General features: G+C 44.9%; 7 protein-coding genes across 17 annotated transcripts; 4 read left to right on the plus strand and 3 right to left on the minus strand.

Annotated features, from left to right (window-relative positions):
* Positions 1-9387: 9387 nt before the first annotated feature.
* On the plus strand, positions 9388-10964 carry LOC124670040 (hydroquinone glucosyltransferase-like). The gene has a single exon (XM_047206561.1). It carries the CDS (start codon positions 9390-9392, stop codon positions 10929-10931), a length of 1542 nt encoding a protein of 513 aa, XP_047062517.1. The 5' UTR covers positions 9388-9389; the 3' UTR covers positions 10932-10964.
* Positions 10965-11434: 470 nt separating this feature from the next.
* On the minus strand, positions 11435-18278 carry LOC124705944 (ALBINO3-like protein 2, chloroplastic). Its single transcript, XM_047237630.1, has 15 exons — positions 17806-18278; positions 17561-17667; positions 17114-17241; positions 16833-16904; positions 16005-16106; positions 15623-15682; positions 15010-15075; positions 14501-14548; positions 13974-14087; positions 13662-13799; positions 13515-13570; positions 13297-13414; positions 13132-13197; positions 12942-13045; positions 11435-11924 (listed from the first exon to the last, which is right to left on the minus strand). The coding sequence occupies exons 1-15, from the start codon at positions 18276-18278 to the stop codon at positions 11762-11764; spliced, it is 1815 nt and encodes a 604-aa protein (XP_047093586.1). The 3' UTR covers positions 11435-11761.
* Positions 18279-18538: 260 nt separating this feature from the next.
* Positions 18539-20461, plus strand: LOC124670051. The gene is made up of 5 exons (XM_047206570.1): positions 18539-18625; positions 18724-18797; positions 18908-19011; positions 19089-19157; positions 19846-20461. Exons 1-5 carry the CDS (start codon positions 18549-18551, stop codon positions 20107-20109), a joined length of 588 nt encoding a protein of 195 aa, XP_047062526.1. The 5' UTR covers positions 18539-18548; the 3' UTR covers positions 20110-20461.
* Positions 20462-21008: 547 nt separating this feature from the next.
* LOC124670063 (fanconi-associated nuclease 1 homolog) lies at positions 21009-28290 on the minus strand. Its single transcript, XM_047206577.1, has 15 exons — positions 28180-28290; positions 27967-28108; positions 27010-27560; positions 26826-26930; positions 25392-25653; positions 25249-25311; positions 25010-25084; positions 24808-24926; positions 23527-23597; positions 23370-23457; positions 23134-23274; positions 22820-23043; positions 22067-22340; positions 21658-21891; positions 21009-21458 (listed from the first exon to the last, which is right to left on the minus strand). Exons 1-15 carry the CDS (start codon positions 28288-28290, stop codon positions 21009-21011), a joined length of 2910 nt encoding a protein of 969 aa, XP_047062533.1.
* A 20539-nt stretch (positions 28291-48829) lies between these two features.
* LOC124705954 (uncharacterized WD repeat-containing protein C2A9.03-like) lies at positions 48830-54631 on the plus strand. The gene is made up of 9 exons (XM_047237640.1): positions 48830-49021; positions 50232-50399; positions 50493-50579; positions 51126-51260; positions 51407-51517; positions 53282-53373; positions 53457-53562; positions 53640-53726; positions 54053-54631. Exons 1-9 carry the CDS (start codon positions 48830-48832, stop codon positions 54464-54466), a joined length of 1392 nt encoding a protein of 463 aa, XP_047093596.1. The 3' UTR covers positions 54467-54631.
* A 757-nt stretch (positions 54632-55388) lies between these two features.
* Positions 55389-62125, plus strand: LOC124685113 (pentatricopeptide repeat-containing protein At5g48730, chloroplastic). 11 transcript variants are annotated; one of them, XM_047219433.1, is made up of 8 exons: positions 55389-55784; positions 55862-56268; positions 57153-58670; positions 59056-59184; positions 59297-59321; positions 61692-61777; positions 61898-61968; positions 62053-62125. In XM_047219433.1, exons 1-3 carry the CDS (start codon positions 55389-55391, stop codon positions 57844-57846), a joined length of 1497 nt encoding a protein of 498 aa, XP_047075389.1. In that variant the 3' UTR covers positions 57847-58670; positions 59056-59184; positions 59297-59321; positions 61692-61777; positions 61898-61968; positions 62053-62125. The 11 variants fall into 11 exon arrangements, with proteins under 11 accessions (XP_047075389.1, XP_047075380.1, XP_047075382.1 ...); XM_047219424.1 differs by having other exon boundaries at positions 59297-61777; XM_047219426.1 differs by having other exon boundaries at positions 59297-61777; positions 61901-61968.
* LOC124705964 (purple acid phosphatase 2-like) lies at positions 60702-66903 on the minus strand. Its single transcript, XM_047237651.1, has 8 exons — positions 66727-66903; positions 62457-62657; positions 62260-62371; positions 61915-62141; positions 61683-61821; positions 61247-61467; positions 61005-61126; positions 60702-60900 (listed from the first exon to the last, which is right to left on the minus strand). Exons 1-8 carry the CDS (start codon positions 66901-66903, stop codon positions 60702-60704), a joined length of 1398 nt encoding a protein of 465 aa, XP_047093607.1.
* Between the last annotated feature and the right edge of the window lie 2314 nt (positions 66904-69217).

Below are 69217 nucleotides of genomic sequence, written 5' to 3' on the forward strand. Positions count from 1 at the left end.
TCGTGCTCTCACTTCCAATGCAACTAGCGGCCAAACCATCCCAAGCTTCCTTGGCGGTGGTATAGTTCCGAACATGATGCAAGTCCTTTGTCCCCACACTAGTTTGAATCATGTGCAAGGCGGTGTTGTTGAGTTGACTATCAACCGCTTCTCTTCTAGTCAACTTGTCGGGGTTGTTAGGCTTGAAGCCTTCCAAGATGATTCTCCAAAGTTCATTGGAGGCACTGCAAACATGAGAACGAAACTCAAATTGCCAAGTATCGAAATTCTCAAAGGAAAACTTAGGTGGGTCGCCCGAATGTTCATATGGGGATGGGGAACCGGTATATCGGGAGATAGGAAAGGTGGAGCTACTCGATTGTAGCTCTCACCTCCACTAGTTGCCCTAGGAGATGCAATGGGAGATTTGATAGTGTTTAAGTTATCACCTTCCACGGGTTTGGTAGAGGAGGGTAAATCCGAAGCATCTCCCTCTTCTAACGCACCCGTGTCCTTTACCTCTACAATGGGAGCCTTGGGAGGGATCGGAGTCAATAGCTCGAAAATCATTTTTTTCATGCTTTCCATTTGGGCTTCCATGGAGGACTTCAACGAATTGAAGTCTTCCGTGGAGACCGTCTTGGTGGCCCCTTCCGAAGACTCCTCGTTCGGCATACTCTTAGGCGGTTAAGCCCGAAATAAGAGCCGAGGCTCTGATACCAATTGAAAGGATCGTATGCCGCACCTAGAGGGGGGGGTGAATAGGTGCTAACCAATTTTTAGTTCTTTTTCAATTTAGGCTTGACACAAAGGTAAATTCTCTAGATATGCAACTAAGTGAATTTACCTATATGACAAGATAAGCAACTAAGAAAGATATAGCTACACAATATAAGAGATAGAATAGGATAGAGGTAACCGAGAGTGGAGCACGCGATGACACGGAGATGATTCCCGTAGTTCCCTTCCTTTGCAAGAAGGTACGTCTACGTTTGGAGGAGTGTGGTTGCTACGAAAGCCAAACCAACAGCCACGAAGGCTTCACTCAGATCTCCTGTGAGCAACGCCACAAAGGCCTAGCCCACTTCCACTAAGGGATTTCCTCGAGGCGGAAACCGGGCCTTTACAAGGTTCTTGGGGCACACATCCACAAGCTGAATTGGAGGCTCCCAAATGCTGTAACAATACAACAATCAACAACAACACATCAACACAAATCAACTAGGGAACCAAATAGGAACACTAGCATGAGATCCCTCAAACAAATGAGGGGGAAATGAAGAACGCTTCAGTGAGGATGTAGATCGGTGTCTTCTCCTTCGAATCTCCAAAGATCAAGAGTTTTAGTTGGGGGAGGAAGGAGATCTTGCAAATCTTGTGTTCTTGAGGTGGCTCTAATGGTGGTGAAGCTTGGAAGATTTTTCTTGCAATGATTGAGCCACCTGTCCCTTTGGAGATGAGAGCTATTTATATGATTGGAGCTCTCAGATCTGACCGTTGGGGCGAAATCCACTAACACCGGAAGTTCCGGCCAGGATGGCCGGAAGTTCCGGCTGGCACCGGAAGTACCGGCCAGGAGGGCCGGAACTTCCGCCAGGAAAAAACTTCGTCACACATCCAGTTTAGCATATGTTTGGGCGGAACTAGGGCTGAACTTCCGGTGACCGGAAGTTCTGGCCAAGTTGCGGAATTGTGAGAAAACCTTACTGGACTATACTGAGCCACAATTGCCGATTTCCGGAACTTGCCCGGAAGTTGGGCGGAAGTTCCGCTGACCGGAACTTCCGGCCACCAGCATTGGAACTTCCGGCCGGGGAACAAAAACAGCAAGCAAAGCTGTGCTTGAAGGGCCTCTGCAGAACATACCGGGCGGAAGTTCCGCCTGTCGGGGCCGGAACTTCCGCCGAAGTAATAAGGCCTTCGAACTTCAGAACGAGCAAACCATCTCGCCGATCAAATATATATTCCGAAAACTTGTACCTGTCTACATCAACACACATAAATATATACCTAGTGTTGACATCAAACACACAAAACCCAAAAGGGCGGGAAATGTTCTTTCAACTGCGCCTAGCTGAAAGACATTAAAAAAAGCGTTTATGGGAGACAACCCATGTTTATTTTCTATAATTTTTTATTTTTGTTGAGTCTTGGAAGTTATTTCCTCTGTAATAACCTCTGCTTATCATGTTTATTTTGTTTTTGTGCCAAGAATATCCTCTAATAGGAAGAAAGTAATATTTGGGGAAGTTGCTGTCGAGAAACAGATTCTGTGCTATTACCATAAAAATTCGTAACAATAGCCAGAGCGAAATTTTGAGCTGCCATTTTTATGCATTTTTATGTGCTGGTTTGTTTTGACAGATTTCTGCATTATTTGTTGCTCTTAAATCTCTTTGTTTTGACCAAAGAGCTTTTTGAAGAGTTGATACAGTAGCTAATTCTTTAATAGATGTTTGATATATGTTAGAACTGAACCCAAGTGGATTTATTATTTTGATTGTACTAATGCTGCTAATAAAAAAACGTGTTAAGTTTTGTGTGAAGGAAGTTTTCAAGTGTAGGGAGAGAAGAATGATGTGATGAGATGAAGAATGGATAAAAGCTCAAGCTTGGGGATGCCCCTGCCACCCCAAGAAATATCCAAGAGGTACAAACATTAAATCTTGGGGATGCCTTGGGCATCCCCTTCTTCATCAACAAAGCAACATGCCATCTTTCTATACGCTATATTTTTATTGCTTCATATGATATGTGTTGTTCTTGGAGCGTATTTATTTTTATTTTTAATTTAGTTTAGTTTTGTTTGCTGTAAAATATGGTTGGATTCTAGTATTCTTGTGTGGGAGAGAGACACGCTCCGTTTTAATTGCATATAACATTCTAGTTTTCACTTTTACTGTTCTGCGAGTGTTCTAGTTTTCCAGTACTTCGTTTAGCTTTAGTTTTCTATTTTCATTTTTTGTCCAGATCTTGTTAGTTTGATGTATTCAGGTATGATTAGCTCTCTGGTTCATATTGATTTTAATTTATGAGAGTTGTTTGAAATAAGTTGATTGATGTTGGATACAAGTAAACAGTTCCATGCTAATAGTGAGTGCAAAAGGAAGCTTGTCTAGACTGTGGCATAGACTTTGGCATGTCATGTTGGATGTTATTTTTATGATATGCTTAGTATTTGTTGTTGCATCATGACTTGTATCAAATATCTGAGAGTGCTTAATGTGCCATTGAAAGAATCATGCGTTGTTTTTATCATAAAAAGCATAATATTATGGTATTCTCCTTTCATGCTTTATTGGGTTGACTTGGCGCATGTTTACATCATGATATGACTATGACCAGTTAACTAAAGCCTCTATGATCATTTAGTTTTTGACTTGTAATATCACTTTATGCTTTGATTGATAATGTTTTGTCGCTATGCATGATTATGGCCATTATTGCTCTCTTAGTTGGTCGCTCCCAGTCTTTTGCTAGCCTTCGTCTGTACCGAGTATGATATCTACTTGTGCATCCAACCACCATCAACCAAAGTTTTCTAAATGTATCCACCATATCTACCTAGTAGCATTATTACTATTCCAAGTAATTCATCATGTTTTTATCTTCCAAATTAAATTTTGGCATGAGAAAATTAGTCAGTAAAGCTCTCACGAATTTGATGGCACATTTACGTTCTTGTACTTAATAAATTTGATCATTGTCCTTATCTTATGAAGTTTATATGGTTGAAAATTTCAAGTTGGGAGTTAGTATAACCATGCTTTCATGGGGAACACTTTCGACATTGCACTTATTATTTAGTTAATATCATGTTCTTTTGCTTATGGATGCCTATCGATGCAAAATAAAGTGGAAACTTGTAAGTCCATGAAGTTTGTATATGTGTTAGAGAAACGCTGGACCGCTAACCTAAGCCATGCATCATTCATGGTGGAAGTTTACAACATTCCATAGTGAGCATTCTGTGAAGCATTTGCAATAAAAAGCTATAGTACTCATACTAAATAAAAAATTGCTGAGATGCTCACTGTCTGTTTGTCTTGTCATTTTGGTGTGGGATTGGACTTATTTGAAAGAGTACTTCCATATCAAGGGGCAAGAGGTACCCCTGCCGCGTTCTTTATGATACATGTATACTTACAATGACAAGAACTTATTTGGGACCTAAGTTTAGTAGCATGAGGTGTAGGTACTCATATTCAAGGGGCATGAGATTTTCAACTTGTGATTTGCAGGCATATAGCTCATTTTTGACTCACATTAACTTTAACCATTCAAGATGCTTATGATAGGGGCAATGAGAGCTCAAAGCTAATAAGTACCATATTTTTTGGACGATTTATAAAACTTGTTTATCGTGCTTACTCTGCAAAAAGTCTCTCTTTTACTTTTATATATGTTGATTCTTCATCTTCTACTTTATGCACCGATTAAGAGAGCATAGTTATCATTCTTAGTGCAATGTGCATAGTCCCAAAATTATTATTGATTAATTCATGATTGTCCTATTGCTTGTTCTTAAATTATTTGTATCTAGTCACCCTCTGAACTTTGAAGGTGTCCTAGCATTTATGTTTTGCTATTCCATAAAGGACATGTTGAGTACCACTTTCTTATGTTTACTCTATGCTCATAAACAAACAGTTGCTTTCAATGCACTATTATTCATGATCCTTTGTTTGAGTTACTTCTCATGTTATAACATAGTTGCTAAGTTCTATGGTTAGAATTATATCTATCATGCCTATGTTTATAGTACTTTGATTCCAGCTTACAATGCTTTACAAAAGCTTGATCAAGATTGTGATAGCTCAAAAATTATTTTGTTATCACTTACCTACTCGAGGACGAGCAGGAGTTAAGCCTGGGGATGTTGATACGTCGCAAACGTATCTATAATTTTTGATGCTCCATGCTTGTTTTACACCAGTTGCTATATGTTTTGTTTACACTTCGTTGCACTTTTACATGATTTCCGGCACTAACCTATTAACAAGATGCCACAGTACCAGTTCCCTGTTTTTTGTTGTTTTTGTATTTCAAAAAAGTTGTACAAGAAATATTCTCGGAATTGGACGAAACAAAAGCCGGAGACGATATTTACCGAAACGAAGACGAAGTCCGAAGGGGGGTCGAAGAGGCGCAGTAGGGTGCCCAAACCACCCCTAGGCACGGCCTGGACCTGGCCCGCGCCTATGGTAGGTGTGGGGCCACCAGGCACCCCACCGACCTAAATCCTCCGCCTATTTATACATCTTCTCGGGAAAAACCTGAATATACAAAACCTCCGTTCCAGAAAAGTTCTGTTGCGGCCGCCTTCGTCCAGAGAAGATCCGGAGGACAAAAGTCTCTGTTCTGGCACGCTGCTGGGATGGGGAATTCCCCCCGGAGCCATCTCCATCGACTCCACCGCCATCTCCATCGCAGTTGCTGACTCCTACGATGAGGAGTGAGTAGTTCTCCCCCGAGGCTGAGGGTCTACCGGTAGCTATGTGGTTAACCTCTATCTCCCATATACTTCAATACAATGATCTCGTGAGCTGCCTTACATGATTGAGATCCATATGATAAGCTTTGTAATCTAGATGTTGTTATGCTATTCAACTGAATTTTACTTATGTGATCTCCGGAGACTCCTTGTCCCACGTGTGTAAAGGTGGAGTGTGTGCACCGTGTGGGTCTCTTAGTCTATATTTCACGCAATACTTGTTCACTGAATTATGATTTGAGTTGGATGTCTCTATAAAATTGTGGTGTGTTAGTACCGCCTATGCATGCTCATAGTACATCGTGAGGTGTTTATTAGTACTTGGGAATACATCTTTGAGGTTTGCTTTTGCATCCCTACACGGTGAATTAGTGTTCGTTATCCAGCCAGAGAGTAGTTTAGAATAGCATAGTGAAGTGCTTATATTTATATTCCTTTATGATATCATTGTTGAGAGTGACCACTAGTGAAAGTATGATCCCTAGGCCTTGTTTCCAAACATCGAATCACAGTTTATTTACTGTTTTACTTCATGTTTACTTGCTGCCATATTTATTTCACATTGTTATTACCACTCATATTCATCCATATCACTTGCATTTTACTATCTCTTCGCCGAACTAGTGCACCTTTACATCTGACAAGTGTATTGGATGTGTTGGGGACACAAGAGACTTCTTGTGTCGTAATTGCAGGATTGCTTGAGATGGATATCTTTTACCTCTACCTCTTCCCTCAGTAAGAAACAAAGGTTTATAGACTAGTAGGAGAAAGGCGTGACTTCTGAAGGTGTTGCTAACTGACTAGTGGCAGAGCGCACTGCCTGCGTCAGCAACAACGTGGAACCTGCATAGAACACAACCAAAGTACTTTGCCCCAACTTACAATGAGTTTGTCAATCTCACTGGTTTGTTGAAGGGGACTGGAAGGTTTTTTATGAGGCGGCTTGCGTGCTTAATATATTATGTGTTTACCTCAAAAAAAAGATAGGAAGATGGCAAGAAACTTGGAGAAAGAGGCTATGGATGCTATAGAAGCTCGGAGAGCCGCTTTGGAGGGGAGGATTGCCGCCAACGAGGAGAGGAAGTTGGCTTTGGAGGAGAAGAGGCAAGCCACCGAGGAGCATCTACGCCTAGCGGAGGAGGAGAGGAAGATTTTCTTGATGGATACTTCCGAAATGGATGAGAGGCAAAAGGAGTACATCAACCTTGCTCGTGACGAAGTGTTGGCCAAGAAGATATTGTTGATAGCCAACATGAACACACCCACGGCCGGCATGTTTGGAGGAGGCATGCCGACGTTTGGAGGAGGCATGGGAGGCATGGCCGGCATGGGAGGACCAAGCTATGGAGGAGTATTTGGAGGGACTATGGGAGGCTCGGTGAGTGGTGTGTATGGGAGTATGGGAGCACCACCCGGAGGATTCGTGTCTCCCATGAATGCTACTATTCCTCCTTCAACCCAAGATGACGAGGAAGAAGAAGAAGGTGTTGACTTGGAAAATGCGGAAGTGCGATATGCATTTGTGATATGCAAATTGTGTGTTCCACTTTATGTCCATTTGAACCATATGTTGTGTGTCGTTGTTGAACTACGTCATTTTGTGTGTCGTTCTTGAACTATGTGGTGTGTGTTGCACTTTGTGCCCATTTAAACTATGGTAGATCATTTGTTTCATGATTAATATGTGAGTATTTGATCTTGTTGAATGCATAGTAGTGTAGAAAGCTGTTTTCCGCGCCCGCGCGCGCTGTATGTTGGCGCGCCCGCCGGAGGATCATTTGTACCGCCCGCGCACGCGCTGCATTTTGGCGCGTCCGGCGGGGCAAAATCTGGCCTAGCGCGCGCCATCCGTTTACAACGCGGCGGCAGGGAGGTTTAGCGCGCCGACTTTTTGTGCGCGTGTTGGAGATGCTCTAAGTGAAGCGGTTGGGATAAGTTAGATTTTCTATTACACTAAGTGCATCTCCAACAGGCGCGCTATATAGGCCGCGCTGCAAAAAAACGGCCAGTATGCAGCACGCGGGAGGAATTCGGGCGCTCCAGCAGGCGCGGTAAATGACGCGGCGCTGCAAATTTTTTTGGGCGCGCGGTGTTTTGCACAATCCGGAGCGCCATATGTGATGCGTCGGCTACAGCGCGCGGCATCGCTCGCCCACGCGCGAAAAGCCAACGGCAGGAAATCCCCCCCCCCCTCGCGCCTCATTTCCCCACCGACCGCCGCCGCGAAATCCAGCTGCCGCCGGTCGATTCCGTCGCCGCCCCGCCGCTGCGCGCCGCCGCGTCGTAGATCTGCCTCGCCCGCGCCCCCTCCCGGCAGCGGCGGGCGCTCCGCCGCTCTGTGATGCCCGTGCCGCCGCCAGCGACGGGCAGTAGTCGGCGCTCCTCCTCCGCCTCCTCCTTCCCGGCGCCGTCGCGTCGTCGTCGTTGTCCTCCGCGCCGCCGCCGTCATGTCGTCGTCATGGGAGAGAGCACTTCTATCTTGTGTGTGAAGCGCTTTGTCGCTGCAATTGTCAATGTCTTTGGCTCGACATACTTGAGAGCCCCCAATGCTCAAGACACAGCAAGGCTTTTGGAGATCAACGCCAACCGGGGGTTTCCCGGCATGATTGGTTCTATTGATTGTATGCATTGGAGTTGGAAGAATTGTCCGGCGGCGTGTCATGGACAATTCAAAGGGTACAAGAAGGATGCCACATAGTCCTTGAAGCGGTGGCCGACCTAGAGACTTGGATAGGGCATACTTTTTTTGGAATGCCCGGGTCTTGTAATGACATCAATGTTCTTCAACGGTCACCACTAATGACAAGACTTGCAATGCGGGAAGGTCCATTGGTGGAGTTTGAAGCAAATGGCCACAAGTACAACTATGGCTACTTCCTCGCCGACGGCATATATCCAAGGTGGCAAACATTTGTGAAGCCGATTATTCAACCAAGAGGTAAGAAGCAAACCCAATTCCATAATGCACAAGCGGCGGCTAGGAAAGATGTAGAGAGAGAATTTGGGATTTTGCAAGCCCAATTTGCCATTGTTAGAGGACCGGCTAGATTTTGGGACCAAGAATGCCTTTGGTATATCATGACCGCGTGTGTCATCATGCATAACATGATTATAGAGGATGATCGCGGGAAAGATGTGGATCATACCCACTACGACTTGATGGGGGTTCCCGTGCAAGTGAGGAGGTCCGCACAGATTCGGTGCAACGACACACATGATGAGCTTCAAATAGATCTCATGGAAGAATGGTGGAATTGGAATGGACAACAGTAGTTGCATACTTGTTGTATTTGTTTGAAAATTAGGTGTTGTATTGTCTCAAAACTATGTTGTATTGTTGTATGTTCGACGTGTTGCATTTGGTGTGAATAATGTATTGTATTCGGATGGTACATTTTATTTTTGAATTTTATATGGTTGTTTGATCTTCGTCGATGCATAGTTGTGTTTGTTTGTTGCATGCGCGCTGCAAAATAGAGCGTTCGGCGGAGGTGCTTTTTTTGTGCGCCAACGCGCGCTGCAAAATGGAGCATCCGGTGGGGGAAAAATCGCTCCGTCGCGCGCCATCATTTTACAGCGCGGCGGCAGCGTGGTATAGCGTGCCGATTTATACCGCGCCTGTTGGAGATGCTCTAACATGTAGGGTTTTCGGGTACCCGTAGGTGTAGTATTGGTGGGCAGAATTAGATCCCCATAGCCTCCCCGGTTGCTACCGGGTACCCACCCCACGATTCCATGGGGCGAATTCAGTCCCCGTCCCCAGTTCTTAGCGGGTAAATGCCCGTGGGTACCCGTCTCCGTAGGGAAAACGGCCAACTTGAATCAAAGTCACATATGCATGTGGCACCGGATGCTCGCAATATGCTTGACGTCAACCATTCAATGGATCGATAGCTTGTGAACCATGAGTTGTATGAGATGCTCGCTAGATGCTTCCGGAGCGTCGGCAGCCTCATACCACATTGCCACGTTTACCCACGGTGCTGAAACACTACCGATTGTATCTAGGCTAGCAATGGAATCGTTGACAAGAGCTCCAACGCCATCCACGGCGCCGTGTCACGTTGTACTACTCGCCTGCCCCGGCGTCGGCCACCTCATACCGCTGGCCGAGCTTGCATGGCGGCTCGTCGAGCACCACGGGTTCGCGGCCACGCTCGTCACCTTCAATGGCCTCCCCGGCCCGGAAGCCTGCATCCCTCCCACCGTCTCCACGGCCGCGCTCCCCGCCGTCCAGATGGACGATCTCCCCGCCGACGCCCGTCCTCTCACCGTGCTCGTTGAGCTTATTCGCCGCTCCCTCCCCAGCCTCCGCACCCTGCTTCGCTCCATCACCCCGCTCGCCGCGCTGGTGCCAGACTTCTTGTGCTCCGCGGCGCTGCCCCTCGCCGCCGAACTCGGCGTCCCGGGCTACGTCTTCGTCCCCACCAGCCTAACATTGATCTACCTGATGCGCCGCCTGGTGGAGCTCCACGATGGCGCTGCCCCTGGCGAGTACCGCGAGCTCCCGATGCCACTCGAGTTCCCCGGTGGCTTGTCGCTGCCCCTCGCAGACCTTCCGCTGCCGTATCATGACATTAACAACTTGGTTTACGCGCACACCTTGGAGGCAGGCCAGGAATACCGCCTTGCTGACGGCTTCTTGTCCAACACCTTCGACGAGATGGAAGCTGCCACCGTGGAATCGTTCAAGCAAGGCGCGTTCCCGCCGGTGTTCCCCGTGGGGCCGTTGGTCCGATCAAACTCCGACGACGAAGCTGGAGGCTCCTGGCCCATGCTCCAGTGGCTGGATCGCCAGCCGACAAGGTCGGTGGTGTACCTCTCCTTCGGAAGCGCTGGAGCGCTGTCTGTTGAGCAGACAGCCGAGCTCGCCGCTGGGCTAGAGGCGAGCAGCTACAGGTTCCTTTGGGTGGTGCGGATGCCAAGCCTGGACGGCTGCTCTTATGCCTATGGGAGCGGCGGCGACGACGACGACCCATTGGCGTGGCTTCCCGATGGCTTTCTCGAAAGGACCAAGGGCAGGGGCCTCGCCGTGCCGGGGTGGGCGCCTCAGGTGCGCGTGCTGTCTCACCCGGCGACGGCGGTCTTCGTGTCGCACTGCGGGTGGAACTCGGCGCTGGAGAGCGCGGTGTACGGCGTGCCCATGCTCGCGTGGCCGCTGTACGCGGAGCAGAGGATGAACGCCGTTGTGCTGGAAAGGAGACTCGGGGTGGCGCTGCGACCGCGACCGCGAGAGGATGGCAGCGGCGTGGTGGCTCGCGAGGAAGTCGCGGCAGCCGTGAAGGAGCTCATGGAGGGGGAGAAGGGACGTGCAGCGCGGCGCCGGGCTGGCGACCTGCAGCAAGCGGCGGCGCGCGCTTGGTCGCCGGAAGGGTCGTCGCGCCGGGCGCTGGAGGGTGTCGCCGCCAAGTGGAAGGCAGCGCTCACCGTGCGTGACGGCACCAACCGTAATTGAGAATTGGGAGCATGTGGATGCAGCGCTCAATGTCCAGCACACCATTTCGTCTCATGCCGCGACCTTTCCTCATTGGTTTGATCCAATTATAAAATTTAAAAGCACAAAACCTAGCCACAAAACGCGCTTCCATAAATTCAAGTTGCCGCAGAAGCGAGATTGAGAAAATTGTAAGATGGCCAACGAAGCTTTAGTGATTTTGATTAAGATAGTCCTATTTGTTCAGAGGGATTTACAGATCGAAGGTATATGATGTGCCATGTCACAATATGAACATTTTTTACAAACTGTTTTTGTATGGGTCATCTTAGGAGCTTTACTGGCCTGACCTAAGACCTTTCATCGGAAATCATTATCTCTACACAGTTAGGCTAATTATACAGCGCATAGTTTAGCAGTTGATTCAACGCGATCAGTGCACTTGCATCATGCAATTCCAAGATCATCAAAGTTGAGAACACTAATCATAATGCGCGATCCAAATGAAATTATAACATATCTCCTCAACATGAAAATTTATGAATTAATTTGATCAAACCATACTTGCTGCTGTTAGATACTTCGATTAACACCGTAATGGTAAAATAACAATACATCAATGAGCTAACATCTGTGCCGCCTAGGCCTATATGCCTCGACTTCCAATGGATTCATATATTAGGTCACTGCCCCTATCTGATTAAAAAAAAACTGACGTATATTTTAGAATCTCCAAGGATGAACTAAGCTTCCCGACTAGGAAATATAGCAGATCGCGATTAAACTGCCAAGAAAACCTTGTGCTGATGTTGAAAAAAAGAAAGCAATATCATGTCCCTGTTCTGCCTGTCTTATTGGCTTTTCTGGTCTGGTGGCTCAATATTCTGCTGGCTTGGTTGGTCTTCCATTGAGTCTTCACATTCCTTCAGAAGTCTCTCGGCAGTAGGATCATAAGCCATAGCTAGTCGCAGGTATTTCGCAGCCTCAGAATTACGACCTTCATTCAGTAGTATACTGCAAGCAAACAATCAGCGACTTCAGTAGCAATTAGGGTTCTCTTCCAGAAGACCAAAACGAAGAGGTGAAAAGAGAAAATAAGTCAATTTCATAGTAAAGGGTGCAAAGATTCTTGCTGTCCTTTTCATTTTAGAGGGCTCATAGCCTCGTACTAGTAAGTACTAAAGCTGACATTAAGTCTTGCCATCATGTTCTAACATTCTGCAGTCTTTCTCCACACACCATAATATGGAGAGAGAGAGATGCAACTTCAGTGGTAAACTCTCCTGAGAATAGTCTAGTATTTTCCCCACTACCTTTCTTTCTTCAAATCCAACTTAATCCAAAGAAGGAAGAGAGCCTTCAAATCCAACTTAATCCAAAGAAGGAAGAGAGCCGTAACAAGGAAAGTTTCAGCAGCTGATTAATTGTTGGACTCTTTTTTGGGTGTCATGTTCTTGTAGTGGGTCTTCTTTGCGACATTGTGCTCTTGGGTTGTCGGTTCTAATTGGTTGATGTGTGGGCTTGGCCCTGTTGTTGTAGGTTTCGCCCGGTTTTCTCCTAAAAACTGAGCACTTTCTTCTTAATTAATAGATGAGGCAAAGCTTTTGCCTCCGTTTCAAAACAAAATCCAACTTAATCTTCCCAGTTAATACAAATACCCCCTCTAATATGAAATGGTGGAAGCACTAAGTTAGACATAGATTCACAGGCTAAATTTAATATGTAGTAAAAGCTAAGTTACATAAGTTAGCTACAATAAGGCAACCTGAATCAACCTGGACTTGAATTAAATTACCAAGTTGGCTCCATGAGCTGACAGTATGACACAACATTAAACAATGTGCACTTATGCACGCTCACATGCTTATGTGGCTTCAAGACACATCAAGATGCAATGCAAAATGGAAAACAACTGGCAAAGATTCTAGCTTCGCTTTGCTGAATCCAATACTTAGAAGTGTGCAGACTACTTAAAGCTGTCACTCTACAGAAGCCTATGTTGATAAAATGACCTGCAAAGAGGCTGGTTACCTTGCTAGAACAATAAAGCCTTGGAAATAGCATTGCTTGTTCTTCTCTGGCTCCTTGAGTTCCGCTATTCTTTGCAGGAGTTTGATTGCCGTCTCATTATCGCCCTACAATGGGAATTGACGGGGTGCTGATATTATTCACTGTTATTTGTAATGGCTTAAAAACGGGTCACGACGGAATATTACTCTACCTGCTGTTGTCGTGAAAGACCAGCACCAAAGTATGCAAGTATAAGAAGAGGATCCTGTTCTTTAATCTACACAACAGGGAGCATTAAATCTTATATCACTGTGTGTTATATTGCCTCAACCCATAACATTCAAAGTACAAAAGAACATCTGAGATTACAACATACCATTGGTATAGCATGGTCATAACAAACTGCGGATTCAGCAAACAACTTATTTTGGAACAACATCTGCCCCATTCCAATCAAACAGTCAAACAGATCTGGGTTTTTCTCTATCGCTGTTCTGTAGGCAAAAAATGGTTCATCAATTTCTACTATTTGCAGATGAAAATGCGTGCCAACTGAAGAAAGCAACCATATATAGATAGGTTATACCAACTTACTTGATAAGTGGAATAGCTTGATCTTGACAGCCAGTTTGCAAATATTGTAATGCTTGCTATCAAAAAAAAAAATACAGATATGTGCTTCAGAATCAATGACAAAATAACATCTCAGACATAATTTCTGTAGATTGTGTTCATTCATACTTGAAGAAGCTCCTCAGGTGAACTGGACTCGGATACATTTTCTTCCATTATCGTACTATTCTCAAACATAAACTTTGGAGTCTCGTTATCAGATGATCCCAATTTTGATTGCACAGGAGTACCTCCAAGGGGCCATTGCTGCAAGTTAGTTTACAACAAGAATTCAGCAGAAAAACAGGCATATGCTCAAGAAGAACAAATGCAATAATCTGATCTTTCTGAGATGAAAGTGGATGCGAAATTAGTGAAGTTAGATTGGCATGACTGCAACAGCCAATTGCTATAACATTAAATACTTTCAGAGGGTTTCACCTGCATCGCCTTCTGACCCTCAAGAACAGATTTTGGTGATGCATTACCAGAGTGAGCTCCAATATCAGGCAATCCCAACATCTTGCGGATAACATCATTTCTGAGGGACAATTGCTGCATTTTTATATTTCAAAGATTAGATACAATGCAAAATATGCAATGTGAACATCAGAACAGTAATATAAACATAAAGTCTGCATCATAACTATCTGCACATGCCTAAATCATTGATACTGGAACATCTCTCGGACTAACAGAAAATAGGCACGAAGGAAAGAGAGAACTCGTCTATATGTGTTTTGACTGATGTTCCTTTTTTCTATAAGGTGTAAAATTAGTCCCTACCAAATATTTTTATTTCCTTTACTACAAAATAATGCAAAAGAACTAGTGGGCCTTATAAGCTTTCCTTGCATTCATCAAGTCCGTACATATATGTAAGCATGGAGTTATAATAACTGGTGCAGGAATATCCAAAGTTGACAAAAAAAAGGCTTTCATTACAGAAGTGAATAGCTTCAACTGACCTGAGCTACACTAAATAAACCATTGGTAGTCCAGTAGATCAGGCTTCCCTGCCAATAAGAGGGGTAAATACAATGCATCACTATCATCTGAACAGCAACCTAAATGAAACCAAAAAAAGGCGCTAAACTGTGATTCTTCTTTCAGTCTGTTTGATGATGAAGCATGATTATGTTTAAATGGTAATAAGAATAACTTCTATTGAACTCTTAATAGAACAACATCTTTCTTAATTTTAGCTTCAGGCCCTGCTCCAAGAACTTTGATTACTTAAAACAAATTGGGGCACTGATGCTTAATTCATCCAACCTGGTTTGCTAGTGAGAGCGAAAGTATGAATATGTGGAGATACAGAGCATGTTACTGTACATAAATTCACTCCCTCCTTCCCTCCCTCCCTCTATATACTGAAATGGAGCAAAAAACTATAACTCTACAATTTGCAAGAAACCATATCTAGTGCGCATAATAATCATCTCTAATCAAATGAAGCAAATTGGAAGGAACTTACCTGAGGGACCACATACGCGATAAGTAACAAAGGAATAGACAGAATATCAAGGTATATCTTGTAGTACTGCAAACAAGAAACAAACATTTTCAGAACATAAGAAGAATGGAGATACACATGATCATATTATCATGGAAACAAATTCATGGGCATTCAAATGGACCTAGTTGAGCAAGTTTCTTAATAGAGAAAACTAATCCCATATCGCAGATTGTAAGGTCAGGAGCACTGGAGCACCAGACATATGCCTAAGCAAGGTTTTATGCATATTTACAGGTAGCAGCCTCAGGATCATAGCTTGTACTGTATTAAACCAGAAGGGTAACGGTAATACATTCATGATACAGCTATAAAGATATGTCGTCTGACAGAGGGAGTGTGGAGTGTATTCTTTAGTAGTACTGACCAACTAAACTGCGCAAGTGCCTAAATCTATCCAGCGCTACAGATTGCACCAAACTAGCAAAAAATATCCAGATTGCCGAGTGAGTCGCCAATCATTCACATTCATCACACAAGATCTTAGCAATAGGCCAGTTATGCAAGTGATTTGCATTTGAGTTGTGACAGCTAGCAACTTGTATCCAATATGACATTGGTTGCAGGAACGTGCCTTTGCTAGTACGCCTAAAACTCCAGGCAACTCCTTGGTATGGCTTTTCTGGAAGGATATCTGAGGAAGGCAAGAAAGAAGCGTTAGACAATTTACTGCAAACCGGCAACAAGTCCTAGATTCACGAAAATATATAAACTAGTGTTCACATCCAAATAGCAACAAAAAGAACAGAAGATCGTTCAAATTTCAGTAGAAGATTCTTTGCGATTATATGAATCTAATGATATCAACTTGGTCTAACATAACTTATATTTTATTGGATCAAATGTTAGCCAGTCACTGAACTGAAATAATGAAGGTAACGGTAACACACTCAAAATTGGGAAAATGGTAAACAAAATTTTAAAACACAAAAACTGGATACAAAGCAGTAGATTACCTGAATATTCAAATAATGGAGTCCAGCAACTAAGATAGGAAAAACAGGACCTAAAGCACCATGTGGAAACTCAGTCAAGTCATGAAACCACAGAATACCGCCCTGTATAATTGTCAACAAATACCAACAGATAATTAATATTAAATCGTTGAAAACAAATTTAACTAGTCAATGAAAAAAATATATAACCAATTATCACTTATGCAGATTTTCTCTTCAGTTAATCAAATTTACATCCTTGAATGTGAATTACTCCCTCCTCCCCAAATTAGGATGCCTATAGTTTTCAGTCAAAGTCAAACTTTTTAAAGTTTGAGCAACTATATACAAAAAAATATCAACATCTAAAATTTTAAATGCACATAATATGAAAATATATTTCATGAGGGTTCTAAAAATATTAATTTGTGATTATAAATGTTGACACTTTTTTCTATATAGTTGACCAAACTTTGAGAAGTTTGACTTTATCCAAATATTATAGGCATCCAATTTGGGATAGAGGGAGTACAGACATTAACTGAGTTCATGCCAATGCCAGAGCTTATTCCATTTAGTTTACAATTTTTACATACATTGCATCATGATTGAAATTAATAGAAATGTTGGTAAGTGCGAAACACCATCTCTGTAACAGAATTTTAAGCTGCAAAACTACTAAAATGAGGATAGCTTGTGAATGCCTCATAAACAGAAAAAAAGGCACATTGGTGTAAATGTATGGTTACAACGGCAAGAGCTTCACAGAACATAGTCTTTTAAGAAACTTAGGACTATTGAAAGGAATGTAATAGTAGATAATTGAGTATAGAGATACCTTGAACATACATTATCCAATCCAGGGTGATTACTCAGGCACATACTCCGGATGCTTGCCATCCACAATATAAAGCAAGGGAGCTGCATATACGAAAAAAAACACCAGAGCGAATTGAATGCTCTTTTAAATGCTTTTCAAACAATGGATCAGGGTAAAGGGTGTGTGTGGGTGGATGGGGTGGGGGGGGGGGGGATTAGGAACAAGAAACAATAAAAGCAATACTTCGGAAAATGAATTGTAATGTTATTTACTCTCAAAGTGTCTGGATTGTAGAAGATTTTATCATTACCTGAACTGAAAAGTAGGCGAAATTCCAAAGAAAGGAGGGGCAACCGAGTTCTCGCCTTTTCTTCTGGAAAAGAGAGTACTGGTCACGATAACTCCTTCCTGATAGAGGGGGTGGGAATGGAGGGGGCACTTTAAAAGGAGATATATGAGAGTAAAGTCAGAAATAGATAAACATAAAAAAATAAAATATAAACAATATAAACTCAATCATACAACAATAGAATAGACTCTGAAAGGCTAAGATAAAGTGGATATTTTTACTTGGAAGAATACAATAGAATTACATTTACTAGTTGGTAATATTCTAAATATTAGGAAATTTAAGAATTTTTTGATGAAAGATGAATAATAGTCGTCTGAATCTGTTATTCTCTGGCCACCAGTTAGCCCATGCATATCGGACATTTTTTAACACAAGAAAGGGCAGTGAGAAGCTGGCAGAACTTACATTTCCGAAATAGTTGGCCAATTTTAGCAGTCTTGTGAAGTTGTAATACCAGAGCAGGGAGTATCACAAGTCGCATGGCCACAGTTGAGACCGAGATTGTTATCCACCTGCAATGAAAATCAAATCAGCGGTACTCTGATTCAGGAGGGCAACAAGTCACAGGAATGAGAAACGCCAAACCAAGCCTACTTAAATTGGAATTAATGGCGGCAGCGGCAATAAAAATTGACAAGCAGGATGCCTACCATGGTAGTCCGGTGAGACTATGGAACCCGTCGATGGCGTCGACTACCGTGCCCATACAGAAACCGGAGATGCCGCTTCCATCGCTACCGACGGCCACTCCCGCGGCAGCATCCGCCGCACCGCCTGCCGCGCCGGGGAGCACCTCCCCGTAATCGATGGTACTCGCATCATCCAAGTAGATGCCTTTCGTCTCGACCCCTGCGCCCTCGCCAACCGGAGCCTCCGCAGCGACTGCGCCGGCGGCGGGGACGGATGGGGAGCGGGAGTACCAGGAGAAGCTTCGCGCGGGCACGGCGAAAGGGAGAAAGCGAGGGCGTGAAGGGAGCGGGGGAGCAGGTGACGGGAGCTGCCGGTCGGGGCTCCGGTGCGGCGAGGCGGAGAGGTGGGCGAGGGCTGCGAGAGGAGGTGGGAGGCGGCCCCGGCGGCCGCCGCCGCCGGCCATGCGGCCGAGAAGGCGCAGCGGGTGCGCCATTGCTGTTTCTGACGTGGACCGCAAAGAGGATCCAAGGTTACAAACAAGTGCCACGTGCTACTGGAGCCGTTCGATCAATATTGGGCGGTTCAGATACGCTATCGCATGTTCTTTTGCTAAAAGAACCTTTCTTTTTCTCAAAATTGCAAACACGGGCCCTGCTCTCCTTCTTCTTCCCCTTCCCGTCAGAACCCTAGCTCACTTACGGCGCGACCCCACGGCAGCTGATCCCGCGGTCAAGTCGGCGGCGGCGGCGGCGGCGGCGGCGAGATGGTGGTGGTGGGGGGCGGCGGCGGAGGGAACGCATGGGCGAAGGAGATGACCCTGCGCCGCAGGATGGCCAGCATGTGCGCGCTCCCTCCCCTCCCTGAACTCCCCAGGTTCCTTTCCTTCGAACCAACTTCCGCTGCCGAGTCTGATCCTTTTCTGTGGGTTGCCACCTCAGATTCAACAAGACGCGGGAGCATTTCCCGTCGCTGAAAGATTACAACGATTACCTGGAGGAGGTCGAGGATATGAGTGAGTTGCCCATCACCTGTTTGTAGGCCTGCTCGTTCTAGCATTGGTAGCAATGTCGATCAAGGCTCGTTTATTTATTTATTTATTTCAAAATTCATGTCCCTTTGAAGCCTTCAACCTGATCGAAGGATTCGATGTCGAGGCCATCGAAGCTAAAATTTCTAGGTACCAGCAGGAAAATGCTGAGCAGATTTATCTATCGCGAGCTAAAAGGGTATGTTATTCTTGTACTATTCTAGTCCCCTGGTAAGGCTTTTAGATTCTGACATGGCGAATGTGCTTCTTGTCTAGGCTGAAGATCTCGCAGCAGCACTTAAAGCGAGCAGAACAAATCCTGTAAAAGCTGGCTCCAGTGATACGGTTAGTTGATAGAAATCTTTGGTGTATATATATGTTATATCAGCTTTAGGTGATTAGAAGCCTCCGTATGGGGAATATTCACTTAACAATTGTGAAATATTCATAGCTATAATCATTTATTTTTATTTATAAATGGCATCACTATAATGCTAAATTCTGAGAGGCCGCCTTATAGATTTTTCACCTTTGCATTATTTCGGATATATGCAATCAAATGTTGTCAACAAGTTTTAATCTATCTGAAATTTAACATATTTGACAATCACGGTCGTTCGGTGATGGAAGGTAAATACTTTTACTAAGCTGGATATTCTGCTATCATTTTTCAGTTGGTACTCGGTAGTGAATGTGCATTTCATCTTTATTTTTCACGCTATTTCCTTAAAGAAATATTCCGTAGAGGTATTGCAGCTTTGGATATTGGTTGTTCAGCTATCTAAGGTTTCGGAAGATTCTTAATATCATGTTCACTTTGTGGCCTGAATTTCTAGTCGCTAATTGCATTTTCAGTTACTTTATTCCATTCAGTTTGACTGCCTGCATCATTGCATGCCAACCATAATAGCTTCCCTGTTGTTCTCTGTTCTACTTAACACCTGAGGCTCATGTGATGCATTTTAATCTATCTTAGATGCTTCTTATATTTTCGTGGTACAAATGCCAATGTTTGTTTTGCAAATTGTAACAGGCTGCTGGAAGCTCCCAGGGCATAAGTGGTGGGGCAGGAGTTCAAGGCCAGTATGCGCCTGCTGCTGTTCCGGGTGGGTTGAATCAACCTCGTCCGACAGGCAACGCCCCACAACCAATTGGTGGTTCCTTAGATCCTCTACAAGGATATGATGAGGAGACCATGAGACTACGTGCGGAGAGAGGGGCACGAGCAGGTGGTTGGACTGCTGAGTTGGGTAAGCGAAGAGCATTAGAGGAGGCGTTTAACAGCATATTCATATAAAGGTTAGATCAGGCACAGCAAATGTTCTGGAGGATGCATGGTTAACTTATGACAACCCCCAGGCCACACTGGTTACTACTTGTCCAGCTATAACATGGTTAGTTATGGCCTACATCTAGACTTCAAGCCAAAGAGACTGAAGTATTATCGAGCGGCCCGGAAATCATCCCATTGCAAGTTGAGAACTAGGTTGCATATTGATATACCTGTGATCGTGGCAATGACTGTACTTGCTAGTCTCTCAAATACATCACGGTGGTGAAACTTGTCAATATTCCTCTGTAATGGCATGATTTTGTTGTTTGTCCAACCTAGACTCCTCATGAATATAATATCAGTATCACTTTGTCCATACTTTATTTGTTTGTTGTAGTTTTCTTGTACCTGATTCTTGGTCAAGATCATGTTCAGCCTGTGTATTACACATCTAAGATGGAAATTTTGTCCCCATGAACGCCACAAAAAAAAAGGTTGTTATCAGATCATTCAACTGTAGTGTATCTTCTGGCTTACTAGTGTACTCAATTTTCGGTTTGCCTACAATTTCTGAATATTTCAACCAGACAGCTGCTGATCTGCAATGCCACCTACTACTATGCTACTAGCCCAGCAGAGATGGACTAATTCATCGACCACTTCACATTCTGAACCAGAAGTAAACTACTAAAACTGGGAACAAAAATCAACTAATGCATTTCTTGGTTCTGTGCTTTTCGATATCCAAGAAATAGACATTGGAAATTGTAAGACAGCTTTTACTTTCAGACAACATCAATGCAAATATCAAAAACAATGCTGCTTATACATGTCACAGCTTTTGGTATGTTTGGATACATTTTGCCAAAGAAATAAATATGATTTGATGTGGAGGTTTGCAAGTGAGTGGAGGTTTGCAAGTGCTATCTCCGCTTAGAAACTAAGCTCACTTTGCAAACCTCCACATCAAATCCAAAATCCATCAGGACAAAAATCCAAGCACGTTGCTGCTCAGTGAGCTGATCCTTTGGTCCTTTAACCTCCGCAAGTTTAGCTTCAGCACCACCTCGTTCATCGAGGAAACGCCATAGCAGCAAATCAGGCATTCCACCAGACCAACTCCTATAATCAAGGGCTAGATGCCGGAGCAGCAACGCTAAGCGATGGCCACCAACACACGCAACGACAGCTCGTAGGTCAGCCATAGAATGCCGGTCCCAATTGACACCCCTGCAGGATGTCCCTTTATGTAGTTCCCAGGAGCTGATAAGCATCTCTTCAGCCATTCCGTCATGTATCTTTTCCAACTGTGATTCTATAAGGTCCTTTCTTGACTTGTAGAAGTCATCTGTTTCAAAATCAAGAGGGGCTGTCTGCAAGAGAACACAGGACTCAAGCTATGCAAAATCGTGGTAAGGAAGCCAAGTAAAAGACCATGATGAAAAACTGAAATCTCTGTTAACTCTAACATGCAAACAATATATCAAAAGCATAGTCATTGCAAGATGCACCAACATAATGCACATGGTTATGCAACTCTTAACGAGGAAAAATCGTCCATATGTCATGTACCTGAAATTTAGAGTGGAAAACATCGCATACTTCTGAAAATATTACATCCCACATCAGAAGGCCAAAGATTGTCATCCATATCCCACCTTCTGAATGGGTACCTTGCCAACCACCTCCTTCATCAGCATAATATTGTAAAGCTAATTGCTCTACCCCACAGCGTTCACCATCATAGCCATAGAAAACATTCTTTGCTCCTATTTCACAATTCAGTGGCCTTCCTTCGATGTTTACCTGATAATAGAATATGCATGATGCATTCCAAGTATAGATTATTCAGCATTTTCATGTTATCACCTTGATCCAGTAGACAGATATGTAGAACTTTGTCCTGATTGAGGACCTTCAGAGTGATTTTTTTTTTCGATAAAGGGTGCTTTATTACTCATAAAGTGACATACATATGTACCTCTTTTATATTTCTCCTAAGAGAATCAGCATAACTAGGAACTTTCCAGCGCCGTGGAGGTTTGCCTAAACGCAGAACTCGCTTTTGCAGTGCAATCTTTGACCCAGCACGCACCCATGGATCAATTACTCCTCCTTCAGCTGTTGAAAGGCTCTCATTTGGGCGGCCCATATGCTCCAAATCAACAGATAGCCTCAGTGTCCAATATCCTCGACGTCTACCAGAAGAAACTTTACTAAGTAGTATCTTTAGAGTCCTTATTGCATCTGCATACCTGTAAACTATAGTCAGCATATCTGGTTCCCTAAAAATAGCAAAGTTAGGTACTGAGTGAATGTAGACTCGGAGGTATTATAAAATTATAAAAATTCAACAAGGAATGGGAAAGATCCTTCCTGTGGATGCATACATATATTCCATCAATTTGCAGAAGAGAAGGATTTCAGAAGATCATCTCTATTTCAATTAGGTTTATTCATAAAAAACTCAGCTTCAATGCAAAAGTTCACATTAATCCACAATTCGCATACAAGATGAAACTTCACAACCTACCTAGTATAAGTGTATGCAACTAAATGTCTAACAGCTGTAAGTAAACTAAAGCATCCCGTTATGCATCTAGCAGACCAGAAGATGTGCCAACACCACCCAGAAATGGTACAGCCAAGGGTTCCAGTTCAATCAAAATTGAATGAAACATCTACGTACATGCAGATACCAGTTGGGTTGATCCATAAGTTCATCACAACTTACCTGCGTTCGCGTTCGTAAACAGAGACACCTAACGTGAGTACTTTTGAATAGATCCATGCCGGTGAAAAGCATGAATAGAATGATGGAGGAGATTCAGCTAAACTGCTATCTTTGTCTTTTAACATAGTGCATAGTCGATTCTCAGACAAATCAGCGCATCTTGACACCATTTCCATGTTATCATTATCAAGAGATTCATCCATGAGCTGTGCCACTCGAATAGCCTATTTGCAACATAAGAAATTAAACAAAAGTACAAAACTGAAGATTGGCAGGTTCTGTTTCTGTTTTCTATAAGGAAATGAAAAGTTTACCTCTTCATACTCCAGTAAATCATTTCTTTCTTGAAAAATATGGTGAGAGATGCGGCAGGTGTAGTCTGGGAATTTCACCAGACCAAGATCCACTAATAGAAAGGATGAAAGATCTTGTTCGCCATTTAGAAAAAAGAGCCTCTGCATGGTTGCATTTGATCATCATACATGCCAACAGTTGTTGGACGGAACAATACCGTAAATAATATAACAGTCTAAGCAAAATTTTCATTCACCTGAACACGCCACAGAAGTTCATCAGCCATACTGGAGGTTTTTATACAGGTTCCCGTCCATTTTACAATTTGCTTTGGTAGAGTTGTGCTACATCCAAAGGTTAATTTGCTTATGAGACCATCATGCCCAAGTATAAAAAAAGGAAAGAGCCGTTACCAAGTTCCATTATTGTATATGGAGAGAAGAGTGCTAAGAATCTCATGTCGACGAGTGCAGCTTGTGTTATTCTGGAAAGCAAAATTAGAGAAAGCAATATACATTGAGAAAACCAGGACGAGTTTAGAAATATGCTGCATGTCAGCACAAAGGGGAAAACAACTTGAGATAGCAGGCAATTGATCAAAATATCAATCAGTTGTCCGATTTCTATTTTATTTTTGAGTCGCCGATCTATTCTCAATATAGAGATGTGATGGAGTGGAGATTTTTGGCTCCTGAGCTCCAGTGATCCTGTTACTTTAAAAAATTCGAAAACAGTATTTATAAGGTTGAAAAAAATCTGATTGCAGTCCATGATGTATCCCATAAACGTACAAAATATCAATTTGAAATATTTTTATTTTGAGATGCACAAAAAAAAAGTGGATCTGAGTATATTGAACAATTCATATTTTCAAATCTCCAAAAATTATCAGATTTTTTTCATTTTCGTGTATCCCATAATACAAAGTATTTCAAACTGATATTTGGCACTTTTGTGGGATACATCTTGGCTACAGCCAGATTTTTTTCAGAAATTTTTGAAACTCATAATATTATTTTCGATATTTTGAGAATAACAGGAGCACTGGAGCTTGGGAGCCAAAGAGACTCTTTGGATGTGATGCTTGTATTCTTGCATTCAGAGACAGTCTCTGTTAACCATGCCTCAAGGCTTGATGGTGATTACAATTAACATTACGATGCTCATCCATTATCTCAGGATTTTCCTCTACCAATTTGACCAAGATTACATATTTTTAAATATCTATCGTTCATTTCTGTACATTATATGTTACCACTTAACCTGCTTACAAGTTGTTGGGCATCTTAACGGAAACAATATAGTTGTATGCCCACATCATTTGCTTTGAGCTTTAGTCGGTACATGTTATGGATAAATGGGTGATATTCAATTATTGCCAGATCATATGCCGTGGCCATTTTGCAGGATATGCATTATCATGGATGTGCCATATTATTATGTGATATACGTGCATCACGATATGTTAATGCAACATATATCAACAGCACCACTACCAAGTTGGCACTGATAAGTGATCTATTGCCATACTAGTAATAAACAAATGCACTACTATAAATTCTGTAGTGTGTGTAACTGTCCTCGGTAGCAACATATGAACAAATTGTGATTCTAAACGGTAATACGCTGGGGTGGTAAAAGGCAAACTGCATACTTGTGCACAACAAGAAAGGGGTTGAAGGTAAGATTGAAACCTTAGGGAGTTCCTTTAGCATTTCCTTCATTTCTGGAACACTTAGCACATCGAGAATCTCTTTAATATCGTATTCCGATGGAACATCGGTGCAAGAAAGCATCTCTGTATAACCTGCCACTTTAAAAGAAGCAGCTTCCAGCTGAAATAGCTAAAGAATGCTAACATGACAGTTACAAAAGTGAGTAGATAAAGGTTATTACACTTTAACTCCATGGCTGCATTCTCCACATATGATATTTCACGATACGAGATACTCCTCACTCGAAACCATGGCCCTGCAAGAAATTCAGTTAATCACTTTCAGTTATATTTGCACAATGGGTGGCTCCATTTTGTTCAACCTACCAAAGTAATACATGCACTGAACTTACACCCCTAGCACTAAAATTCTAAAAAGCCAAATGAACAATTTAACAATCAATAGACTTTGGGAGCTAACCTTTTCGACCGTATATCCTCACAAAAAGCCTTTGGCCATCATTCGATAGAGACTTAAAAGAACCTATTGAATGTTAAAACATAAACTAGTCATTAGGAGTTCTTGATCAAGAAACATAAAGATGTTATGGGAAGGAAATAAACCTAGAAATGATGTTTCCTTATCACTGAAAAGGTGTGTATGGTTGGTCATAACATCCGTTAGCATGGTATTAAAATTTTCCTGGTATCTTGCACTGCTAGGTCGCTGTAAATTTTCATTTTTAACAACTTCAAGAAAATTTTCCCACAAGGACTGTCGGTATCTCAGATCTTCGTATCCCTCATTGTCATCTTTACATTTCTCGCAAGTTAGATGGATGGGCACATTGTCAAGCTGTTGTTCAGGCAAACCAATCACAACTCCCTAACAAAATAGGAAAATAAGCATCAGAAGTTTGATGGTTACTGAATTGGTACAGAAAAATAGATATAGAAAAATACTCGAAGACCTATTCGAAGTTGGAGTAGAAACCTTGTGGGCTTTCCTATAGCAAACAGGGTGAAAAAGTTTACTTCAAAAAAATACTGCCGCCAAGATTGATGTCATCATCAAAGATGACACAGACGCCACCACCTAATCTCAATAAAAAACTATGGAACAAACGTTCAGGCTCAAAGAGAGTGCTAGTTCTGACCAAAGATCTGTTTGCACCAGAGTATACATCTGTATTCTACTAACTACTTTCACAGGTATAGTCGGTTTCCAGTCTTCTAGTGACCGGAAGTGTTGCTTGTACTAATTATAAATGGATATGAAGTTGGGTTGGTCTTCTCCAGGTGTTTAGTTAGGCAATAACCTCCCAGTCCTACAAACCTTTATCCTAACTGCACATTTATGTACGGATATAGTAGGCTTCCATTTGGATTAGAAAATAATTTTAGCTTGTACATGAACTTCGTTGGAATCCTGATTAAAACAGCGGCAGTATGCGCCTGGTTTGAGAGAAAGACCCTTAACAGGACTGAGGATACTCACTGAGATGGGCTGCTGAAAAAAATCTTAAATTACAGAGACAGACCATTACCACCACCTTAAAATCATTAACACAGCCACATGCTCTGCTGAAATTTATGCAGAACAGGAGATATCCTAGACCTCTTCTTATAACAGTTGGGTATGAAGAGTATTAAGTTTATAGCCAATAGGCAGAAAACTAACTACGATGGCAAAGTATGTGATTTTATAGTTGTTCAGTCTAAGCACAGCATCGAATTTACAAGTTGTTGCCTAGTTACACAAAATTAATTACTCTGTCCATTAGAATCAGCATGCATTCACTAAGATGGCATGGAGTGAGGTATCTAAGAAAATCTACCAAAGTAGTCGAGGCTAGTTTATTCATCACAAATCAAGGTCACCAGGCAGAACATGGTTCTGTATATGTAGTTTCCACTGTATTGCATTCTGTGTAAAATTTGACTGCATGTGTTTATTCAACAAGAGGGCAGCCTACATAATCCTCGAGGACCTAGTAGGCTAGTAAGTAGAAACTGCAGGCTACATCACACTTGTTTTGCAATATAATAAGGGATCACCTCGCACTCAACAAAGTGTTTGTCCAGTAGAGGAGCCAAGACTTTAGCCAGCTCTCGGGGCAAGTATCCAAGTATCTGCTCACATTCAGACCCTGCATAAAGCACCTGTCGATGGTATCAAGAAAAACAGCTACATGGCAGGGATATAAACAGAAAGGACAGTTTCTTTATAAATGGTGCAAACCTTGATAGCATCAGGGTCCTTGGCATTCTGAGGATCTCTCAAAACAGTGATGCCCACACCTTCTTGCAGTTCAATGTTTTCACGGAACCTCCGGCCCACTATGACAGTGTCAACAACAACCTTGGTGCTAGAGTCCATGCCTGGACATGCATCAATGCTGCCAGAAGTTGTTCCTGCTGAAAGCATGTAGGAAGAGTCCTTTTCGACTGCGCCGTCATTTTCAGCATTCTCGGTATTTGGCAAGACAACATTTGAGGGTATAATACAGGTATCAGGCATCTTGGAAATGCCAGGTGAACCGTGCAGGCAGGCAATTAATGAAGGGGTAGTAGCACTATCCTCGGGGCTTCCAGGGTCACTACTAGTACTATTCCTGGATAAAAATGCGGTGTCGCTAGATACGTCTCCACCTGCCAGTCCCTTATTTCCTGCCTCGTCATCATTGTCCAAACTGTCTGGATTGGGCTTAACTGTCGCCTTTTTACTGAATCTGAAATCAAGAAGGCTGCTCTGTGTTAGCTTCCGTTTCGCTCCTCTGCTGAGGCAGATATCTGCACAGTTCATGTGGAAACAGAACTCTTCAGAACAACTTTGAACACTTGAGAACAATTTTGTAGTATTTCTAAGCATGTAATGCTTCCTATGAATTCCATTATACCGGAAGTAAGATTTCACAGGAACGGGCTATCCTAAATCAACAGAGACGACAGACATAGTCTTGAGTCGACTAGACTTGGCTGTAAATGGCAACGCAGTACTGAGAGCGATCAAGTGAACTTGTTATACTATAGTCAGGAAGTAGCTAACCGTATTTGTGATTTGTTTAGCAACGGCTTATAGTGGAGCTCGACGCAATCGGCATTCCGGAACAACATGGACTAGCGAACTTAGAATGGGCACTGAATGAACATTACATTCCACTGATTCAGGAGGAGTGTGGAGGTTCGAGGTACTGACCGAGGTGGGTGTTGACGTTGTAGTCGGAGCCGCGGATGGACTCGCCGCAGACGGGGCACGAGACCCGCTCCGCGCCGGCGCCGGCGCCCCCTCCCGACGACGGGCCAGCATCAGCCGCCTCGCCCGCGCCCGCGTCGTCGGCCTGGGGGGAAACGGGGAAACGTTAAGCGTCTGACAGCAGTTTGGGGTTCAGTCAGTCGTCAGTGTATTGACCTGGTGGGAGGGAGCGGGGGAGGAGAGCAGGGCGGCGGCGAGGGAGGCGGGGAGAGGGTAGCGGCGGCGCCGGCCGATGAGGCGGACCAGGCTCTCCCGCCCCTTCAGCATAGCCGCCCCGCCGCCGCCGGCTGGGAGGCGAAGGCGAGAGGACGGGGGCGAGGCGGCGCGCGACGGCGCGGGAAGGAATAGAATGGGGCGCGAGAGGTGTTTTTTTTTCTCTCTTTTTCGCGCTTTTCTTTTTTCTTGTGGGCGGTCGTTTTGAGGTGATGGGCCGGACGGACGGCGGGTGGTTGGGTTGGCGGCGCACCGTGCTGCAGCCTACCGGCAAAGCCTGCAACTGCTGCAGGTTTCGTGCACGATGTTTCTGACTTTTTGTTTTGGGGAATGGAGAAGCTACACGTGCTGCTGCCTCTATGATCCTAGTATCCTATCCTTAAAAGCGCGTGTACAATGTCGGCGGAGAGACGTCTTAGGGTTTTCTTCCAACTGATCTGCTCGACTTATATCAACTGAGACGTTTTAGGGTTTATCTTCTAACCGATCTGCCCGACTTGTATCAATTCTAATAACCTTTGTCATGCAGTATGCCCCTTAGCAGAACATGGACCTGAACTGCTATAGCCGCGAAGAAGCCACCCCGCTTCATAGGTAAAATCAGTCATACTAGTATTAGTTTTATAGCCATTTTGTCTATTAGTTCGGGTTCATGCATGCCACCCCGCTTGTTAAAATAAATGCCAGAAGCTTTGGCTCCGGTAAAAGGTCTTGAATCTTGAAACAGTTGGGTATCCAATCCGTCATAATAGAGTCGGATTCTCTATAATTGATTCAAGCATGTAATGTAGAAGAAGTGGAAGTTTAGAGTCCATCCGCAATGCAGAGTGTTTTATGATTCAAGCTTTTGATTTGATTCCCTATATGCACCGTAGTTGGTAGACCTCGTGAATTAGCTAGAAGTTCCTTTAGTACAAATTCAATTTTGAGGTGGAGTGATGTTTCCCCAAAGTGTATTATCCCTTTTATACTAAATTATGCAACTCCGTTGAACTCGCAGCGCAAGTTTTTTACGCACTTTTTTCTTACCATGCTATCTTAGGGATCTGGAAGGTTTTTAATGAGGCAGCTTGCTTGTTTACTTAATATATTGTGTTTAAAAAAAACGGTGCCAAACAGTGGACATAACTCACCATGCATAGGTGTGCAATCAACCGGACTGAATTGATTTAAGAAAACATCATTTATGGCAATGGATTGGTGTTTTCTTAGACTGCTCATAGTGGGAGTAACATAGCTAGTAACATCACACATCTCAAGGCATTTTGGTGACATGGCATGCGAATAAATGAAGAAAGAGAGTGAGATAGTAACTAGCTATGTTACCATAACATCACACACCCCAAGGCAAAATGAGTCCACAACATAATAAATGACATAATGCATGACACCACATATAAGTTACTACCCACTATGAAGATAGTAACCTAGACTAGTAACATGGCATATGTTACTAGTCTAAGTTACTTCCCACTATGAGCAGCCTTAGGCTAGCCAGTATCATAGCTAGTATCATGCACATTGGTCCCACAAAAATGCTGATGTGGCAGCTAATTAAGGAGGAGAGAGGAGATTAGAGTAACATAGGTAGATATTGTATCATAGCGCATGTCCCGAGAAAAGTTAATGCCAAACAAATCTTGTGCACAAATTTGCATTGAGATTTAAAAAGCAATAAATATAGCATGACTATGATACTATTTCATGATACTAACCACTATAGAGATAGTACCATACACAAGTATCATATGCATGATACTACTACATGACACTTACACTACTAGGAAAAGGCTTATTGCCGGCGCACCAAAATGGGCTATTGCCGGCGCACTACAGCCCGCCGGTGGGAACAGGCCGGTGGTAGTAGCTTATTGCCGGCACACCAGTTGGTGCGCCAGCGGTATCTCGCGTTATCCCCGGCGCACCTGTCTAGTTCGCCGGCGGTAAGTTATAGAAGAAAACAAAAAAAAATTCAAATCTAGATCCAGATGTAGATCTAGATCTAGCTAGTCAACCGTGGTTGTCGTCTATGCGCCAGTGTAGGAGGTGCATGAGGTGCATGAGGATGTTGGAAGCTCCCGAGATTGGCGGGCCGGTGTAGGAGGAGGAGGAGTAGGCCGGAGGAGGAGGAGTAGGCCGGAGGTGGAGGAGCCCGGAGGAGGTGGAGGATGCCGGAGGTGGTGGAGGAGGCCGACAGTGATGGGGGAGGCCGGAGGTGTTGGAGGAGGCCGGAGGACGTCGAGGAGGCTGGAGGTTGTGGAGGAGGTCGGAGGACGTCGTGGCCGTCGGTGGAGGAGGAGGATGAGTAGGTCACCGGAGTAGCTCGCCGCCGTAGAAGCTCGGTATAGAGAAGGAGGAGCAGGAGATGGAGGAGGAGGAGGAGGAGGAAAAGAGAAGGGGAAAGTGAGCACCGCGGGCTGAGTTGTGCCTATATAGCACTGCTTACCGCCGGCGCACCAAGTAGGGTGGTGCGCCGGGGGTAATTTTTTTCTTTTTTTCACCCAAATCTTAAATCTCAAAAAAGTCCTATTTCTGTTTCAAATGACGAATCCATTTTTTCTCCAAACGGCCATAGGCCGTTGAATTCGAATAGGAAATTTCGAGTAGATCGATTTTGATATAAAAAAGTTTTTCATCGGAGGTATGCAACCAGAAAACCCGTTTTACCGAAAGATGACGCCATTTTGCATAATATATCGAAATTCATTTTTTCAAATTTTGATGAAAGCTAGATTACATAATACATGGGCAGTTCAAAGGATTTTATTTTTTGAATTTTCTATCATTTTCTTTTATTTTTTCGAAAACTGAAAAAACGATTCCCGGAGGGGGGGTGTGGAGAGAAAAATCTAGGCACCTTACTGATGCGTGTAGCTGACACGTCCGTTGGGAACCCCAAGAGGAAGGTGTGATGCGCACAGCGGCAAGTTTCCCTCAGTAAGAAACCAAGGTTTAATCGAACCGTGAGGAGTCAAGAAGCACGTTGAAGGTTGATGGCGGCGGGATGTAGTGCGGCGCAACACCGAGATTCCGGCGCCAACGTGGAACCCGCACAACACAACCAAAGTACTTTGCCCCAACGAAACAAGTGAGGTTGTCAATCTCACCGGCTTGCCGTAACAAAGGATTAACCGTATTATGTGGAAGATGATTGTTTGCAGAAACATGTAAAGCAAGTATTGCAAGTAGATTGTATGCGATGTAAAGAATAGGACCGGGGTCCACAGTTCACTAGAGGTGTCTCTCCCATAAGATAAAAGCATGTTGGGTGAACAAATTACAATCGGGCAATTGACAAATAGAGAGGGCATAATAATGCACATACATGTCATGATAAATATAGTGAGATTTAATTGGGCATTACGACAAAGTACATAGACCGCTATCCAGCATGCATCTATGCCTAAAAAGTCCACCTTCAGGTTATCATCCGAACCCCTTCCAGTATTAAGTTGCAAAACAACAGACAATTGCATTAAGTATGGTGCGTAATTGTTATCACCAAGATTTGACCGAGTCAGAGGTGGGCCGCAGTCAAGATGGGCTTAAGGAAATATACGTGGAGAATTATATGAATCGGCCTGTTGGGTTTAATTGCCCGTGTATCTGTAACATATTAGACCTATTTTAGTTTAGAGATAGAATCTTAGTCGTGCACGGTTTAGTGCATGCCCACATTAGAAAGTCCCCCGGACTATAAATATGTACCTAGGGTTTATGGAATAAACAACAACTCACGTTCAACCCCAAAAACAAACCAATCTCGGCGCATCGCCAACTCCTTCGTCTCGAGGGTTTCTATCGGGTAAGCGACATGCTGCCTAGATCGCATCTTGCGATCTAGGCAGCACAAGCCCCACGTTGTTCATGCGTTGCTCGTACTCGAAGCGCTTTTGATGGCGAGCAACGTAGTTATCATTAGATGTGTTAGGGTTAGCATTGTTCTTCGTTTAAGCATGCTTACGTAGTGCAACCCTTGCATATCTAGCCGCCCTCACGCCTATCTCAGGTGTGGAGGCGGCACCCCGCTTGATCATTATTTAGTAGATCTGATCCGTTACGATTGCTCCTTGTTCTACAAGGATTAGTTTAATATCTCGCAATAGTTTGGCCTTACAATGGGGGGAGGATCCGAGTGGCACGTAGGGTGGCGTTCGCAAGTCCTAAACGGGATGTTCCTAGAATCAACTTCATGTTGGTTTTCCGGCCTTGTTTAGGATCGGCTTACGAGCACCGTGCGTGGCCGCAAGGCCCAACCCGGAGTAGGATGATCCGGTTATGCGGTGAAAACCCTAAATCGTCGTAGATCTCATTAGCTTCATCTTGATCAAGCAGGACCGCCAAGTATTCGTGCACCCCGTACGGATCATGGGTGGATCGGCTCTTTGAGCCGATTCACGAGATAACCCGAGAGCCGATCGAGGCTCGTATTTAATGTTTACATGTATGCCCCGGCAGAAACTAAGCGAGGCACCCTCATCACCTTCCCGACCGTGTATAGGTCGGTGGCACGCCCTTGCACTTCGCAACGCCGCGTGTGACCGGAAGAGCATTGCGGGCCGTCGCTCGGAGGGGTCTCGGCCAGCCCGCAGCTCTAGGCTCCCCCCGCTCTACGGTGTTGACAAGGCCGCTGCCCGCCGGTGGGTTTTGGCAGTCAACACATTCTGGCACGCCCGGTGGGACCATCGTCTACATCAACCACATCGCCATCTACATCTGAGATGGCGGACGGCACGCCAGCCACCTACGAGGATCTGCCTGACGACCTCAAGAAGCAATACAACGAGATCAAGGCTACCCTCGAAGCCGACCTCATCGGCTCTTTTCAAAGAACCCGTTCCGGTGGCATCAGATGGAAGGGGTTCTCACCAGAAGGTGCACTCGATGGGATAGACCTCTCTTCCCCGTCGGAGGAACGCACCGGGGTCCGCGGCAGAGATCAACTACCCGGTGGCTCACTCGCTACACCGCCACTCGAGAACTTGGTCAACGTGCTCGGAGCGTGTCGCTCCGCGCGTGATCCAGGAGATCATGAGCCACCGGTACTCGCCGTCGGGACCAGCTCTCGGGACTCATCAAGGAGAGTTGCCTTTCCGAGTCCCGTCCACCGCTGCCGTTTGCGTTGGCGGCACCGACCTGAAGTGCCGACTACACCGGCATTCCTCGTCTGACGAATTGGTGGCGACCCCGGGGACTACCAGCTCTTAATGGAGGCGCCTAAGGAGATCCCTCATGGATACGCGTGCATGTATGTGCCGGATTGTGGTGACTGGGCACTCACAAACCAGGCCACAACATCGGGGACTCCGGCGAAGACAGGAGGAACGTCGGCAACGGAGCAGACGTGGCTAACTAAATACGCCACACCGACGAAACTCCCGAGCCCGGCTCCCGCAGCCGGCTCGGAGCCGGAAAAGCAAACATGGCAGGCCAAGTACGCCACCCCGGCAAATCTTCGCAGTGCAACTCCTACGGCCAGCACAGCGGATCGGATCGATACCATACCGAGAGACCGGTTCGGCATGATGCCGAAGAGAAGGGCGATCGGCTATTCCAAGCCGTACCCCGACGATTACGAGATGATCCCGCTGCCACCTAAATATCGGCTCCCCGACTTCTCCAAATTCGGTGGATCGGATGGCTCCGGCTCCATCGAGCACGTCGGCCGATATTTGGCTCAACTAGGACCGGCTTCGGTGTCGGATCGGCTACGCGTGAGGCTCTTTTCGCAGTCCCTCACGGGATCGGCTTTTGGATGGTACACCTCTCTCGCGCGCGAATTCCATCCGAGCCTTGGAAGCAATTGGAAGAACAGTTCCATATGCAATACCATTCGAAGCTTCCGAGTCCGGCATTGCCGATCTAGCACAACTACGTCGAAGCGCGGGGAAACGGTGACAGAATACATCCAGCCGCTTCAGGAATCTTAGGAACCGATGTTATTCGGTTCGTATAATCGAAAAGGAAGCAGCCGAGTTGGCAGTAGCAGGCCTTGCAACACAGCTCAAGGACATGGCCTCCCAAGCGCATTATCCTCGCCGGCGCACATGGTTCGAAACTATCGAGCATATGAACAGCGCCACCCCGACCTGTACCAAGACAAGTTCAAACGTGCAGTAGTTATGGTCGATACGGAAGAGGATGAAGTGCCCGCGGGAGGCCAAGAGATAGCAAGTGGCGAGTGGACTCGTGGGGAACCCCGTGGCCCGCAAATGGGTAAAGCCACCAGTGGCCGCCTGTGGGATTTGATTTTGACATAACCAAGACCGAACAAATCTTCGACCTCCCGCTCAAGGAGAAACAAGTTGACGATTCCCGAAGGTCTCAAGTTCCCCACGGCGAAAGAGCTAAACGGAAAGCCGTATTGCAAATTCCACAACTCGCTTTCCCATGCCACCAACGACCGCCGGTGTGGCGTCGACACATCCAAGCGGCGATAGAGAAGGGGCGGCTAATTGTCAACCGACACGCCATGAAGGTCGACACCCAACCCTTCCCCGCCGTTAACATGGTGGAAATCACCTACCCCGAAGGTTGCCGGCCCAGGTCCCTCGTTCAGCATCAACATGGTAGGACCCGGAAACCACTCGGCAAAGATGGAGATGAGGGCACTCGCTCTCACAGCAAGGATACGTAAGAGGCCGCTCCACGCGATCGGCTCCGTCATGATGGCAAGCGCTATGTCACGGAGGGAGAGGTGAAGAATATAAGATATCGGCCGACCCCTCTCCGATCACCTCCTCAACAAATATGTTAGTCGGTATGACCAACGCCGGCGACCCAATTACGATGATAGAGAAGATCGTTTGGCTAGAGAAGCCAGAAGATATCGTCGGCAGGATCGCGATGAGGAGGAGCACGAGCGCTATGCCACGGAAGCATCAAGGGAGCAAGACGACAACGCCAGGCATTGGGACTGCCCCTTCTTCAGACACTGCTGGGATTCAGGAATGAGCCGATTGCCCACAATCGGCAATTGCCCATAATGCAATCAGAAAAAGAAGGAGGCAGCCAACGTGTCTGTGTTCGAGCGCCTAGGGCCTCTCCCGTCACAAAGCAAACGCGCTGAGTCACCTCGTTGGGCAGATCTTGAGGATTCAGAAGACGAGGGAGAAGTGGAAGAAGACAGATACCACCGGCCAAGGTGGTGCCCTGACGGACTCAGCCCGTTCCCAAAAGCGCAGGGTTCGGCGATTGCGCGGCCCGGAGGAAGCCGAAAGGTTGTACCCGCATACGCTAAGGAAGGCACGGCCTGATCCGGCTGCAAAAGTTCAGCGAACCCCGGATGAAGAGGGTCGTCCACGGAAAATGGAGTGGCGCCCCAAACGAGGAAAGCCGATGATGAGACATCGGCTGGCACAAACATGGTACTCGTCTTGCCGACAGAGCTTAGCCCTCCACGACTCTACGGAGCACTCAAGGTGGACGACAGCAAGCGCATCAAGTCAGAGGTTGGGTTGGTTTCATCCAGCCTGACCAAGTAGCAAGATCAAACCAATAAGCAAACCAGGATAGGCTGATCCTTGTGATCGGCCCCAAAAATTTACGAAGGGAACTTACAAGACCTTCAACGAGCAAGCAACGTGGAGGCCGATTCCGATGATCGGCCAAAATTACCCTCACCTACCTTTCTGCCCGGGTTCAACATATTATCCAACGAGCCGATACCATCAATTTTCTTGACAGAATCGGCTCGGGGGGCACCGTGTATATGAAAATACGAGGATATGCAACAGAAGCATCTCATCTTTTGTTGACGGGTATTGAAATATGGGGGCCGATGCACAGGTCGGCCGTAAAAAAAAAGGGTGAAAATTCGAAAATTTTCGAGCACAGCCGATGCAGCAGACATCGACTTCAGAATCAAGAAACAGCCGATGCGTAGCCATCGACTCTAGTTGTGCGAGGATTATCGGCTGTGGCACATTCTCGCCTCGAGTAAGAGCTCGGGGGGGCAGCTCACCTTGAAGGCTTTCCGCTCAGAGAAGCCGATTTGTGTTTAAATCGGCTGACGCTGCATAAGGAACTTCCCCACACACGATCAGGCCCAGGTCTACACAGTTCATGCGCGTATCCTCGTCTCTGTTTTGCGTTGGCTGAGACTCGGGGGGCAACAGGCCTGGTAGATTGCTCTGTTGAAGGACCGATGCGTGTTATCGGCTCATTACGCATTGGCAAAGGGGACAAATCGGTAAGGTCAGTAGAAGAGAGAATCGGCTCAATTAAAAGGAATCGGCAAAATCAAGATTGGGGAAAAGTTCTTCATTGAGGAGATTTCTTACATAAGGAGCTAATTGCTCTCAAAAGGGGAATACTAGGGGATCCACTGCCCCATCTACTACTACTGGCCCTATTCTAGAGGTCCTATCTATGGGCCATCACTGCCCTCATCGTCGGCCGGCGTCGCCACTATAGGCGCCGCTCCCGGCGGGCTCGTCGTCGCTCCAATGGCCGCCGACCGGGCCCTCGTTGTCTTCATCTTCTTCGTCGGCGTCGTCCTCGTCGCCGTCGAAGTCGCTCGGATTGCCCGGCCAAGGGCGGAACCGCTTGGCCGGCGGCTCGTCGGAGGAGCCCTCGTCGTCGTCCTCCTCCTCCTCTTCCTGCTCCTCCTCCTCCCCGGGAGAGGTGAAGTCGCAGGAGAAGCTGTCGTCGTCACTCCCTTCTTCCGTTTCCCCAACAGCGAGGAAGCGGAGGTCGCTCTCCCCGTCCGTCAAGGACCGGTCGTCCTCGGACCAGACGGAGAAGTCGTGGTCTGATTCCTCCCCTGCCGCAATGGCGCGGCGGGTGTTGGCTGCGTGGACCGCCGCCGCGTCGTACTCCGGCGTCGGCTCACGGGACGTGGAGGATTGGCTAGCAAGATCCGATGGAGCGAGAGGAGGAGGAAGACATGGTGGCTGGGAGGGTTTTTGGAGTGCTAATGCGGAGGAGATACAAAGGAGAACTGTTCAGAGCGGTTAAATCAAAGGAGGATATAGTGGAAATTCAATGCCACAGCAGTTTCCGAGGAAGTGGTGCATAAAAGAAAAAAAAAACTGCCAGGTCACGCGGAGAAGTTGAGAAGGCAAGGCATCATCATGAAGGATACTGCGACGGTTCTGCCACGACATGACCCGACGAAGGAAAGCAGAGTGATTTTGGAATTACCAATTCCAAAACCAGGGGGGCATGTGTTATCACCAAGATTTGACCGAGTCGAGGTGGGCCGCGATCAAGATGGGCTTAAGGAAATATACGTGGAGAATTATATGAATCGGCTCGTTGGGTTTAATTGCCCGTGTATCTCGTAACATATTAGACCTATTTTAGTTTAGAGATAGAATCTTAGTCGTGCACGGTTTAGTGCATGCCCACATTAGAAAGTCCCTCGGACTATAAATATGTACCTAGGATTTATGGAATAAACAACAACTCACGTTCAACCCCAAAAACAAACCAATCTCGGCGCATCGCCAACTCCTTCGTCTCGAGGGTTTCTATCGGGTAAGCGACATGCTGCCTAGATCGCATCTTGCGATCTAGGCAGCACAAGCCCCACGTTGTTCATGCGTTGCTCGTATCGAAGCGCTTTTGATGGCGAGCAACGTAGTTATCATTAGATGTGTTAGGGTTAGCATTGTTCTTCGTTTAAGCATGCTTACGTAGTGCAACCCTTGCATATCTAGCCGCCCTCACGCCTATCTCAGGTGTGGGGCGGCACCCCGCTTGATCATTATTTAGTAGATCTGATCCGTTACGATTGCTCCTTGTTCTACAAGGATTAGTTTAATATCCGCAATAGTTTGGCCTTACAATGGGGGGAGGATCCAGGTGGCACGTAGGGTGGCGTTCGCAAGTCCTAAACGGGATGTTCCTAGAATCAACTTCATGTTGGTTTTCCGGCCTTGTTTAGGATCGGCTTACGAGCACCGTGCGTGGCCGCAAGGCCCAACCCGGAGTAGGATGATCCGGTTATGCGGTGAAAACCCTAAATCGTCGTAGATCTCATTAGCTTCATCTTGATCAAGCGAGGACCGCCAAGTATTCGTGCACCCCGTACGGATCATGGGTGGATCGGCTCTTTGAGCCGATTCACGGGATAACCCGAGAGCCGATCGAGGCTCGTATTTAATGTTTACATGTATGCCCTGCAGAAACTAAGCGAGGCACCCTCATCACCTTCCCGACCGTGTATAGGTCGGGTGGCACGCCCTTGCACTTCGCAACGCCGCGTGTGACCGAGAAGAGCATTGCGGGCCGTCGCTCGGAGGGGTCTCGGCCAGCCGCAGCTCTAGGCTCCCCCGGCTCTACGAGTGTTGACAAGGCCGCTGCCCGCCGGTGGGTTTTGGCGATCAACGATAATGTAATCAATAACTACATCCTTAGACATAGCATCAATGTTTTATCCCTAGTAGCAACGAGCACATCCACAACCTTAGAACTTTCCGTCACTCGTCCCGCATTCAATGGAGGCATGAACCCACTATCGAGCATAAATACTCCCTCTTGGAGTTAAGAGCAAAAACTTGGCCAGAGCCTCTACTAATAACGGAGAGCATGCAAGATCATAAACAACACATAGGTAATAACTTGATAATTAACATAACATAGTATTCTCTATCCATCGGATCCGGACAAACACAACATATAGTATTAAAGTTGCGTACATATCTGAGGATCATGCACGTAAATTGGCATAATTTTCTGAGCTTCCTGCAGGGCAGTGGGCTCAGATTCGTGATAGCAAAGAAATCTGGAACTGCGCAGTAATCCAAATCTAGTACTTACTTTTCTATCAACGGCTTAACTTGGCACAACAAAACTCAAAACTAAGATAAGGAGAGGTTGCTACGGTAGTAAACAACTTCCAAGACACAAAATAAAAACAAAGTACTGTAGGTAAAAACATGGGTTGTCTCCCATAAGCGCTTTTCTTTAACGCCTTTCAGCTAGGCGCAGAAAGTGTGTATCAAGTATTATCGAAGGGTGGTGCATTCTCAGCGAGGTGTGGAGTTTTCTCAACTAGGCATATTATATTAGATACATAAGTTTTAGCATCTCCCTTTTCATTAGTCTTAGGTGTGCTACTCTCATCAAACAAATTTTCGAGAACAAGCCAATCATAATTATTTTCTAGTGCATCATTCATAGCTAGGAGCTTGCATGGTATTGGTGCTTTGATCTCCTCACCATCATCAATATTATTAGTGTATCTTATTCTATCCATATCCATCTTTTCAAGGAGACTAGCAAAATTAGTAGGAGAACCAAGCATATTAAATTTAGCAAAGACCTTTCTAGCTTCTCTTGCTAGACCACCAAATTCTCTAAGAAGGGTTTCTAAAACAAAATCTTTCTTTTCCCCTTCTTCCATATCACCAAGTGTAAGAAACATGTGTTGGATTATAGGATTTAGATTAACAAATTTAGTTTCCAACAAGCGAACTAAAGCAGACAGCAGCAATTTTATAAGTGGGAGCAAGTTCTACCAAGTGTCTATCTTCAAAATCTTCAACGGTACTAACATGGGTGAAAAATTCTTCTATATTGTTCCTCCCAACTATAGACCCTTGTCCTACCGGTATGTTCTTTGTGGTAAAATTAAAAGGAAACATGATGAATCAAATAAAGTAAATGCAAGTAAACTAATTTTTTTGTGTTTTTGATATAGAGTGCAAGACAAGTAAATAAAGTAAAACTAGCAACTAATTTTTTTGTGTTTTGATTTAGTGCAGCAAACAAAGTAGTAAATAAAATAAAGCAAGACAAAAACAAAGTAAAGAGATTGAGAAGTGGAGACTCCCCTTGCAAGCGTGTCTTGATCTCCCCGACAACGGCGCCGGAAAAAGAGCTTGATGGCGTGTATTTCACACGTTCGTTGGGCAACCCCAAGAGGAAGGTATGATGCGCACAGCGAGCAAGTTTTCCCTCGGAAAGAAACCAAGGTTTATCGAACCAGGAGGAGCCAAGAAGCACGTTGAAGGTTGATGGCGGCGGGATGTAGTGCGGCGCAACACCGGAGATTCCGGCGCCAACGTGGAACTCGCACAACACAACCAAGCTACTTTGCCCCAACGAAACGATGAGGTTGTCAATCTCACCGGCTTGCTCGTAACAAAGGATTAACCGTATTGTGTGGAAGATGATTGTTTGCAGAGAAAACAAGTAAAAACAAGTATTGCAAGTTGATTGTATTTCAAGAAAGAGAATTGGACCGGGGTCCACGAGTTCACTAGAGGTGTCTCTCCCATAAGACGAACAAGCATGTTGGGTGAACAAATTACAGCTTGGGCAATTGACAAATAAAGAGAGCATGACCATGCACATACATATCATGATGAGTATAGTGAGATTTAATTGGGCATTACGACAAAGTACATAGACCGCCATCCAACCGCATCTATGCCTAAAAAGTCCACCTTCGGGTTATCATCCGAACCCCTCCAGCATTAAGTTGCAAAGCAACAGACAATTGCATTAAGTATGGTGCGTAATGTAATAAACAACTACATCCTTAGACATAGCATCAATGTTTTATCCCTAGTGGCAACAGCACAACACAACCTTAGAACTTTCGTCACTCGTCCTGTGTGTCAATGCGAGCATGAACCCACTATCGAGCATAAGTACTCCCTCTTGGAGTTAAAAGCATCTACTTGGCCGAGCATCTACTAATAACGGAGAGCATGCAAGATCATAAACAACACATAAGCATAACTTTGATAATCAACATAACAAGTATTCTCTATTCATCGGATCCCAACAAACGCAACATATAGAATTACGGATAGATGATCTTGATCATGATAGGCAGCTCACAAGATCCGACAATGATAGCACAATGGGGAGAAGACAACCATCTAGCTACTGCTATGGACCCATAGTCCAGGGGTAGACTACTCACTCATCACTCCGGAGGCGACCATGGCGGTGTAGAGTCCTCCGGGAGATGATTCCCCTCTCCGGCAGGGTGCCGGAGGCGATCTCCAGGATCCCCCGAGATGGGATCGGCGGCGACGGCGTCTCGCAATGTTTTCCGTATCGTGGCTCTCGGTATCGGGGGTTTCGTCACGCGAGGCTTTAAGTAGGCGGAAGGGCAAGTCGAGAGGCGGCACGGGGGCCCAAACCACGGGCCGGCGCGGCCGGGGTGGGGCCGTGCCGCCCTAGGGTTTGGCCACCCCGTGGCCCCTCTTCGTCTCGTCTTCGGTCTTTTGGAAGCTTCGTGAGAAAATAGGCCTCTGGGCTTTTATTTCGTCCAATTCCGAGAATATTTCTTTACTAGGATTTCGAAACCAAAAACGACGTAGAACAAAGAATCGGCACTTCGGCATCTTGTTAATAGGTTAGTTCCGGAAAATGCACGAATATGACATAAAGTGTGCATAAAACATGTAGATAACATCAATAATGTGGCATGGAACACAAGAAATTATCGATACGTTGGAGACGTATCAGCATCCCCAAGCTTAGTTCTCGCTCGTCCCGAGCAGGTAAAACGATAACAAAGATAATTTCTGGAGTGACATGCCATCATAAACTTGATCATACTATTTGTAAAGCATATGTAGAGAATGCAGCGATCAAAACAATGTGTATGACATGAGTAAACAAATGAATCATAAAGCGAAGACTTTTCATGAATAGCACTTCAAGACAAGCATCAATAAGTCTTGCATAAGAGTTAACTCATAAAGCAATAATTCAAAGTAAAGGTATTGAAGCAACACAAAAGAAGATTAAGTTTCAGCGGTTGCTTTCAACTTGTAACATGTATATCTCATGGATAATTGTCAATGCAAAGCAATATAACAAGTGCAATATGCAAATATGTAAGAATCAATGCACAGTTCACACAAGTGTTTGCTTCTTGAGGTGGAGAGAAATAGGTGAACCGACTCAACAATAAAAGTAAAAGAATGGTCCTCATAGAGGAAAAGCATCGATTGCTATATTTGTGCTAGAGCTTTGATTTTGAAAACATGAAACAATTTTGTCAACGGTAGTAATAAAGCATATGCATCATGTAAATTATATCTTATAAGTTGCAAGCCTCATGCATAGTGTACTAATAGTGCTCGCACCTTGTCCTAATTAGCTTGGACTACCTGGATTATCACCGCAATACATATGCTTTAACCAAGTTTCACAAAGGGGTACCTCTATGCCGCTTCGTACAAAGGTCTAAGGAGAAAGCTCGCATTTGGATTTCTCGCTTTTGATTATTCTCAACTTAGACATCCATACCGGGACAACATAGACAACGAGATAATGGACTCCTCTTTTAATGCTTTAAGCATTTGACAACAATTAATTCTTTTCTCATTAGAGATTTGAGGATGTTTGTCCAAAACTGAAACTTCCACCATGAATCATGGCTTTAGTTAGCGGCCCAATGTTCTTCTCTCACAATATGCATGCTCAAACCATTCAACTCGGTGTAGATCGCCCTTACTTCGAGACAAGACGAACATGCATAGCAACTCACATGAAATTCAACAATGAGTTGATGGCGTTCCCCGATAAACATGGTTATCGCACAACAAGCAACTTAATAAGAGATAAAGTGCATAATTACATATTCAATACCACAATAGTTTTTAAGCTATTTGTCCCATGAGCTATATATTGCAAAGGTGAATGATGGAATTTTAAAGGTAGCACTCAAGCAATTTACTTTGGAATGGCGGGAAAATACCATGTAGTATAGGTAGGTATGGTGGACACAAATGGCATAGTGGTTGGCTCAAGTATTTTGGATGCATGAGAAGTATTCCCTCTCGATACAAGGTTTAGGCTAGCAAGGCTATTTGAAACAAACACAAGGATGAACCGGTGCAGCAAAACTCACATAAAAGACATATTGAAAGCATTATAAGACTCTACACCATCTTCCTTGTTGTTCAAACTCAATACTAGAAATTATCTAGACCTTAGAGAAACCAAATATGCAAACCAAATTTTAGCATGATCTATGTATTTCTTCATTAATGGGTGCAAAGCATATGATGCAAGAGCTTAAACATGAGCACAACAATTGCCAAGTATCACATTACCCAAGACATTATAGCAATTACTACATGTATCATTTTCCAATTCCAACCATATAACAATTTAACGAAGGAGAAACTTCGCCATGAATACTATGAGTAGAAACCAAGGACATATTTGTCCATATGCTACAGCGGAGTGTATATGTCTCCCATAAAGTGAATGCTAGGATCCATTTTATTCAAACAAAACAAAAACAAAAACAAACCGACGCTCCAAGAAAAAGCACATAAGATGTGGCCGAATAAAAATGTAGTTTCAGGGGAGGAACCTGATAATTTGTTGATGAAGAAGGGGATGCCTTGGGCATCCCCAAGCTTAGACGCTTGAGTCTTCTTGATATATGCAGGGGTGAACCATCGGGTGCATCCCCAAGCTTAGAGCTTTCACTCTCCTTGATCATGTTGCATCATACTCCTCTCTTGATCCTTGAAAACTTCCTCCACACCAAACTCGAAACAACTCATTAGAGGGTTAGTGCACAATATAAATTGACATATTCAGAGGTGACACAATCATTCTTAACACTTCTGGACATTGCATAATGCTACTGGACATTAGTGGATCAAAGAAATTCATCCAACATAGCGAAAGAGGCAATGCGAAATAAAAGGCAGAATCTGTCAAAACAGAACAGTTCGTATTGACGAATTTTAAAATGGCACCAGACTTGCTCAAATGAAAATGCTCAAATTGAATGAAAGTTGCGTACATATCTGAGGATCATGCACGTAAATTGGCATAATTTTCTGAGCTTCCTGCAGGGCAGTGGGCTCAGATTCGTGATAGCAAAGAAATCTGGAACTGCGCAGTAATCCAAATCTAGTACTTACTTTTCTATCAACGGCTTAACTTGGCACAACAAAACTCAAAACTAAGATAAGGAGAGGTTGCTACAGTAGTAAACAACTTCCAAGACACAAAATAAAAACAAAGTACTGTAGGTAAAAACATGGGTTGTCTCCCATAAGCGCTTTCTTTAACGCCTTTCAGCTAGGCGCAGAAAGTGTGTATCAAGTATTATCGAAGGGTGGTGCATTCTCAGCGAGGTGTGGAGTTTTCTCAACTAGGCATATTATATTAGATACATAAGTTTTAGCATCTCCCTTTTCATTAGTCTTAGGTGTGCTACTCTCATCAAACAAATTTTCGAGAACAAGCCAATCATAATTATTTTCTAGTGCATCATTCATAGCTAGGAGCTTGCATGGTATTGGTGCTTTGATCTCCTCACCATCATCAATATTATTAGTGTATCTTATTCTATCCATATCCATCTTTTCAAGGAGACTAGCAAAATTAGTAGGAGAACCAAGCATATTAAATTTAGCAAAGACCTTTCTAGCTTCTCTTGCTAGACCACCAAATTCTCTAAGAAGGGTTTCTAAAACAAAATCTTTCTTTTCCCCTTCTTCCATATCACCAAGTGTAAGAAACATGTGTTGGATTATAGGATTTAGATTAACAAATTTAGTTTCCAACAAGCGAACTAAAGCAGCAGCAGCAATTTCATAAGTGGGAGCAAGTTCTACCAAGTGTCTATCTTCAAAATCTTCAACGGTACTAACATGGGTGAAAAATTCTTCTATATTGTTCCTCCCAACTATAGACCCTTGTCCTACCGGTATGTTCTTTGTGGTAAAATTAAAAGGAAACATGATGAATCAAATAAAGTAAATGCAAGTAAACTAATTTTTTTGTGTTTTTGATATAGAGTGCAAGACAGTAAATAAAGTAAAACTAGCAACTAATTTTTTTGTGTTTTGATTTAGTGCAGCAAACAAAGTAGTAAATAAAATAAAGCAAGACAAAAACAAAGTAAAGAGATTGAGAAGTGGAGACTCCCCTTGCAGCGTGTCTTGATCTCCCCGGCAACGGCGCCGTAAAAAGAGCTTGATGGCGTGTATTTCACACGTTCGTTGGGCAACCCCAAGAGGAAGGTATGATGCGCACAGCAGCAAGTTTTCCCTCGAAAGAAACCAAGGTTTATCGAACCAGGAGGAGCCAAGAAGCACGTTGAAGGTTGATGGCGGCGGGATGTAGTGCGGCGCAACACCGGAGATTCCGGCGCCAACGTGGAACCTGCACAACACAACCAAGCTACTTTGCCCCAACGAAACAAGTGAGGTTGTCAATCTCACCGGCTTGCCGTAACAAAGGATTAACCGTATTGTGTGGAAGATGATTGTTTGCGAGAGAAAACAAGTAAAAACAAGTATTGCGATTGATTGTATTTCGAGTAAAGAGAATTGGACCGGGGTCCACAGTTCACTAGAGGTGTCTCTCCCATAAGACGAACAGCATGTTGGGTGAACAAATTACATTTGGGCAATTGACAAATAAAGAGAGCATGACCATGCACATACATATCATGATGAGTATAGTGAGATTTAATTGGGCATTACGACAAAGTACATAGACCGCCATCCAACCGCATCTATGCCTAAAAGTCCACCTTCGAGGTTATCATCCGAACCCCCTCCGATATTAAGTTGCAAAGCAACAGACAATTGCATTAAGTATGGTGCGTAATGTAATCAACAACTACATCCTTAGACATAGCATCAATGTTTTATCCCTAGTGGCAACGAGCACAACACAACCTTAGAACTTTCTCGTCATCGTCCTGGTGTCAATGCAGGCATGAACCCACTATCGAGCATAAGTACTCCCTCTTGGAGTTAAAAGCATCTACTTGGCCGGAGCATCTACTAATAACGGAGAGCATGCAAGATCATAAACAACACATAAGCATAACTTTGATAATCAACATAACAAGTATTCTCTATTCATCGGATCCCAACAAACGCAACATATAGAATTACGGATAGATGATCTTGATCATGATAGGCAGCTCACAAGATCCGACAATGATAGCACAATGGGGAGAAGACAACCATCTAGCTACTGCTATGGACCCATAGTCCAGGGGTAGACTACTCACTCATCACTCCGGAGGCGACCATGGCGGTGTAGAGTCCTCCGGGAGATGATTCCCCTCTCCGGCGAGGTGCCGGAGGCGATCTCCGAGGATCCCCCGAGATGGGATCGGCGGCGACGGCGTCTCGGTAATGTTTTCCGTATCGTGGCTCTCGGTACCGGGGTTTCGTCACGGAGGCTTTAAGTAGGCGGAAGGGCAAGTCGAGAGGCGGCACGGGGGCCCAAACCACGGGCCGGCGCGGCCGAGGGTGGGGCCGCGCCGCCCTAGGGTTTGGCCACCCCGTGGCCCCTCTTCGTCTCGTCTTCGGTCTTCCGGAAGCTTCGTGAGAAAATAGGCCTCCGGGCTTTTATTTCGTCCAATTCCGAGAATATTTCTTTACTAGGATTTCTGAAACCAAAAACAACAGAAAACAAGAATCGGCACTTCGGCATCTTGTTAATAGGTTAGTTCCGGAAAATGCACGAATATGACATAAAGTGTGCATAAAACATGTAGATAACATCAATAATGTGGCATGGAACACAAGAAATTATCGATACGTTGGAGACGTATCGGGCGTTGATTTCGTCCAATTCCGAGAATATTTCTTTACTAGGATTTCGAAACCAAAAACAGCAGAAAACAGCAACTAGCTCTTCGGCATCTTGTTAATAGGTTAGTTCCAGAAAATGCACGAATATGACATAAAGTGTGCATAAAACATGTAGATATCATCAATAATGTGGCATGGAACACAAAAATTATCGATACGTCGGAGATGTATCACTTACCCCCGGCGCACCTCTATGGTGGTGCCCTGGTGGTAAATTGTCTACCACCGGCGCACCACCATAGAGGCGCGCTGGTGGTAAATTGTCTACCACCGGCGCACCACCATAGAGGCGCGCCGGGGGTAAGGTGCCCAGATTTGTTGGATCCGGCCAGACCTCTTCGAATTTTATCCCCGGCGCACTAAATTTTATTGTGCGCCGGCAGTATAGGTTCTTCACCGGCGCGGCCTAATTTGGCTTGCCGGCGGTATTTGCCACTGGCGCGCGTCAATGATGGTGCGCCGGCACTTTTCCGTGCAGCTATAGCGCTTTTCCTAGTAGTGTTACCACTATGACCAGCCTTAGCATCGTAGAATAACTGCTGACTCCTATGGAGCCATGGATACATGATTAATAAATCCTTGTACATTTTATATTGCAAAACAATGGTGTGGCATTGATCACTACGAAATTCAGTAAGTAACCAAAGTGGGTACAAATATAAGCTTGCATTTGATGAAAAGATCAATTAAACACATATTCTTAGTCATGGACATGAATGTACTTCTCCCGATTCATATTAAGTAGCGCATTTTTAATTTAAACTTGAACTAAAACCGTTGCACCTATTATGGCTCGGAGGGGGTTCCATTTTCTCCTGTCGTCAAGATACTAAATGAAGAACATGATGCAGATCGTAAACAGAGTTTTCTTATGCTTAAACTCGCAAAACACTGTCTACGACCGTACCAAGTAATATACAAACCCATAGAAAAGAATGAAAGAAATTTCCAAAGATCTTTAATCCTGACTTGCAAATTAAAAAGTAGTACTCCCTCCGAACATAGAAAGGGTCAGGGTTTTAATTCGTATAGTTAAATTTGAACTAAAATCCTAACACTTATTATGGATCGGAGGGGATAATTCTTTAAGTGATATGCACATGCGTGAACGGACTAAATGGGTGCTGCTATCATGTAAAAAAAAATCATCTTGTCGCGTTCTTACACAACATCTCTCAAAGCATCATTGTTTCACCTCAATGAATCTTGAAGAGTATCCACGTTGCCTCGAGATGGCGGTTGCATGTTAACGACGGGATAGTTATGCGGACATCTTTTCGTTGGGATAGTCCCCATTTAACGGGAAAACGTCACCACTTGGAAGAACATTTTCGATGTGTTACATAGCAACAACTAAGGAACCTATGTTTCCATTGTATGTTGTCTATGCTTAAGCCCAACATTTTCTCCCCGCGGCGAAGTTAGATATTTCCACGAATTTTAAGCCTGCTACAAAGTAGTACTTCATCCGTTAGATATTAGTATCGCCGATTTAGTAAAACTTTATACTAAACCGGTGATAACTAATATAAACCAGTGATAACTAATATGAAACACAAATTATGGTGAAATAGTTTCAAAAGTAGAATTCACATGGAGAGCATGTGACGTGCCTAGAAGGCTAGAAACCACAATAGAGAGAAAAAAAAAGATACCATGGGCGTGTCATCAATCATATGGCTTCTGGAGGCTCCCTCAGCCTAATCCCCTCCCGTCGCTGTCATTGTCAAGCTCGTTTCCGGATCGAGCTCTGCCCTGTATGTTTGCCGTCTAGAGCCTCGCTTCGCCGCACGGCACAAAAAGGAGACAGCCCAGCCGCGTTCCCCTCCACACGTCTCTGCCGCGTTGCCCATCCTCCTCCTCCTCACCCCCAGCCCGCCGCCGACGTAGCTCCTCCCTCCCTCCTACCCCCTTTGCCCTCGACTCCCCGCCGCGCTTCCTCAACCCCGCCCTTGCCGGCGCTGCTCTGCGCGCGTGCGTTGCTTGCTCCGCGCAACACAAGTACGGTTCGTCTAGCTCCTTGGAGGCGCGCGCGTATGTCTCTGCGGCGAGGCGAGGCGGCGGCGGCGGCCCGCGTGGAAATGGACGATCACGACGACGACGGCGGGGCCGCGTCGGACGGCGAGATGGAGATGGAGATGGACGTGGAGGCGGACAGCGAGCTCCAGCACGGCCGCGACGCCGCCGGCCGGGGGAACGACGCGGACGGCGACGACGAGTACGCGCTGGTCAGTAAACCACTTCCCCTGGCGCTCTCTTGCTGTTGCTGTTGCTGTTGCTGGCTGGTCGCCGCGCTGGTTGTTTTCCCTAATCGTAAATCTGAGCGCCCGCACCTGACTTTCGGTTCGTTGATTGGTTGATTGACTGGCTGTCTGTCTGTCCGAGGGTTTGCTTTTTCAGTTAAAATTAGCCGGCATGAGATTGTTTAGGTCTTAGTGGGTAGCACGTCCTGATTACCGCCGGCCGCCGGCGGGCTCTTTAAGGTTGTTCATGCCCATGAATCGACCTTGTGCCCACAGTAGGTAGGGTTCATTCTTTTTTTAGAAGATGAGTAGGGTTCATTCATTCTTAATAATGCCACGATTTAAGATTAATTTTCTACCGCTATGTCATGAAGTGCTACTCCGTGGGTATACCGGGAGATAAAAGCATTTCTAAAGAAAACAGTAGCGTGTTCTGTTATGACGAAGCAGAGAAGCTTAACTCGCCATCGAATATTTTATGGAAGGCGGGTAAATTGCTCGTTCAAAACAAACGTTGACTGAAGGAGGAACCTTAGTCCAGTTATAAACATAAACGCGTGCACAAAGCTACTTTCTAGGGACAGTGCTGAATTTTCCACATTTAGTCTTTTTTCCCTGCTAAATTATTTATGTTCAAGTGGGGACTTGGTGTCAATGGTGCTTTGTGGAGCAGATTGGTATCTGCCCAATCATGCTGCTCTGCACTGCTAGTTATGCTTATCCCCAGCCAATAATGATTTGGCTTGCCACTCTCTCTGTCGGGCGGGTCGTTTTCGCAAGTGGCATCAGCGCATAATTTTCAATGCCCCTCTTGGCCAGGCATTACGGATGCATTTTTTTCGGTGCCTTTTGAATTTGCTTAGACCAAGGAGTGTAAAACAGGGCTTTCTGCTAGAAAACAAGACTGGTAACTTAGCCTTGTTGATAACGGTTGGGCCGGTTCACCTGTTGAATTAAAATTACCACACGGGGTCATGTTTTGGGATTTTGCATAAGAACCTTCTACGTGTTTAGTGCTTACGTCACGTGTCTGTACTTGAGTCTATCTTCCAATCATTAAGATCACAAGCATATATTGTGACTGATGTAGCTTATCAAGGATAAATAGTTGCTTTTTGATGCATTTTTTCCAGTGCCTTCTATAAAATGGGCCGAGTTTTAAGCTAAAGTATATTGATGTTTGACTATTTTCCAGCTCACTAGGATAACTGACACATCGGCAGCTGAAGCAAGGGCGGGAAAGGATATACAAGGCATACCATGGGAGAGGTTACAAATTACCAGGAAGGATTACAGAAAAGCTAGGCTGGAACAGTACAAGAACTATGAAAACTTCCCTCAATCCGGAGAGCTTATGAATAAGGTCTTAATTACTATTAATGGTATTAGTCAGTGTTTGTTTGTTTGTGTTCCAGATGATCAGATTTCCTGAAAAGATCCTCTTAAATGTTTTTAGTTGTGCAAGCAAGTGGAGGGGAACAGTAAATACTATGAATTTCGGTACAATACTCGAGTAGTGAAACCATCAATTCTCCATTTTCAGGTAAATTGCGACCTTTCCTGTATTTAATTAGTGTAGGATATGTAAGATGACTTACTTATTTCACCTATTAGCAAACATTATACGGAATTACATTCTCCTCTTTCTTAGTTTCTTATTACCATCTATTCCGCTTTCTTGCAAAGTTTGTGTCTTTTTTGCATCCATACAAGTAATTTTTTTTGAAAAGGAAACTATTGTTACATGTTTTATGGGATTGCTATTTCAAGGATGTCACTAAAATGGTTTAATTTCATTAATGGTACCGCAGTATTCCAAATCAAATATTGTAGTGGTTATATTAATTTTCGCATGAAACTATTAAAAGGTATGCGGTGAAGGTAAGTACAATCCTGGAAAATAGACAGTAAAGGTTATAGTGGGGTTTTGAAAGCACTGTTTGGACCATGGCTGGATATGAGTAATCAGTGATGTAAGCTGTCTGCATTGCATGACATCTGCTTCATTCTCTAATATAGATCAGGCCAATTAGACATATCTATTAATAATTCCTAAGGCTGTCATACTGACCAATTGTTATTTCTGCAGCTTCGGAATTTGTTATGGGCAACTTCAAAGCATGATGTTTATTTCATGTCAAATTCCACAGTAGGACACTGGTCATCACTGTCTCACAAAATGTCAGATGTTCTTGATTTCTCGGGGCATGTTGCTCCAGCACAGGTATTCCTCTTTTAGATTTCCTGCTTGCTTCGTTTTGATCAAATATGTCTACTTTATTCTTTTTATTTTTACCCCCAACTCCAATGTTCCTTTTTAATGTAAAACCGATTATGCAAGTAGTAAATATTAATTTATTGGTTGCACAGAAATATCCTGGCAGTTCACTAGAAGGGTTTACTGGTGTTCAAGTTAGCACACTTGCAGTGAATGAGGGTTTATTGGTTGCTGGTGGTTTCCAAGGAGAACTAATTTGCAAGGTAAGGTGTTAGGTATTGTTACTATTACTGTAACCTCCACTCAAATTAGCTGTATCCGTTGCACTTCGTTTTCTTCCAGTTTTGTCCTACTCCTGTTTGTGCTCAGTATTCCATATCGAAAGTTGCCGAATGGTCAATGGTAGATAAAAGTAAAAGCATCCTTTGGGCTTGTTTGGAATAAAAAAAAATTGTAGGTAATAGAATAGAAGCCTGTAGGATTTTTTCCCATGAATCCTTTTTGTTTTGGTTTGGCTTTGAAAAAATCCTATACCCAAATCTTCCTTGCCTTCACCTTTCGGAGAGTCGTAAACATCTAGTCAAACCTCATGTTTTCATGTACTTTGAAAAGTGCAATGCAATATGCCCTTTATCACCACTCTTCTCTCGCTAATCTAGAAGTATCCCACTACAAAGTCCACGTGGAGCATCCAAACAGATATGCTTTATGTAGTTCCTGTAGGAATCCAGGAGACATGACATTGAATTCCGGTGCTTATCCTATTTTACTTCCTATCCTGCGTATTAACCGGGCCCTATATCCTATTGTTAGTCACGATGGGATTTAGTTAACCATTTATATTCCAAACTCGAACCTATTGAATCATTCTGTTTAAAAGATAAAAATGGGTTAACCATTAGGTTATTAGGGTTAGGAATGGTTAACCATTGGTTATTAAGGTTTAAGGTTCCACTTTTAACATTATGCAAAGGTAGGCTAGGACAACTACTTAGGGAATAAGAATACAACATAGCATATGGCAAATAGTCGCAAAGCTTGGCCGGCTCGAAGACTCGGTGCAAATAAAAATTATATTGCAATACTAAAACTTTGGTTTAGGTGTAAACAAACTAGTAACATTCAATTTATCCTTGGAGACTATTGTATGTTACTTTCCCATTCAGCAAAAAAAGGACTACTGTACACTAAACTCAGAATCAAAGGACAAAATAATCTGCCACTTCCAGGAGACACTGTTTTATATGCTACTTCCTGAATGTCGACAATCCATTCCAACCTGAAATAACTCTGTCACAAGATCCCCATGGAATCAGAAAATACAATGAAACATTCTTCAAGTAGTTTGATAAAAAATGGACAATCTTAAATGCTACCTATAGTCTCAAGGTGGGTAATCCACATGCTCATGTTTCATACATGGAAAACAATTGAACGTCTTCCCAAGTAAGAATATGAGACATGATCACATTAATTTCATTTCAAACTAAGTGCAGTATACACCCATGTAAGGATTACATCATAAACATACAACATGGACAAAGACCTATTCACTAAAACTTGAGCATATGGCCAAGAAGGCAGGTTAGAACAACTCCCAAGGAACTTGCATGTAGAAGTTCAACCTTGGGAGAAATTTCGGGGCGAAGGAGGGCCACAGTACAGCGTCGGGCTCGACAGTGAACGGGAGAGACCGGAGGTGGATCTGGACAAGTGCAGGTTGGGGCAGGAAGAGCTAATCAGAGGCGCAGCTGGGCATCGGAGCAGAGGTGGAGGCTGATTATCCCCGCTAATCCCCACTAAAACTCTAGTACCAAACAAGCCCTAAGCATTTTGGGGCTGAACCTCAAGGCCCACTGAGCTGTTTTTTTATGTTAGGTTAACCTAACCAGTGGATATATGGGAGCCAAGTCACCTTTTTAATTGTTGTTGTTTAGTTTACTCTAGAATGAAATCCCTAATTTTTATAACAAAGGGAAAATCGTAAATTGTAGGCTGACATGCTCCATATTTATGTCTTGATGTAGAGTTTACGAGACGGTGATGTTAAGTTCTGCACAAGGACTACCTTGAGTGACAATGCTATCACAAATGCCATGGATATACACAGATCTACAAGGTAAAACATTTTCCTACAGACCTCTCATCTGACAATGCAGGTATTGTTACAGAAATCTAAAGGTTTGCAAAATACTCATGCAGTGGAAGTTTGCGCATTACGGTGTCGAATAATGATTCTGGTGTTCGTGAATTTGACATGGAAAGATTTCAGCTCTTGAATCACTTGCGCTTTGACTGGCCAGTGAATGTAAGTTTTATCTCTTCAAGACCCACAAAAAGATTCAGGTTATGGTACCCTTACTTCTCATCCTCTGTCAATGACAGCACACATCCGTGAGCCCGGACAAGAAACTTTTGGCAGTAGTTGGAGATGATCGGGATGCTCTTCTTGTTGATTCACGAAATGGGAAGGTATATGTTTGTTCTCAGCTAGCCTCATGTTGGTATCTCAGCTGTTATTCACCCATTATCAAAAAGAAAATCTCAGCTATCCTCATTATTATATTATACTTAAGTTCTTTTATTGCCACCTTGCGCTACTAGTTAATGAGATGTAAGCACCTTGATTATATTTACACTGCATTTGAAGGTTATCTTTGTGTATTTCCTATCGATGTAAATAGGCAGGGTTCCGGCTTCTTTTCTGTAGAAAAAAGCAACTTTGTAGGCATTATCTGGACCATGTTATGTTACCTGGACAGAGACATTACCATTAAATCTTCCTTTCCTGTGTGCAGATAGCTTCTACCCTAGTTGGCCATCTGGACTACTCGTTTGCCACGGCATGGCACCCGGATGGTGTTACATTCGCAACGGGGAACCAGGACAAGACATGCCGGGTCTGGGACATCCGGAACCCATCGACCTCCCTGGAGGTCCTAAGAGGCAACATTGGCGCCATCCGATGCATCCGCTACTCCTCCGACGGCCGGTTCCTTCTCTTCTCTGAGCCCGCCGACTTTGTGCATGTCTACAGCGCTGCCGAGTGCTACAGAAAGCGGCAGGAGATTGACTTCTTTGGCGAGATCTCCGGGATCTCGCTTAGTCCAGACGACGAGACCCTGTTTGTGGGTGTTTGCGACCGTGTGTACGCCAGCCTGCTGCATTATAGGATGGTCCACTCCTTCGGGTACTTGGACTCCTACATGTAGTGATGCAGGGGAGAAACTAAGTTGGGTCTTTCATGTGAAGAAAGAGCGCGGTGGCACTGCTGAAAATCTGAAGATCTCGCTAAGACCGGACGACGAGCCCCTGGCCCTCTGGGGCCGTGCCACCGCGTCAAAGCCAGGCTGCTGCATTACAGGACTGTCCGTCGCCTTCGGCCGGGCCCCTGGACTCAAACATGTAGAGAAAGAAAAGCTTGGTGCTGTGTCGAGTGTTCTTGTAAAGGAAGACATGAATTGCTGAAACATGCCGCATTGTAACTTTAACCAGATCAGTTTGGAACTCATACCGTCTTAATGCAAGGGGAACAGAGCATGGCCGAGCTGAGCCAAGTTCAGGTTGCTTGGTTTTCGTGGTCTACTGCTTGCTTCCCTTCTGGTCGAGCTATGTTGCTCCTACACTGCTTTGATGTTTAGCGATTTTACAGGCCAAAGTGCCAACCACAAATTACCCAAAATTTCTGTGATCCGTTTGTTGCACGATGAACATAAAAGAACCATACTAGAAACTGTAACAGTAAAGTACCGGTTCCAACATAAGATTACGAATTTACGATGACCTGTGATTTGAATCATCGAAGTAGCTTGTCTTAAGCGTCACAGCATTGCCTGTATCTTATTAATCCGACCTATGATGTGCAAAAAATTAGCCCAAAGCCCCAAACCTGAACTATTTTTTTTCTCAACCAGACTACAGCAGTCCTCCTATGCGCTGGCTGGAGAGCGTCTGTATTACAGTACAAGAGATCCCAGGCGTTGTTTCTCCATCGGACGGTCCACGGAGCCCCTTCTCTTTCCTGTTGGTTGCTCAGTCAGTCACTCAGTCTCATCCAGTCCTTCGCAAAAAATCTCCATCGCTCCGCACCGCAGCTGCGCGCCAAGCTCGCTTCCAATTCCCCTTCCCACAAAAATGGCCGCCGCGCCGGTGGCCTCCCCCTTCCCCGCGCTCCCCTCGCCCTCCTCCTTCAGCACGTCCACGCGCCGTCGTCCACCAGCCGCCTCGCCGCGCGAGCTGCCGCAGCAGCAGCAGCGCGCGGCGTCCAACGCTGGGGAGAGGAGGCGGCGGCGGGAGGAGGAGGAGCAGGCGGAGGCCGAGGCGCAGGAGTTCGAGAGGCAGCGGAAGGAGGAGGTGAACCGCAAGATCGCCTCCCGGAAGGCGCTCTCCATCATCCTCCGCCGCGAGGCCACCAAGGCCGTCCTCGACAAGCGCGTGCCCGGCAAGGGCACCCGCCGCCTCCTCCCCCGCACCGTCCTCGAGTCCCTCCACGACCGCGTCGCCGCGCTCCGCTGGGAATCCGCCCTCAAGGTACCGCCTCCCCCCTCACCGACGCCTCCATTCCACATTTCACCCTGACCTTAACTACCGCGCCCATCGACGCCCAGGTGTTCGAGCTAATGCGGGACCAGGTGTGGTACAGGCCGTACGTGGGCGTGTACATCAAGCTCATCACCATGCTCGGCAAGTGCAAGCAGCCGGAGAAGGCGCACGAGCTCTTCCAGGCCATGCTCGACGAGGGCTGCGCGCCCAACCTCGAGTCCTACACGGCCCTCGTCTCCGCCTACAGCAGGAGCGGCAGCTTCGACAGGGCTTTCTCCCTGCTTGATCAGATGAAGGCCACCCCTGGCTGCCGGCCCGATGTCCAGACCTACTCCATCCTCATCAAGTCCTGCTTGCACGCCTATGACTTCGACAGGGTCAAGGGTTTGCTGGAGGATATGGCGAATGCGGGCATCCGCCCCAACACCGTGACTTACAATACTCTCATTGATGCTCATGGGAAAGCAGGAAGGTAATCGGCGAGAAGAACATGTGCTTATGATAATCTGAATATTTAAGTTGCCGCTTTCATCATTATAAAGCTGTTAAACATATACTGGAAACTGCTACTGTTTCTCACTTCTCTGTCACGTGTACTAGATCATGCTACGGACTTGCTTCACTTGTTCGAATAGTCCAACTTTTAGGAAAATAAAATCGGATATTGTTTTCATCTGAATATATTTCCAATTTTTCTAAATCTTGTTCTTCCTGGCATGATTTCCATTATAAGTAATGAATAGGGTCTACTTCTCAACCCTGAACTCTGCCAGAACTTCACTTTTCAACCTTACAGTAAAATCATTCGAATTGCAACCTTGAGTTACTTGAGATCTTGTTGCTGGCATGATTTCTGTGATAAGTAATGAATAGGATGTGTGCTTCTCAACCCTGAACTCTTGCATAAATTCACTTCTCTATGGTACTAGATCATGTGATGGATTTGCATCACTTCTTCCAATAATACAACTTTTAGGAAAACAAAATTGGATATTGATCTGAATGCCTTTCCTAGTTCCAAATGTTGTTCTCCCTGACATGGTATCCATGATAAGCAATGAAAAGGGTCTACTTCTCAACCCTGAACTCTGGCAGAAGTTCACCTTTCGAATTACAACCTCGAGTTACTGAACCGCCATTTTACTCTTAGGTGGTTTCAAGAGTAGTTTTAGGTGATGTGGATGTGAAGCACAGAACTATAAGTTCAATAAGATTACCCTCACAAAAAATGCTAAAAAAAGAAACACATCAATGAGTTAAATATGTGGACATGGCTGTCATGTGGTAGACATGTTTTAACTAAAGTGGACTTTTCTGAAGTTATTAAGCTAATGGGCTTTTAATCTAATGTTTAAGGTATGCTGAGATGGAGTCAACTCTTCTCGAGATGTTGTCTGAAAACTGCAAACCTGATGTGTGGACAATGAATTCTACTCTAAGAGCTTTTGGTAGCAGTGGTCAGATTGAGACAATGGAAAGCTGCTACGAGAAGTTCCAGGCTTCTGGTATCTCTCCAAACATAAAGACGTACAACATTTTACTTGATTCTTATGGTAAAGCTAAAATGTATGAGAAGATGGGAGCTGTGATGGAGTACATGCAGAAGTATTACTATTCCTGGACAATAGTCACATACAATGTCGTTATTGATGCATTCGGAAGGGCTGGGGATCTTGAACAGATGGAATATATCTTTAGACTGATGAAATCTGACCGCATAAAGCCTAACTGTGTTACCCTCTGTTCGTTGATTCGAGCTTATGGAAGGGCTGATCAAGTTAAGAAAATAGAGACAGTGTTAAGGATTGTCGAGAATTCAGACACAGCGCTGGATATTGTGTTCTTTAACTGTTTGGTGGATGCATATGGGAGGGTGGGATGCTTGGCAGAGATGTGGGATGTTCTCAATATGATGAAGATAGAACGAATAAAACCAGACAAGGTAACCTGCACTACCATGATTAAATGGTTTCTTGTCAAGGGGATTGATGATCATCGTGTTCAGTACCTACGTGACCTAAAAGATGGGAGATCTACAGATAATAAGTAGGTCTGAACATTGAAACAGCTACTGACCTGATTGATATTGTTCTCTGCATTTTCTCCAAGGAGATGGAACAACCTGTGTCAAATTCTCACTCAGTTTGCACTTCACAGAGATGTATCAATTCTATTTTTCTCTTTGATGCCCTTAAGGAGTAACTTGAATGTTACTGAATCAATCATTTCTTGGAGGCAATTTAGAGTCACAAGTTTTTCTGTAGAAGTTCAGCAACAGAAATGCAGAACTATCTGGTAGCATATTTTGGATAGCAAAGTTTCCTATGATTATGCCATCCCAAGAATTAGTTGATGTTTGCAAAAGGATTCTAAGCTGGTTTTTTGCGAACGAAGGAAAGTTGGACAGCAGAGAGAAATTTGAAGCCCTATATCTGTAGCGGTGCATATTGTGGCTATCATATAGAACTAGGGGTGCGCAGGTGACATTGGTCTGTGTCATTGTGCCATGATGTATTTATAGTACAGCTGAACATGACATCATATGTCATACAGGCTTACGCAAAGATGGACAGAAACATATATATGCTAACAAAATTAAATGTTGTAGTGCTCTACTATAAAAAAATATAGGAAATGATTTGTTGGTATTTTATATGCTCCATCTGGCCCAAATTAATTGACGCAGTTCAGGAGTACACCTCACATTGGGCCGGAGGGAGTAACATTGTTTTTGAGCGGTTTTCCTCACATTGTGCCTGTCATTGTCCTTAAAAAAACTGGCACCTAACAAATGGACCAAGGAATTGTTGTAAAAGATGATACTGTCTTGACCATTATTCAACAAAGGCTTTAAAGTTTCTGGAACAGAATATGGTTCGTGGAGCTACCTTCATTTCTGTTTAATGTTCTGCTCATTCACGGTGTTATTTATTTTATAAAAAATCAAGTAATGCAAAAATGAGTACTAAATGATTAAGGCTTCTATACCAACTCTGAGTTAATTGTAGAGGTTCTTTGCTTTAAAGAATCAACTAATAAAAGAACAAAACCCTTCATGAACTAAAGTATGCTGTGTCTGCTGTCTATTATGTATTCTTGGTACTTTTCTTAATTTGCCAATAGCTCAAGACCCTGCGCTCTGTTTATTTCCTGCAGAATATATTCACATCCAGTCATTATTATGAACTTACTTATGCTTATACCAAATCCACTTGTTCAAAACTTTATCTCGATGTTCAGATCTTGCTGTGCTGTATAGGGACAAAGGGACATTAATTATTCAGTGCTGTTGTGATCTGGGATCTGTGCATGTGAGCCACCACAATGACCCAAGTCACACCTACTCACAGTGAAAAAGCTGATCAGGTTCCCTGTCTCTGCTATAACGGTATGTATAAATTATGATCCAAGCTACTATTATCTGTAGTTCTGTACATTGCCATCAACCCTGAAAAGCTTCTGTTTTTTTCCTAATGCTCTCTGAACTTCGCCATTTTCAGGGGGTTCCCTTGTTCCAAAACCTGGGTGAGTCGTGTCAGTTTTGCACTGAGCTGGCGTAGATCATTTCTGACATATTTTATGCTACTGTCTGCCCCCTAATGCTGTGTGAGTATCAAAATCTCCTAACTCATCAATGTTGTCTGGAGCTTTGGCTTGTTGGTGGCTAAACAGCTTGGGCAACTGCAACCGTGCTGGGCCAAACACAGCTAAGTGCTAGCTAACCTGCGCAGAAACTGATTTGATCATTTATAGCAAACCGTGATGCACTTGGTACAGTGGGGAAATATCTATTGCCACCACTCCGTGCACATACCACATGAACAGTAAAAAAAAGTGATAGCTGTAGAAGATACCATAATGATCTGTTATTTAGGTTAGTTAAGCTACTGACCCGGATCCTGAACAAAAGTAATAAAACAACGCATATCTTATAACTCAAATAGAATGGAGGAGGAGATGACTTTCTTTTTAACTAGGATGTAATTGTTTTCTTTCTTTTGGTACTTTGCTTGGTTAGCTTACAATATTTCCCAGGAAAGCTATGTTATTAATCAGGAAAAATTTATTCCGTTTACCACACATCCAGATAACCACACATTAAACACACACAACACACGTACCAGCTGGTTTCTAAAACCAAAAACTGAGCTAGCAGCTAGCTAGGTTCGAGTTATTAGTGCTAGACTATTCGTCTGGTCCCTCACACCGCGTAGAGGAGTTGGGAATCAAGCTTGTACATGCTCTACCAAGATGCACACACATGTGGTTGTGTGGTAGGCAGGTTACAAATGGAGTACGAAGTTGAGTGTACTTTGTAAATGATTGGTTGGCCCAGTGCTCTGTTATGAATTAATCAACCTAGGAGACTTAGAACCTCGACCGTACCAGTAAAGCAACTGTCTGGCATGGGGTGCCAAAATTAAATCTTGAAGTTGAAGGAGAGAACACCATTTGGAAGCATGGAACCTCCTATTCCTCTCTTTCTGAACTTTACCGGCCAATCTGGTAATTCGGTCCACTGCTGATGTCTCTCTTGTTGCTGTGACTTCACGGAGAAGGTAGATGATGGACCGGCCAGCTGTTGCGTTTTGCATGGAGTTCAAGAGTTATATACATTTTAGTTTTCAACAAAAACTGCCAGCGTAAGAGGTACGTGCATATTATACAGCATGCCGCTACCTGGCGCTTCATGTAAAATTACCATTGCAATACAGATAGATACTGCAGACCTATAACAATCCACATGGTGCGTGTTTTTCTCAATCGACAAAGCACAACCTGCAGCTGAGCGGCCTAAACCGTACTCTGAATACACAGGAGGACGCTGTGTGTTCAGTGTCGGAGGTGACACTTATTGAACGAGGAAGCATACGTGGACGAACACATATTTTTCTTTTCATATCATCACTGGGGATCGTCGAAGGAATCATCCGTGGGCATCCAGTACCTGTTGGTGAACCAACGGGATTCGGCCGCAACGGCGGTGCCGTCCTGGTTGCGGTGCCACGCGTAGTATGCGTGCGTCCGGTTCTTGATGTCCAGGATGGCATGCCCGAAGCTTGCCTCCCTGAACGCCGAGTAGGCTGGCTGCGGTTCCGACATGCTGCAGCATCGCAAAAATATAGACGCAGGCCGATATTGCTGTTAAGATAAGCTTGATCTATGCATATCTGTTGAGTTAGTGGATGCAACTATGGTCCATCTTACTTGGTGGCCAGCCCTCCCTGGTTTCCTCCATCACCGATGGTTATGTAGACGGGTGCAGACTGGTCTCGGACCGGGGTGCACAGGCCATTCATAACGTTGTATGCGATATTTGATATCCTATGCTGCAGCCAGAGAACAAAATTTGTTTCTTCAGGAGCTCAGGATTGAGGTGTTATTCCATAAGCAGAAGAACGAGGCTCAGTTAAACTGATGGCTTGAAGAGGATAAACTAGTCAACTTACTGTCCGTTCATAGGCATGGACATGCCCTGCAAACACAAGATCAACTTTGTACTTCACAAACCATGGCTCGTACAACACCCTCATGCTTTCACCTTCCATATAGTGGTAGTAGTAGCTGTTGTACAATGGAGCGTGCATCAGAACAATCAACCATGGCGTTTCGCTCCTGTTGACCTTGGCGAACTCCGCTCGAAGCCACGTGTACTGAGGAGTATGTTTTCCTGGCAAACAAAACAGACCTGTCTAGTTACCTTCATTATTTCTTAGTACTGGGCTACTGGCCCAAGCAAACAAATTTTTTATGTTGAAACAAAAAAAGCAAACAAATTGAATTGTTCTTTCCCTCAGAAGTGATCTTACGTTAATGGTGAAAATTGTTTTTGCTTATATTTACAGCAGAATGAACAAAACGCAGTGTCAGAACAACATGGCTTACCATATGCAGAGTATGATGCCAGGACAATGATATAAGCAGAAGCTCTTTTGATGGAATACCAGTAAGGTGCTGTGCTACCAGAGGCCTTATAAGGGGTGGGGTACCTCTGGCTGTATGGCTTGAATGGCTTTGTTTCGCCCTGCAAATACGTGCAATGTTCTTTTTACCGGCAATATACATAACTAAATTAACTTTTTATTGTACATTTGAAACAGAAGGGAGTTATCCTTACAAGTTCAGGAGCAAAATCTATGTCATGGTTTCCAGCTGTCCAGATCCAAGGCTGGTATGCAAGATTCCGCTCTACAAATCTTCCCCATGTATCCCACCTTACATTATCATTGTATGGGTAATTATCTGCGTATGTCAGGTCCCCAACAAAAAGCACTGCCTGGGCTTTTGAATTGGACTCGTAATGAGCGAGAGTGACATTTGAGTCGAAACTCTGACCAAGATCACCTGAACACAATAGTACGTTTTCACTAATATTACTCACAGATAACAAGCAGATTTTGTGAATTATTATTCTCATAAAGAACTATATCATATACACACAACCGAGCACATTTGACAATACCTATCAGACCAAATGTATATGGAACATCTGGGCCACTTTTCGGAGGAGTCCTGAACCAAAATTTCCTCATTGTCTCTTTGGTCCCAACAGCATAATAATACTTTGTGTCAAACTGTAACAAATTCATAATTAAGTATTGAACCAAGATTCCAGCCTTTACAAAATATAAATGATAATTTTTTTGATGAGCTGATAACCTTCAACTTCTTTATTGTACAATGATGAATGTATCCTGAGGTATAGTTGTAGAACGTATACTGAGTTAACTTCCCCTTTGCAGAATGGTTGAGGTTATCTTCTGAAGTCCCGTAAAGCACTGTGCTTGATCCAGGCTCTATTGTCGTCACCCATGAGATTATCATGGCTTTGCCATCATGGTCTCCTTGTGTGATATGAACCTATTAGAGCATGACACCAACCAATGTGAAAGGGCACAATAAAACACGGTGGCGACCACAATCATACTCCCTCTGTTCCTTCTTATAAGGTGTATTAGTTTTTTAAGAGTCAAATTACACTACTTGAAAATAATATCAAGCTCTACAATACTAAAATGGTATAATTATATTCGTCGTGAGATATTCCCAGAATAAATTCCCCGCAAGAAAAGATTCACCATGAAATATATTTTTATAATTACTTATTTAGTATTGGAAAGGTTGGTATTTTTTTCTAAAAACTTGGTCAAAGTTAGCGTACTTTGACGTTTAAAAAACTAGTACAGCTTGTAAGAAGGAATGGAGGAGTACTATTTCTTTTACTCTATAAGATTTTTGTAATTATATGGAGTAAGAAATAACACACATCAGTATCCTGAAAAGACATCATCATATCATTAAATTATATAAGTAGCAAGATTAAGTAAGAGCAAAAAAGTTCTTATCATAGAAAAGGCATCACAGTATTTTATCCTATGCAGTAAGAACAAAAAGGTTTTTAAAAGAGCTCCAACGACCAAACTAAGCAATACCAGATATGAGATGGCAGATTAGCCTTTAGAACTGACATAGGCATTACTTCAATTTAAAAACATTGGTTTGTGATGTTAAACTTGTGGGCTCCCATAAAGTAAGTGTGAGAAGTAGCCAGAAGAGCATAACATATAATTGGGAGCCAATGAAAAAAGAGAGAAGATACACAATCTACCATATCCATCCATGTAGTACACGAAGATCAGTCGTGAAATCTTTGGATTGACTGGAACTGTTAAATGTAACAAGAACATAGGCCAATGTCTCCCTTTGCAAGAGCTGTTTGGGCTGAGGTGAAGGAGCACTTTAAGCTGAAGCTTTGCAGGAAGGAGCTTGTCAATATGAAGCAATGGATTTTCGAGTTTCTGAAGCGAGAGAGTGACACAAATGCCACGGTTCTTGCAGTCACTTGCTGGCATGTGTGGGAAGCTCGAAATGATACCAGGAATAATCAGGTACAGCTGCATCCCTTGCGTGTTGCATCCAAGGTTGTGGCCTATGTGGAGATGATTTTAAAATTCATGTTTAAAATCAAAGTTCCTAGCAGAAGCGGGGTGGAGACAGTGGTTCCACGCTGGAATCCTCCACCGGCAGGCTGGATATGTGTCAATGTTGACGCGGCCTTGTTCCCTACTGAACGGCGAATGGGTTGGGGAGCCGTTTTCAGGGATCACTGTGGTGCTTTCATCCTCTCTTGTAGTGAAGGCCTGACTGGCTTCCCGACTCCGGAGATGGCGGAGGCTCTTGCTATTCGGTGCGCGCTGTCAGTCTCCAAGGAGCGTGGTTTTCAGAAGATCATCCTGGTGTCCGATTGTCTATCGCTGATACAGAGGATTTCTTCTACAGCTCGTGATCGCTCTACTCTCGGCATTATCGTTGGTGATATCAAAACTCTGAAAACGGACTTTCAGTCCTGTATCTTCAGATTCTCTAGTAGGATATCGAATGTGGTAGCTCATAAATTGGCTCATTCTGCTGAGCCTTCAGTTTGTAATATTTCTGTCGATGTAATCCCGGAGTTAATTCGGGTTGAACTTTGTAATGATGTTGCTTGATCAATAAAGACCATATTCTCTCAAAAAAACATAGGCCAATGTCTACAGTTTCCACTAAAAGTGACTGCACTTATAGATAGTTTGGACTAACTTTCATGGAGAGAATGACCTAGTCTGAAATATCTCTCTAGTGGGTGATCATGGCCACGATCAGTTGCCACCACACGTCCATCGCGTGGAGTCCGACACTTTCCCTTGTCTACCCTCGCCCGCATGCTCCGCTCTGCCCTCTCCCCTATTCGTTTCTTCTTTCTGTCGTCTTCCTCCAACGCCGAGAGTTCACAAGGGAGGGAGTGCTCTATTGAGCAGGAATTGGGGCTGGCATGGGTGGCCGCGGCGACACTGACTCCCGTGAGGAATGAACTTGGAGGGTGCGCCTAGAGGGATGGTTAAAGACGGTGACGGGCTGGTCGAGGAGTCGATAGACAGGGCGTGGTGCAAGGATCACTGTTAGGCCCCACTGTTAGGCTGCGTGGCAGTCAAAAACGGTCAACGGAGGCCATCGATGAAGGGTTGCAAAATTTTGGGTTTTTTTGTAAGTTATCGTGGGGCCCACTGTCAGTTTCTTCTCCCTCCAGACTCCTATCCACGGGAGCTAGGCACCGTCGGCGATGCTGGCAAGTCCGCACAGATAGGAGTCCGGGCAGGGCCATCACCGGCGAACCTGGCAAGGGGGCGGGCGCGGCCGGGCTCCAGCGGGGTGGCCGCGACCGGCTGCGGCGAGCTCCGGCTTGGGCAGGGGCGGGCGCGTCGCGGCGAGCTCCGGCTCCGGCAAGGGGCGGGCGCGGCGTTGTGGGCGGCGGCGTGGAGGCGATAGGGCGTCAGGGGAGGCCGGGGATCTGCAGCACGAGCGCCGCCGTCGTCCGCCGAGCTACGAGCGTCGTCGTCGTCCGCCGAGCTCCAACCCGTCCCAGCTCGGCTATGCATGCGCCCTTGACCTGCCTAGTCGTGACCTTCATCCCGGCCCCAAGTGGCCTCTCTCTTCTCCTCTGTTGGTCGAGAACGCGAACGGCATTCGGAGCGCGCCGCCGTCGGCATCATGCTCCTTCCCGTATCTGTAGACCACGCGGAGACCAGCTACTATGTCATTTTACTCCTCCACGACACAAAGGTCGTTCCTGCTGAAGGAATCGGCACGGGATACTGTCTGCCGCCGTCGTCGTGTTCGTCTTCCTCCGCTCCGGTAGGTCGCAATTGCGTCGCCGTCCTCACCATTCTCCATCGTGAACAGTTCGCGCGGGCGCCAGGCCATCTCCAGGTCGGGCCGAAGCCGTCGGGGCCGGTTCCAGTGATGCCTACGGCCAGCCGACGGCGGAGATGCGCGCAGACCATGCGGCGCAAGACCTCGCCGCGACGACGGCAGCTTGGCGGTAAGGGCGCAGGCAGGCCCGTCCTCCTCTCCGGCAGCCGCAGGCGGGCTCGGGGGCATGGGTGCGAGCTCCGCCAGGCGGCACGGGCGAGGTCCCGCCAGGGCGCGACGGCTAGGGCTGGCAAGGGCCCGCGCGGGTGAGCGCCAGCCATGGCAGGGTGAGCACGGGCGAGCGCTGGCGGGGCGGGCGCGGGGCCAGCGCGGGAGAACGCCAGCCATGGCGGGACGGGCGAGGTCCGGCCGAGCTTCGACCAGAGCGGCGCGGGGCGATGTTCGGGCAGGGCGTGGTCCGTTCGAGCGCCGGCTAGAGCAGAGCGGGGCGAGGTTTGGCCAGGGGCTGGCGAGATGAGCTCCATCGCCGACCAGGACGGCGCGGCCGAGCACCAGCCAGAGCGGTGCGGGCTGGCCTCTAACCGACGCGCACATAGCATCGGGCCTCCAGGCAAATTGGTCAACGCACGATGAGGATGTGGTGGAAAATAATAAGGAAAAGAAAAAGGAAAGAAAATTTACAAATAAGTCCAGAACTATAACCAATATATGGTGCTTCTCCCTTCAGCGTTAATCAGTTGCCACGTCAGCCTGACAGTGGGACCCACATGTCAGTTTGGCGATTAAACCAGCATCAGAGTGGAATCAGTGCTATCTGTTACGTGTTACCTGTAGAATGGTGGTTTTTTGAAAAAAATCGTAAAGTGGTGGTTTTTTGAAACTACTGCCTGAAATGTGGTGGTTTTTTGTAATTTTCTCGAATTTACCGGTGTCATTTCGAATTTCTAAGAGTATTGCTTCATTTACGAAGAGAAATAGTAAAATTCCATTAGTGCTACGGAGTATTTGACACCATTCATTACATATGCTAGCTCTGCCCTGACCGCCAATTAGACTCCTCCAACCCAATCATCCAAGACTTGTCGAGTGCATGTAAGTAAGTAGTTCCAAAACTGAACTTGTTCGAGTGACACTGTGGCACAGGTACTCAGGCAAACATAGAGGCGACTTTTCTCAAAGAGAAAAAACTGTTCATCGGAGTGACGGAAACATGCTAAATCACCGGCAGCCCTGGGTTTACCTGCTGCGGCGTATTGCAGCCGGCCGGAGCGCGGAAGACGTCAGCGTCGAGCGGCATGTCCATGGCCTGTTCGAGCTGCCGCCGATACTCGCTGGTCTGGCCGGCATGGCATGTGGTGGTAAGCAGAAGGACCGCGCAGGCAACCGCCGCCCCGCTGACCCAATTCACCACCTCCATTCCCGCCGGACCTCTTTCTCGGTGTGTTGGCTTCTTGCCTTCTTATCGCGGCTTTTTTGAGGTTGTACTCGGTCGAAGGACATGAATGGCACCACTTGTCGGATGTCGTGATATATAAACTGGTCGATGAAATGGGATATGTTCATCCGAGGTACAACAATAAATCGAAGATGGCGACGGCAAGGATTGATTGGTTCGTGGTTTAAACTTTGAACTCGCACACAGAGGCAGGAGGAGAGCAAGAACTCCATTTTCTATCAGTTTTGGAGGCAAAGACCTTCGAATTGATTTGTTAGTACTTTCTTCTTCTTTCTTTAACTAGCAAGAGAGGCGTTCCACCGATTTCATGAGAACAACGAGAAGTTCCACATTCATAACAAAAGAAAATAGAAAGAGTCACGGGTAATTGCATTGTCTCTTCCTTCACACGGGAAGCCACATGAAGCACATCAAAGCTCTCGTCTTGACAAATAGGACGATTTCCAACCATGTCTCGTAGAACATATACGGGATGGAGGAAGAGTCTTGCACTCTTACATTATACTAGATCGGAGACAGTGATGTTGCTTTGTCAAACAAATTAGTATTAGCAATTTGGTGTTCCCGAGCTTCACCTGCTACGGTGCTACCTCAGAAGTTGTAGCAGTATGTTCAGCACCTTGTCGGTTAACATATTAGTATGTACTACTTGATCTCATTTAGGCTCCTGACCTCCTGTGAAATTCAAATGACCCTAACATATTAATCATTCAAAGATTGTTACATGGTTTCTCAAAAGCACAAATAAGCGTACACTATTACGTAGACATTATTTAGTGCATAGCTATATCCAAATATAAGACATCCTTTTATGGACGGAGAGAATACACGAAATACATGTTTTCTAGTAACACGAAGGCCCCCACAGGTCGCTAAAGTGTAGCTAATTAATTATACTTGAGATGCCACAAATTGGCTAGAAATGCTCTTATCGTAGTCACTAGAGGGTTTTCTATATGTGGTGGAACATAGATTCAAATAGAAGGTACTGATTGTCGTCCATGGGAATTCATATATCATGATCTCATGGATGTCAAGTTGCAGAGCCTCCAAATCTTGTCAACGAGCTCAGTTTTGTTGTGGTTTCTTCACAACAATAGCCATGGGGTGGCTTACGGAGCATGGAGCTACACGACGCGGATATTCCATGACGAGATTGGCACATGATGTACCCAGGTTTGCCCCCTCGAGCTGGAGGTAAAAACGTACTTCCTGCTTGTCTATACAAGATTGCTTGTAAGCTAGGATTTGCGAAAAAATGCGCCCTCTAGACGATCCTTCCGTACATGGATGACTTAGGGTTACAAATCTATCCTGGGTCTGTTCGTGATCGAGTCCTAGCAAGAGTTGGCTATTCTTCTTTCGTTGCACATCAAGTCTCCTTAGCCGATTTGGATACAAACTCCCGTTGGACCTGACTTTAGACGTCGGCCTTGTCTTCCTTGTGTAAGCTCATCATAGGGGTCGTTGTAAGTGGGCCATATGCATCCCTAGATCTATGGGCCATCTCCCCCTTACGGACATACCCGGTTGGGTATTCCCTCACCACGCTCCCTTATGGTGAGTCACATAAATCTCTACTGCTCTAGTGCAACTGGAAAAGCAAGATGTTAGTATTTTGCGCCACATTAAATATGTGATTAATAAATGAAGAAAATATTCATACATATTAAATGGCAAACACAACATATATTTTCTTATATTCTTATTTACTTCTAGCGTACTACAAAATTCACTTCACATATAAAACATATAGGGCTGCGAAAAAAATAAGGGTTGCAGAATAACTATCCTTCACCCTAGTGGTGTGAGTAGTAGGTGGCTTGCGAAGTAATCACCGATCTAACAAGCTCCAGGCGTCCGGCCATGGTGATGAACTTGCCTCCCCAAGACGGAAGCTTTCCAGAGCATTTGTCTTCAAGATGTTGAAAGTCAACCCTCTTGAGTTGCCAAACCGAGATCGGGAGATCAAGGTACTTGAAGTGGAAGGAGGTTTTAGTAGCCGGGATGCCCTCAAGAATATCCTCAAGATTGATCCTATTGCACCGGATAGGGACGACAGAGCTCTTTTGGAAGTTAGTGCAAAGACCGGTGACCTCCCCAAAGCTCTCAAGAATTTTAGCCAAGTTGATTATGTCCTCACGGAAGGGAGCAACAAAGACCGCCGCGTCATCCGCATAAAGGGAGGTACGCATAATACTTCCACGCCCACGAAGCTTGTGAAGGAGACCATGGCGGGTAGCACCTTCAAGGATCTTGGTCAAAGGGTCGATCG

Source organism: Lolium rigidum, chromosome 1 (genome assembly GCF_022539505.1).
Source record: "Lolium rigidum isolate FL_2022 chromosome 1, APGP_CSIRO_Lrig_0.1, whole genome shotgun sequence".
Lineage (NCBI taxonomy): Eukaryota > Viridiplantae > Streptophyta > Magnoliopsida > Poales > Poaceae > Lolium > Lolium rigidum.

Excerpts from the sequence above, each read along its gene's own strand:
- LOC124670040 (XM_047206561.1), top strand. The coding sequence starts at position 9,390 with ATGAGATGCTCGCTAGATGCTTCCGGAGCGTCGGCAGCCTCATACCAC.
- LOC124705944 (XM_047237630.1), bottom strand. The coding sequence starts at position 18,278 with ATGGCGCACCCGCTGCGCCTTCTCGGCCGCATGGCCGGCGGCGGCGGC. Across the intron at positions 17,668-17,805 it reads AGTCTCACCGGACTACCATG|GTGGATAACAATCTCGGTCT; the intron begins GTAGGCATCCTG and ends TTTTCATTGCAG. Across the intron at positions 15,683-16,004 it reads TCCATTATTTGAATATTCAG|ATATCCTTCCAGAAAAGCCA; the intron begins GTAATCTACTGC and ends TGCCTTCCTCAG.
- LOC124670051 (XM_047206570.1), top strand. The coding sequence starts at position 18,549 with ATGGTGGTGGTGGGGGGCGGCGGCGGAGGGAACGCATGGGCGAAGGAG. Across the intron at positions 18,798-18,907 it reads GGAGGAGGTCGAGGATATGA|CCTTCAACCTGATCGAAGGA; the intron begins GTGAGTTGCCCA and ends GTCCCTTTGAAG. Across the intron at positions 19,158-19,845 it reads AAGCTGGCTCCAGTGATACG|GCTGCTGGAAGCTCCCAGGG; the intron begins GTTAGTTGATAG and ends AAATTGTAACAG.
- LOC124670063 (XM_047206577.1), bottom strand. The coding sequence starts at position 28,290 with ATGCTGAAGGGGCGGGAGAGCCTGGTCCGCCTCATCGGCCGGCGCCGC. Across the intron at positions 23,275-23,369 it reads AACTTCTGTGGCGTGTTCAG|AGGCTCTTTTTTCTAAATGG; the intron begins GTGAATGAAAAT and ends GCAACCATGCAG. Across the intron at positions 21,892-22,066 it reads TTAGGAGAAATATAAAAGAG|GTAAACATCGAAGGAAGGCC; the intron begins GTACATATGTAT and ends TTCTATTATCAG.
- LOC124705954 (XM_047237640.1), top strand. The coding sequence starts at position 48,830 with ATGTCTCTGCGGCGAGGCGAGGCGGCGGCGGCGGCCCGCGTGGAAATG. Across the intron at positions 49,022-50,231 it reads GCGACGACGAGTACGCGCTG|CTCACTAGGATAACTGACAC; the intron begins GTCAGTAAACCA and ends ACTATTTTCCAG. Across the intron at positions 50,580-51,125 it reads CATCAATTCTCCATTTTCAG|CTTCGGAATTTGTTATGGGC; the intron begins GTAAATTGCGAC and ends TTATTTCTGCAG.
- LOC124685113 (XM_047219423.1), top strand. The coding sequence starts at position 55,389 with ATGGCCGCCGCGCCGGTGGCCTCCCCCTTCCCCGCGCTCCCCTCGCCC. Across the intron at positions 55,785-55,861 it reads GCTGGGAATCCGCCCTCAAG|GTGTTCGAGCTAATGCGGGA; the intron begins GTACCGCCTCCC and ends ATCGACGCCCAG. Across the intron at positions 56,269-57,152 it reads GCTCATGGGAAAGCAGGAAG|GTATGCTGAGATGGAGTCAA; the intron begins GTAATCGGCGAG and ends CTAATGTTTAAG.
- LOC124705964 (XM_047237651.1), bottom strand. The coding sequence starts at position 66,903 with ATGGAGGTGGTGAATTGGGTCAGCGGGGCGGCGGTTGCCTGCGCGGTC. Across the intron at positions 61,468-61,682 it reads GGCATCATACTCTGCATATG|GAAAACATACTCCTCAGTAC; the intron begins GTAAGCCATGTT and ends TTTGTTTGCCAG. Across the intron at positions 60,901-61,004 it reads CAGGGAGGGCTGGCCACCAA|CATGTCGGAACCGCAGCCAG; the intron begins GTAAGATGGACC and ends GCGATGCTGCAG.